The sequence below is a fragment of the Papaver somniferum genome, unplaced genomic scaffold (assembly GCF_003573695.1).
Source record: "Papaver somniferum cultivar HN1 unplaced genomic scaffold, ASM357369v1 unplaced-scaffold_139, whole genome shotgun sequence".
In the NCBI taxonomy this organism is placed as follows: Eukaryota; Viridiplantae; Streptophyta; class Magnoliopsida; order Ranunculales; family Papaveraceae; genus Papaver; species Papaver somniferum.
The window spans coordinates 1325265-1395983 of record NW_020623156.1 but is presented as its reverse complement, the minus strand read 5'-3'; the positions used below and the strand labels follow the sequence as shown (position 1 = coordinate 1395983).

Here is a 70719-nt window from a genome sequence, read left to right as displayed (position 1 = left end):
TTTTTTTTTTTTTGGGTTTTGATCAGAAATACTATGGTTTGTTAATTAGTTAATTTCGTTGAATACTACTTTCAAGTTGATGTTCAGACTTATATTATTACAGTATCATAAATAAATTTGTTTTACATTACTTTAAGTGAGTGTTGCTCGATTTACCGGTATTCAAAGTTTAATCAAGTGTACTTGAGAATCCAATTAGAATTAACTATGTCCGGAAAGAATTAGTGCCGCATGGAACAAAATAAGATATATCAAACAGGAACCAAAATTACACAAAAGAGATCAGATAGGAACCAAAATAAAAACTTTAATGCACGGTCACAACCTTTTGGACTAAGAAAAAAGTCTTTTTCGATTGTACACTCAAAAGTCCCCGACATATTCGGACAATTCTGCTTCATGCACAAAACAGTCCCTATTAAGGTATGTTAAATAGTCCAATTCACCTTCGCAGATGAGATTTTACAAGATCAATAAAGTTCTTTGTAAAGTAATTGCATTGTCAAACTGGCCCTAACTGTTAATGTTAGTAGTACAGGACTGTTAATGCACAGTCACATCTTTTCAAAACCTTTGGACAACATATTCAACCTACAACATTTTATCAAGAATCACCTCTTTTGAAAAGAAAAGAAAACTACTAACTGTAAGTAAAATCAATACCAACAGTCACATCTTTTCAAAAAAAGAGTCTATATTATAAATATCCAGAATAAATCAAACAAAATTTATTCAAAATACTTTTAACTTCAAGGATCAAGGTGGGTGTTCTATATTGCAAGTATCATCTGTGGTGCCGGTATCATGGAGAAGAACGATTATAATCCCATCAGGGATATTACTAAGAAGGGTACAACAGTTCCAGTTGGGAAAATTGTTCAGACAAAGCTACGAGAATTCAGATTATCTAAGGTAGATGAAGTGAGAAATACTTAGACTGTCGCTGCATAAGTGCCTCACAAGCCTCTTGGCGAATATTTAATATCGATTATTAGCAGATATTGAGGTTAATTTTTCTATGTAATATTATCCAAATGTTGGTACCTATCTAACAAATGATAGTAATAATTATTAGCACAAAGATTGTTTTATTGATCGTGGATGCGATGAAATAACTACAAGACCAGCACGGATCAAATAATTTAGGTATACAGTAAGCATGAAACCAATAATTAATTTTAGGGTTTCATTCGAAACCCAATTGAAAATTGGGAACAGTTTCATATTTCTAACCTTTAACACCGCAAATTCGCAACGAATGTTGACGCCTTTCAAATCCATGAAACAAATTAAAGGAGAAAAAATACAGAAGGGGTTTTGAATTCATAATCCCATTTCATAATCCGAACTGGGAATTTCCTGGAGTTTTCATCTTTCTCTATTAGGGAAAATTTCTCCGGTGTCAAGAAATGGTGGTTTAAAGAAGATTTGGTGAGGCAATTGAAGGTCTTATACCATTGAAGGACCTGTAAGAAGTAATAGAAAGAGAAAGAAGAAAATCACAAAAAAGAATCGTACAAAAAATAATCGCAATATTATGACCCTAGCCCGTGCATTTGCACGGGCCTGCCCTGCCCTTTTATATATATATATCCATTTATCGATTTATCTTAATAAAAAATATGCCTGTGATTAATTAGTGTTGACAGTCAATACATAAGATTAGTTGCTAAACTAGTTTTGTTTGATTAAATAAATGAAATTATAGATTATAGTTAGCGTAAAACTAAGGAAAAATTCAAACCAATGTTCTTACAAACTTTATGACAATCGCCTGATTTGGCACATTCATGATAGTCGACTATTCTTGATGTTCTTCATGGACGAAGAACACCACCCCAAAATCGGTCCATATGAACACTTGTATCAGCTGACTGTGGTATTGAGAAAATGTACAATTGTGGGCTTTTTTTAGCCCCATTCAGCAAATATGTACATTCATATCCATCGTTTGTGGAGAGTTCTTGAAGAACATAAAATAACACTACTAAAATCCAGGTTTTAGCAACAATAATTTGTAGCATTTATAAGGAAGGATTGATTGGGTATACCGTAAGTAATTGGGGGATATAGAAACTTTTCATTCCGGTACGGAAAAACCATGTCGATTTTGATTGCCGGCATGAACAGTAAAATATCCCCCAATTATTTTCGATATACCTGAAAATGTGAGGGTACCAAAATACACAACCAACTTTATCTTAGGCAACCTCTATGGACTAAATTCCGAGAGTTACAACTTAATGAATCTCAATCAGGAATTATATGAAGAGCCTATATCTCTTTCTCTCACAATCAGAATGTAAACAGAGACAAGTCCGCGAACTCGATTATTCTGTGAGAGTACTTGGATGATTCCAAAGATCAATATCCAAGATCAATCAAGTCGTATCCAACAATTGCGATGGACTTATCTACTCGAATTGATTTTAAGGTACAACTTGTGATATTTCAATTGTAAAGATAAACAATATTATGTGAAAAAAATAATATAGACACCAGAAATTTTGTTAACGAGGAAACCGCAAATGCAAAAAAGACCCGGGACCTAGTCCATATTAATTTGAACACCGAACTATAATAAGCCGCTACAGACTTTAGTCCATAATCAGAACATCGGACTAGAATGTAGTTGAGACAGAATTAAACCGTCACGACAATTCAGTTACAGTTGCGATCCTTACGCCACTTGAATCCCAGTCGGACTCTGCGTTATTGATTCCCTTAGATGACGTCCTTTACAGCCTAAGAGTTGCTTCAATTCAATTGAAGACTTTAAACCAATCTGCCTCCCACATATAAGCCTATATGTGATTTCCGTTGTGATCAAAGATCAAGGTGAGGTAGGTGTTTGTGGGTGAAAAATGTTTCTGTCGTTTTTGGTAAATTCGGGTGTGTGGATGAGAAAAAAATCTAAACCCTACACAATGCACTGCATGTGAGTACTTTTGATTCGAGAGATCAATCTGTACAATCCTGGCCTAAACCAAGAAATGGTCGTTCCAGGCTTGCTTCGGTCACAAAGTGAAGGAGAAGGGTTGGTCTTAAGGAGGGAAGCGAAGAAAGTGTTGAGTCCAGAATGGTTAACTATGAAGGTGTGACTGTTTTATGACTTGTATCAGAAAGTGGAACTGGCTTGCAAAATGAAAAGCTACCAGTTCTTTGGTGATTTGTGGATATAGTGTTGTTCTCTGACCAAAACTTGTTTTTTTGTGGAAATAGGTGAAACCTATTTATACAAGTCATAATAAAATGTACCCTGGTCTCGTATGAAGTGGGAACGATTGAGTGATGGAAAAGTGTGTAACCGTCAGAAACCGTGCTTCCATGAAGAAGGAAGTGCATCCGTTTACACCCGTTACTTCTTGCCAACATTAACCGTCCCACTCCATGACACTTTCTTGTAACAGGCGTATTGCACACCGCACGCTGTAAACTGCCAGACCAATACCCTTATGAGTATCCCCCAGTTTGTGACATGTTTGATGTCTCGAGCGTTTTCGTGGAAAACATGTAGCAGTTTGCTATGTGTGGAAAGTCAAAGTCAAGATACTTGTCACAGGAAAATAGCATGTGATGCTATTAGGCTCATCTTGGTTAGTCGGCTAAAACCTGCCACAGGCCTGTCAGTCCGGTAGCGAACTTGGAAGGCCGAGATTATATCTCGTGAGGAAGGGTATCCATCGATTATGGGCACACCATGTTGATGCCTGACAATGGCATAGTGGCGTTTTTAGCGTATGCCAGTGGCACTATGGCATGGCTGACATAGTTCGTGCATGCCAGTGACATAGAGGTGCAAGTGGCGCCTGACGTAGCCATGACCACTAGATTTAGGCTCATCTCGGCTGGTCGCCTAAAACTTGCTACAAGTCTGTCAGTTCGGTGGCGAACTTTGATGGCCGAGATTGCATCTCATGAGGAAGGGTAGCCATTGATTATGGCCACATCTTCTTGGCGTCTGATAATGGTACAGTAATGCCTTTAGCGCATGCTAGTGGCACTGCAACATAGCTTGAATAGTTCGTGCATGGCAGTGGGACGGTGGAATGGCTGGCATAGCCTGTGCATGCCAGCGGCGCGATGGTTCAAGTAGCACCTGGCGTAGCCATAGTCACTAGATTTTGGCACATTGGTGTTAGACTCCAATATGGTGTGGCAACATCAGTTTCGGTGGCCACATCAATCCCAAAGCTCTCTGTAACATTATCTGGATTGGTTGGCGTAGCAACTTTAAGTAAATTAGGGTTTGGAGTGCCGAAACCCTAATTAGCGTATATGGCATGCTGCATGCGGTAGGTGGACGTGGCATGACATTTTATACAAACGGTGGCAGAGTCATGCCAGAGGAGCCATAGGCAGGCGACCATGTAGAAACGGTTACAGGAGAAAATATTTCCACGAGTGGCTGTGGTGTGGCGCCTTTTTTAGGCTTTCCTAAGTCTGCACGGCTTGTGGCATATTGTGGGCACGAGGCGGCATAGTTTTGTGCCACGATTAGAAGTTAGGGTTCCGTCCACCGCCACTAGAGCATGGCCGCGCTTACGGTTAGGCTATCCAAAATTGAAGTCTGTTGTGATGCTGGTCACGAACAGAGAGTGGTTTAGTACTTTTTGGCATGCTGCCAACAAGATAACTTTCAGTTTTATTGGTTGATATCTCATCAAAATATGTGCATCTCATCCTCAGTCGACCTCACTCTCCTCTTGCTCTCGAATTGTAGCCTTACCCTTCAAGTCGTTAACCTACAGGGTCTCGAGAAGAAACCTAAGGTTAAAGGAGAATCAACTCTAGTTATGCAACTAGTAGCACACAGGAGGTGTGGGGATTAGGTTTCCTAGTTTCTAGAGTTCTCCTTTATAAAGTTTTCAAATCAGGGTTTGCAATCCACATTACCTTGGTAACGAAGCATTCAATATTCACCGTTAGATGAAAAACCTGATTCAACCAAGCTAATATCTTTCAACCGTTAGATCGAACTTAGCTTGGTATGCACAAATGAAATGTACCCTCATTTAGATTTATGTAACCGTACCCAAATGTGTACACCATGTCGGTTCACAAATAGTTAACCGAGGTTAGCCATATAATTACTCTCATATCTACCTTATTCATCTTAACCATAACTAGGTCAAATGACTCAAATGAAACTAGTTAAAGAGTTGTTCAATTGCTATATTCTCATGGATTTATACAAGAACACAATTGAAGCAAAATCGGTTTAATTCACTCGAATAAATACATGAACATTATATCCACGACTTGCAAAGATTGCATTCCTTATTGATAAATGTTTTAGGTTCATGTACAATCGATTTTAGAAAGTAACCTACTTAAGTATGCTTACGGGTATGCGTACTTAAGTAACTGGATTTGAGTTTGTTTTAGTTTTCAAACTCAGCAGAAATTCACGGACGTGAACTTTCCGCCAGTACGCGTACTTTAGGTAACCAGATGAGTTTGGTTTTGGTTATCAAACTCAGCAGAAATTCACGGACGTGAACTTCCGACAGTGTGCGTACAGGTACACATACTTACCCAGTCTCCTACAACCTTTTTGTATACACACAAGTATGCATACTTTAGGTTCCCGGTTTTGGACTTATACATTAATGTGCGAACACACTATGCTTATATCCAAAGATGGTTACATGATTCTAAACTATTTATTTCAATCATTGAAACATTCTTCTATAATGACAATATCCGTTTTCACACACTATTAGCATCAAAGCAATTCTCAAGATATTGAAATAATCATTATCGAAACATTCCAAGTTTTACACCAAATGATTGTATCACACAAACCATGTAAGATGTTACTCGGCAATTTTCTGATGATATAAGATGAACTTGGTCGAAGCGAAAGCTTACCAACACATATTTCGAGAAATATGTAAGCGAGATATACTCAGCTCGAAATCTCAAATGTGTATAGAGAAAACTATATCGTAACACGACTTATGTCTCAATATAGGAGATAGAGCAGAAATAGACTTTCCAAGTGATAGATGAGTTTAAGTCTCCACATACCTTTTGTCGATGAAGTTCCACAAACTCTCCTTAGTAGTTCTTCATCTTCAAGTGATAAACGCCGTGAAGTCTAAGCTCAACTACACAAACTATGTCCTAGTCTGAGACATTTATAAATAGGCTAGAAATAAAGACTTATAGTTTTGATCACTAACATTGAAAAACATGCTTGAGATAGAAACGCATGCTAGTTCGACCGAGCAGTGCTCTAACTATATGCATATTCTTATGCACATCATATGAAAATATGTTTAACTCGTGAACCAGATAAGTATGCATACGATTATGCCAACCATTCTTGAACAGTGGTTACAAAACTGGGGGTGAGTATCCAAACCGGTATGCGAATTAAAATAGTTTTGTGTTCCTGAACTTGATTACGTTTCCAAACTGGTATGCAAACCGATTTAATTCTGTGAACTCTAGAACCAGCGACGGTCCTAAAGTTTGCAAATTGGTACGCAAACCTTAAAATTTCTGTGAACTCTAGAACTTTGGTTTCGTCGAAAGTTTCCAAACTGGTACGCAAACTTAAAAAGTTCTCTGAACTCAAGAACTTTCGTTTTGGTTAAAATGACACAAATCGGTATACGAATTGTGACTGAACCGTCTCAAGAATGTCAATGGTATTTTTACCTTGTACACCTACTAACCATGTCGATCATATTTTCAAGTGTGTTTAAATTATTTTTAAGAGATAATTAAAATTTATTATTTCTATGAAAACACTAGACTTAATTGATCACATGTTTGTGACTCAGAGTTAATGTATTATGTGTTCATGAAAATGAAGATTAAACTTTTAATTTCAAACCAGCTAGTTTCGGCTAACCATGTTAAACATAGTCTTTGAACACGATTCGGTTACGGTTTCACCTAACCAGAGTGTGTATCTTTCTTACATAAATCATATTTAAAGATTCGTCTAACGGTGGATATTGTTTGATTGGTTCCAAAGTTAACTTATCTTAAACCTAAATCAACCTATGCTTTGAATATCTATAAAATGGGAACTTCAAGCAACTGGGATCTTTGAATCCCAACGCTACTTTTTGGTATGTCCTAGTTGTATCTAGTGTCGTCCTCTTCCTGACCCTTTTAGGTTTAGCGACTACAAATACTTCATAGGGATTCGTGAAGCCAGGTCCAATTATCTTTCCTTGATAACTTCAGTTTCCGATATTTATTGTTTAAAGGGCTTGCTCCAACGATTAAGATAGATAGAATCATCAAAGTTCTCTTCGTCTAAAACTTTGTTAATTCCACAGGTTTTATACTTGTGAGGTGAATAATAATATAGGATGCACTTCGGGTTGCATAAGTCCGGATTTCGAGGATAGCTAGACTTTTGTCAAATTTCTATCGATTTCCATCACCTTAATCATTCGTATGATTTCAATCATATGTTTTGACCGTAATCAGAATATCAATTATACATGCTTAATCTATGGGAGGAAGATTTTGTTTAAAGTATTTAATTAATTTGAAGCAACTCTTAGTTGGTGTGACGTCATCTAAGTGAATCAATTGTGCGAAGTCCTGTTGGGATTCAAGAGGCGTAAGAAGCGCGGATATACTTTAACCGGTGTGATAACTTTTAGGGATCAACTACATTACAGTCCAAAGTTAATTGGTAGTGTAGGCTAGTGTTTCTAGCGTCTTAATACATTTTGGTGTTCAATCTGGAATACGTCTTGGGGTTTTTATGCATTTTCGGTTTCCTTATTAACAAAACTTCTGCTGTCTGTGTTATTTTTTTTCTGCATTATATTGTTTATCTTTATAATTGAAATATCACAGGTTGAACGTTGATCAATCTTAGTAGATACATCCGACCTAGTTTGTTGGATACGACCAGATCGACTCTTCGACAATTGGTCTTTGGTACCGTCCAAGTAATCTCTTTGTGATTAGGTTCACGAACTTATTTCTGTAAACATTCTAATTACAAGAGAAAGAGAGATATAACTCTAGATATTATTCCTCAATTGATTTTATCTCTCGTAGTTGTATTGAGTTTGTCTATACAGATTTCCAAAGAAAAAAGTGGTGATGTATTTTGGTACCCCTAATAAGTTTGTGTTTGAAGCAGTCTTATTATATGGACAGAAATAAAATCTCTAAAAACGTATCACCAATATAGATTATGCCAAATCCCAAGTGTGTTCTAGAAACCATCGATGTTGATTCCGGTAACGATCTAAAGAATATGATCGATAAACTTTTTCATGAGAAGCAACGTTTGAAAAAGAAAATCTATGGACTTCTTTCAGTAATGTACATTCAGGATTCTAATCATCGAGAAGGATCTGAAAGGAAAACAAATTCTCCAAGAAAGATTGGATGAACATATTCAAATTAACAAATAGAAAATCGTAGATGCTGGTCATTCTATAATCACTCTCAATAAAACTCTTATGAGAACGAACTCTGTCAATTTATCTTCCAATCTCTCTAAGGATTCTAGAAATTCTTCTGATTCATGTCTAATGAATTGTCGTCGGTCTGGAGATAAAAGAGATTTAGGCTTCCTTAAAATCGATGCAACTCATATTAATTCAAAAGAATCGATTAATGTCACCTCAACAACTGTTGACTCCTGTATGTTTTGTTTTGTGGTGCCTTACATATTTTTAAACACTTTGGTAAGAACTTAAAGATTGATATTAGTCTTAATAAGAATGCTAGACAACTTTTTTCTAACTTATGGGTTCTAAAAATCTAACAAATTTTTTCCTTGGAAACAGTGATGTTAGTATGGGAGCTTTTTCTTTAAAGTCATCTTAACCTTTCCAATGGTTTCTTGACAGTAGATTTCGCCGGCCTTGGTTGCCACCAGGTATATTTGTGTATTTATTAGTTAGGGCAATTCCAATGGAAGATCTTGAGTCCTGTTATTAGGAGGGAAAGAATAGATACGAGGAGGGAAGGATTAGGAGGAGGAAATTAAATTTTTTGAGGAGAGATTGCCTTCTTAGGAAAATGATGAAATGTCTATAATACCCTTGATGTCTAACTTGATTGTGAACAACATTTATCAATCTCTGACCATCCCAAAATAAATTACATCCTTGAGCCTTGATTACAATTTCTATTCCTAATACCACGACTTGAACAGTAATTTATATCTTGGATAATCAATTAGTATACATAGAAGATCACAAAAACAAAGTGCAATTATTTGTTTGTGTGAAAATGGACGGAATCATTAAACACACAGTGCCGCAAATATCCATTTTACAAAAACCAAAAATCTGCAACAACTATCCGTAGGCTATGATACTGCACACGTTATGGGTTTAATATTAACACTTGTGGTAAGAGGAAGATTATTTTTGACCCGACATTGGTAGTAATCACAGTAATCAATTTTGTTCTAATCGGTTTTTATATAAGGTTAGGGTTTTTCGATTCTTCATAATAGAAGGATCGAGAATAATTACGTTCTTATTAAGGGTAGGGTAGGTATTTTGTAAATATTCACTTTTATTCATTATATTTGACTTTGACGGTATGTCGACCGGAATTTGGATAAAATCCTTCCCTCCTCGTATCCATTCTTTCCCTTTCAATAACAGGTTTCAAGATCATAAAACCTAGATAGTAGTAGTGCAAATATTCACTTTTATTCGTAAATAATGTGCGAAAGCTTGATCGGGCTTGACTAATTTTGACTTTAGCAAATCCCAATAATGCTTGTATGTTTTTCGGAAATCTGAATTGCTAACTAGGGTCTTTGATGAATCTTTACGTGGAATAGTGGAATAAAGGAGTGTATATCCAGGTATATCTAAATTAGAATTAGCTAGGAAAATTTACATGAAAATTTGCAGAATTAGGATAATTCAAGGTAGAAACACAAAAGGTAAACCAGATAGGCTTAGATGGCTAGTACTAACACCATCAGGCAACTTCACAGTGAAATCTATGTATGCCAAAGAACAATTAATAACTATAATCTAGGCATGTGCGACTCTTTCTGGAAACATCTATGGTCATTAGATGCGTCACAAAGAATAAAGATTTTTACTTGGAAATGCCTTCAGAATGTAGTATCCACAAACTTAAAACTATTTACATACATAAAAGACATTTCCCCCAAATGCTCCTTTGGTTGCGAAGAAAAAGAATCCTTAGAACATTTAATTTCCACTGTAACTTTGCAAAATCGGTATGGGATCTAGGCCTGAATACATTAGAACTAAATTTTAGTACCTCAATTACCTTTTCAGACATATGCAGAGACTGGATAGGAAAACCCAACTCAGTTCTACCTATAGAATTAATTATGGAAAATTTTTGGTTCATTTGGAAGGAAAGATGTAACAGAGTCTTTGAAAAGAAGAAATAATTCCCCTTAAAATTAGCTTAAGAGATACAAAGGAATCTGAAATTCTGGCAAATTGGGAAACAAAAAGTCATAGATGGTTTACACAGTCCTAATGTTGAAACAAAAGCCATCTGGACAACAACTAAACTTTTCCAAAATAAAATTGATACAGATGCAGCTTGGGTTTCTAAAGATGAACCAGCAGGTTTTTCTATAATCTTGAGGAATGATGTAGGTATCTTCGAGCAAAGGCAAAGCTGGACCTATCTCAGCAACAAATCCTGAAGAAGCGGAAGCTCTAGGGCTCCTACAAGCAGTAACATGGGCAAGAGAACTTGGATTATCAAATTTCAGTGTAAATGTAGACTGTAAGAACATGTTTGATTACTTGAATGGACTCTCATCATCTATAATCTGGAAAAATCAAGCTATAATGGAGGTAGTGAAACAGGAAATCAACTTTTGTTCCAATTTTTTGGGTTTTTTGTTCGTTCCTAGAACAACAAACAACAGTCGAACCTCGATAAACGAATATTCGATAAATGAATAACCTCGCCAAATGAATAATTTTCTCCGGTCCCGACTTGGGCCAAGGTGATAAATGAATAACCTCGCTTAATGCATTAATGAATAAAAAAAATTGGATTCTTAAAGGCCCTATAGAAATATAAATGAATAATCACTGAATTATATATAAAAATGAACCAAAATACATAATCAGAAAATTTTACATAAAAATATATGTAGGAACGAACTCAAAAAAGATAAAGTAGTATGGATTTTTTTAATTGAACTACGAGTAGTCTATATATATATATATAGTTTGCAATGGTACATGTATTTTCTTAAACTCTACGTATGCAATTCATATAATAGGATTAGTGGTCTTGATACACAATTCCGTACTTATTCTATACGTATATTAACGATTGAACTTTGAATGTACACTAATATAAAATCAAAAGAAAATGAATGTTAATTGAATTATTGATAAGAATTTTGACCAATATTTTCTAGATATACTTATACATTTTCTCCTATAGAATTTAACTTCTTAATTAAGAAAATATCGTCTAAATGAATAAATATCCATTTATCAATAAATGAATAAAATATTTATTTATCGATAAATAAATAATCCCGCTAAAGGAATATTTTTTCGTGGTCCCGAAGACATTCATTTATCAAGGTTGAACTGAATGTGGCAAACTTATTAGCAAAAGAGGCCAAAACTTTTAGTACTTCTGTTCACTGAGTGAAAGCCTTTCCACCTCGTATGACTCGTGCTTTAGAAGTAGATAAATTGAATGTTAGGGAAGTTCATATCCCTCTTGTATTCGATGGCTCTACTATTCCTCTTATACCAACTCCCCAAGACTATTTTAGAAATTATTTCATCCCACCCTGACGCTGGTAATTTCGAATCGAACTGTAATTGCTGGTATAGATGATGAGATTGAATAATTTATAACAATAGTAAAGCCATGCGGGATTGTGGAGTATTGCTGGTATAGATGATGAGATTTCAAATCGAACTGTAATTACCCAACAAATTCATAACAATAGTACAGTGACATTTACAATTATTTTATTGAGTCTACTGAGGTCTTTATCAACCGAATATCCTCTAAAAACATTAATGAAATTTGTAACCGAATGTTCTAGTTACTACAGGTATTCTTGGGGGAATTTCAATGGGTAGGAAACTAAGTTTATAAATTCTAGCAATTAGTAAGCAGTATTGTTAGTTGATTCTACCATCGGTGTTAGTGGGAATGAGTAACGGTTCAATAACTTAGGTTATTTTAATCATGTTTTAGTGATTGCTTATTGTTGTTAGTGGATAGTAGATGGGTGCAGATTCACACCTACATAATAGTGGTCTGTTTTTCTTCATAATCAATTGAATTTAGTGATTCTACAAGTTGTAGTAGAAGCACATGTTTGTCTCCAGTTTCTTTGTGTTTTAAGTGCTTGTTAAATTGTCTGTATGAAAATTATTCAATGTTTGATCCTTAGAAATAGTATTCTGATTTCTAACATGGCAAATACCCAAAAAGAATGGGAAAATAGGTAGAATTGAGAGGGCTTGCCTAGGTCAAACAATAGCCGCCCGGCAATGACCCTGGATGCTTAATTTTGGTGAACAACTGATTTTGTCTGACATATTCCACATTCTTCCACACTGGAAGGAGAAACCACGCCCATAGTATTAGTAGTAATAGCCAAGCATGCAGTCTGGTCTGGTCTATGAATTTATTTATTTTTAAAATGATACAAACCATCATTCAAGGAAAGTTAGCTTCTTCTTTCTCACATCAATGAATTATTTATTTTTACTTGCACAAAGCTTGTCTGAACAACAGCAGACACTTGGGTAGACAAAGAAAGTCGTAATATTCTTGTTCTCCCTTTTTTAAATCCTCACTCCGTTCCATCATTGAAATGATATGTTTTGCTAATTCGCATATAAAGAGCAGCAGAACATCTCAATCAGTTAATCACAACATTGTCATCTAGTTCATCATTAAATACCAACCATGGTCATGAATAGAGAAGTTCGAGTAGCATTTCATCTTCTTAGAGTTACTTTTCTTTTCCTACTGATCACTCGATTCTTAGTAATCTCTAACGGCTGTCAGGATGAAGAAAGAATCGCTCTCTTGACCTTTAAATCCTCTCTCGAAGACCCTTCAAATCGGCTGTCTTCATGGAAAATAGACAAGCGTCATCAGAACTGCTGCACTTGGCATGGAATTCAATGTTCAGGTGATTCAACTCGTGTCATCTCAATCGACCTCCGGAACATAGAAGGTGAATTATTATTTATCCAGAACCAAGATTCACAGAACACTTCACTCTCTGGTAAGTTATCTACTTCTATATTCAACATTACACATCTTGAGTATCTCGATCTTAGCTTCAATGATTTTCAATACTCCACAATCCCGCATGGCTTTTCTGATCTCAAGAAACTCACTCATCTTGATCTCTGCAACTCTAACTTCTTAGATTCCATCACAACACAGTTTGCGAACTTGTCTTCTCTGCAATACCTTGATATCTCTTCCGATTATGCTTCCCTACTAACATCATCCTCCATAAACTGGGTAAGCCAATTCACCAATCTTAAGGTACTAAAGTTAAGAGGTTTTGATTTATATGAAGCTGCATCTACACAAAAGAATTTTGTCAAATCTATATCATTTCTTTCCCATCTCAAGCATCTTGAACTCTCAAGGTGCAATATTTCACGTCCACTTTTCCTCATGCATGAGTTCTTTCATCTTACCCGTCTAACTTCTCTCCAAATGAGTGAGAATAACCTTAATATACAATTTCCAATTCTGCCTGCTAATCTAACTTCATCACTTTCTACACTTAACCTATCTTATTGTGGGCTACAAGGTACGCTTGGTTATCTCCCCTATCTTCCTAAACTTAAAGAACTTGATGTGACTTCTAATCCTGATCTAAATGTCAATCTTACTTTGTTGTTTGAACATCAACTACCTGAACTCCAAACACTTGCAATCAGTGAAACCAAATTAAACGGATCCATTCCAAGCTCAATTATAAATGCACCTGTTCTGACGAGTCTTACCGCTTCTGGTTGCTTAATACTACAGCTTCCTTCTTCAATCTTCAATCTTTCTCGCCTGCGATATCTGGATCTTTCTGCCAACAGCATTACAGGTTACCTCCCAGGTTCATTCTCCAATCTCAAAAATCTGCAATTGCTTTCCTTATCCTATAACAATTTCCAAGGACGCATCCCAGAATCAATATGTGAAATTTCCAGTCTCCAAGTACTTGATTTAGCGTACAACAATTTTACGGGAACTATACCAAGTTGTGTCAACAAGCTCCGAAACCTTAACCGCTTTGATGTTTATGGAAACTCTCTCGAGGGAAATGTTTCGGTGATCTCTTTGATTAATGAATTAAACCTAAATAGCCTACACTTAAGTCCAAATAGGATAACCGCTGTAATAGATGAACAGCAGCATCTATCCAAGGTTAAACTAGACAAGTTGGGGCTACGATCATGCAACTTGAGAGGACTTATCCCTGATTTCATTTGTGATTTAACTCAACTATCTACCTTGGATTTATCTAATAATAAACTATCAGGAGCTATCCCTCCTTGTCTCTTTAAACTAAAAAATCTCAGCTTCTTAGATCTCTCGCAAAACGAGCTCCAAACGACATTACCGCACTTTCAGTTTATGAAATCGGAATGGGAGACAAGCTTAAATCTGTCTTACAACAACTTTGATGGTCCTTTTCCTCTTCCACCTCAAAGAGCTACTTTTGTTGATCTGTCCCATAATAATTTCAGTGGCAACATCTCAATAGAGGTAGGGAAATTGTTATCTACTGTGGCGTACGTTTCTTTATCAAGCAATGCACTTTCTGGCTCAATTCCACACTCTTTCTGTCCGAAAGTAAACATGTTTGATTTTGGTCTCACATCTCTTGATCTCTCCAACAACAATCTGTCCGGGGTTATACCTTCTAGTATTAAGTACTGCGGTGCTCTTAGGTCTTTAAACCTTGGTGGCAACAATCTCACAGGAAATATTCCAAAGGAGCTTGACCAAGCAGTATTTCTAATCTATCTTCAACTGAACGACAACGGTTTTACTGGGTCTTTTCCAAGATTCGTAAAAAAACTTCCACTTTTGAGAGTTCTTAACTTAGGGAGCAACAATTTTGAAGGTAGAATACCCAGTTTCATTGGTACACATAAAGAACTTCAAATCCTTTCTTTGAGGTCAAACAAGTTCAATGGGTCTATCCCTGAAGAGATTAGTTATTTGCATAATTTGCAAATACTAGACTTGTCTATAAACAATCTCTCTGGCCCAGTTTCTAAGAAGATAGGAAAGCTAAAGAATCTAAGACGAAGACCTACTACTGATGCATATTCTCTGGAGGATTTTGGTATTGATCTGCAATTGCAAATGGTGGTAAAAGGAATTATGACACAGTTTGAGCAGTTATACACCTACAATTCAGGAATAGATCTGTCATGCAACATTCTTGATGGAAATATTCCGAAGGAGATTGGTTTATTAAAAGGACTTGCTATGCTTAATCTATCCTACAATCATTTCTCAGGTAATATCACATCAAGTATCGGAAACATGACTGGTTTAGGGTCTTTGGATTTGAGTTTCAACAAATTGTCTGGAGAAATCCCACAGTCGTTGACATCAATAGATCATCTTGGGTATTTGAACCTATCTTATAATAACTTGAGTGGTAGGATCCCAAGAGGAGCTCATTTTGATACATTAAGCGTTGATGGTTCAGCTTACATCAACAACAATTTGTTGTGTGGGTTCCCAACGCAGAACCTATGCAATGGTGACAGTACTAATACAACTGATACCAACGCTCCCAATGCAGTCCAAGAAGATGATAGTACAGATGATCCCAAAGAGCAGTTGTTCTTATATGCTGCTATTATTTGGGTGTTGCTGTAGGTTTTTGGTGTCCGTTCTTTCTTTTGCTGTTAAGGAAAGAGAAATGGTGGGTTGGGTACTGGAGAGTTGTTGAAATTGTTGCTACAAGAATAACAAACCGTTTTAAAAAAAATTGATGGTTGCAAAAGTATTTCTTGTTGTCCTTTCTTTTCTATGGAGCTATGTTCTCCATTTTTCTGTATATAATGTAAATCAGTAAATGTTGTTGGAATCTTGCAACAATGAACAACACGTTAGACGTATCAAAATAATACGTAAAGAACTAATCCGAAACAACTCTACCGAAATAACTTGATGAGGGCAGAATCACAGGTTCAACAAGTTGTCCTTAACACATTAGTTCGCGGGTATACTCGAGTTGAGTAATGCTAAACCCCTCACAACGAAGATGTGTCCAGGATAAGACTTCCCGATATAACTTGAGTTAGTACAACGCAAGTTACCCTCTCTTCGAACTCAGCAACGGGGATGGAAAGTAAAAACGCCGCACAAACAAAGGAAGAATATAATAAAAAGAATTGCTTCTTGTGTGTTTTTAAAACAGAATTTCGAGTTGTATTTATAGGATGAAATACTTGCAAATCAAGTTAGGTTTGGGTTTTCTTCAAAAACAAGTAAAACACGTAAAAAGAATTTTCCCATAAATAAAACTCTTAAGAATTAATTTTGGAATTAATTTTTAAAGAAAACTCGCCAAAAAAGAAATCTGTGTAGAAAAGGGACTTGGTGCATGGCATACGCGCTTATCGCATGGGTGAAAATATGTATTTTCTTCAAAAACAAGTAAAACACGTAAAAATAATTTTCCCATAAATAAAACTCTTAAGAATTAATTTTCTAAAGAAAAATCTCGCCAAAAAAGAAATCTGTGTAGAAAAGGGACTTGGTGCATGGCATACGCGCTTATCGCATGGGTGAAAATATGTATTTTTTCCCACCCGCTCCACCCACATTGTTTTAAAACATATCCATAAGAATATGGTTATATAGTGGAGCTCCTTCTCTATTAGAACCAATGTGGGACTAAAGAGAGATTCATTCACTCATAAAATGAGCAAGTATATGTAGTTGTAGGAAATCCTACACTACACCACTCATATGATTTCATGAATGATCAACTCATTTTTATGTTTTCACTCTTAACTTTATTGATTAATTTTTGAATATTTTTACAAGAAAGATAAAGAAGTCAAGAATGATCTCTGCTCTGAACTTTCTCTCTCCTATTTACTTGTTTCTTACTCAAAAAAGATCTCCCTTTCTCTTTACAACTCGAATGACTATTTATAGGGAAATACATAGTGGATGACAGCTAATCTGTCCTTTATTTTCGGATATGGCTTGCGACATTCTCGTAACCTTACAAATGTTAATTTCGCAAGCTCTCTAATTTTCGCAGGACCATCACATCTTTCTCATGATCCTAGCTGACGTCATTTGTTATATTCTTCCTGAAATTGCTCTGCGACGCTATTGTGCTGTGTTATTGATAATTTCGCTAAGACATTATTGTTGCGAGATTCTGATCCTACATCTTACCTCTTCTCATATATTCTCCGCAAAGTAGAGAATATGTGAGAAATGCCGCAGTTGCTTATCTTTTCATATTCCACATTTATCACACGTATTCTTTCTTCCATTTATTTCTCGACACGTCTTTTGTAACCGTTGCCTTTTAACTGCTTATATCTTTCCGCATTAATCGTGTTTATTTTCTCGAGGAGAAATTCCCTCTATATATATTCCTTCTCACTCTCTTTCTTCCTCTTTTTATTTTCTCTGCAATTTCATCGTTCTTCTGCAAATTCTTCATCATTTTTCTGCAAATTCCATTATTGCAACTTTTCTTCAACCTTCTTAAGTTCTTCTTCATCTTCATACTAGATCTTCACATTTCGTAATTTTCCTCGAGACGATCTCCCTGCTATTATTTTTCATGGATCCATCAAGGTTAGTCTTCTTTTTTCTTCTTTATGAGTTTTGTTGAAATTGATATATCTGAAATTGATCTTGTTTGTTGCCTTGTTTTATGTTGTTTACGTTGTTTATGTGATTCCCAGACTCTTGTTATTTCAGCAAAAGCGGCTCCAACACTAGATTTACTGTTCAGAACCCTAACATTCCCAAATCGCAGCATAAAGTTGTTTCACATAAAAGAAAATCTGCGAATGAGAAGGTAGTAAGAAACATTATCCTTTTCTAATAACAATATTGTTGCCTCTGTTTCTTATCTGGATTCTAATTTGCACGGTGATAAAGATGTTAATAAACCTCTCAAAAAATTTCGCCACCTTAAAACTGTTCCAACCTCTGTTCCCTTTCACTTACTCATATCTTCTAAATCTCCTGCGACATCTTCGCAGGATAAACCTTTATCTCCAATTCGTGAAAAATCTGCCTCAGACTTCATTTCTTCAGCTGACCTTTTAATGACTGAAACTTCCCCTGTTGATCTTGCTGTGAATGAAACTTCTTCTCTTCCCATTGAGAATATTTCTCAACCTTCTATTTCTACCAGTTCTCTACCTCAGTCCCTTCCTCTTTCGAAAGAAACTGTGGAAGGGATAGATACTGCCTTCAAAGTCTTATCTGAGGTTCTGGATGATGTCAAGAAGTCTTCTACTGATCCTATCAAGTCTAATGTTTGCAAAATTATGAGCAAACATTTGGGTTCTGATAGAGCTGCTTCGCAGACAGCTTTGGAAAAAGCGGCTCCAACACTAAATTTTTGCAGTTTAGAACCCTAACATTCCCAAATCACAGCATAAGGTTGTCGCACATAAAAGAAAGTCTGCGAATGAGAAGGTAGTAAGAAACACTATCTTTTTCTAATAATAATATTGTTTCCTTTGTTTCTTATCTGGATTGTAATTCGCAGGGTGATAAAGATCTTCATAAACCTCACAAGAAATCTCGCCACCTTAAAACTGTCCCAACTTATGTTCCCTTCCACCTACTCATTTCTTCCAAATCTCCTTCGACATCTTCGCAAGATAAACCTTTATCTCCAATTCGCGAAAATGCTGCTTCTGACTTCATTTCTTCCAAATATCCTGCGACATCTTCGCAAGATAAATCTTTATCTCCAATTCGTGAAAATGCTGCCTCTGATTTCATTTCTTCAATTGACCTTTCTATGATTGAAATTCCCCCTGTGGATCCTTCTGCGAATGAAACCTCTTCTCTACCCATTGAGAATGTTTCTCAACCTTCTGTCCCTACCAGTTCTCTACCCAAGTCTCTCCCTCTGTCGAAATAAAATGTGGAAGGGATAGATATTGCTTTCAAAGTTTTATCTGAAATTCTGGATGATGGCAAGAAGTCTTCTACTGATCCCACCAAGTCTAATGTTTGCGAATTCTGAGCAAGCATTTTGGTTCTGGCAGACCTGCTTCGCAAACAGCTTTAGAAAAAGAATGTAATGCTCTTCGTCTTGAAAACCAGAAGCTTCAGAATGTTTTGCTGGATCGTGACAATCTTCGCAAGAAGAATGATGAATTAAAAGGTGTGATTTCCTTGTCTATGTCTTTAATTTTCCTTTTCGATAGTTTTATCCTTCCCATGTTTAATTATTCTTTAAATCCCTCTTTCGCATGTTAAGCATTAAATCAGAAACGAATAATAGAGAGATATCAATTTGAATATGCTGTTGAAGAAGCCCGTGTTGATAAAGAAATCTTGATGGATCAATATAACCAATTAGATAACCTCTATTCATATTCTCTTGATCAAATAAATAATCTTACCAATGAAAATACCCAATTAGTTCAAAGACAAGATCTATTAAGTAATGAAGTATCTCATCTTTCTTATTCTTTAACTAAAGCTAATTTAGGGATGAAAACTTTATCAGATGAGAATAAAACCTTATCTCAAGAGAAGCGAACTTATTTAAACAAGATGGTGATATCTTCGCAACAACCTAATATTCTCCAAAAAGTATGTGCTGACCAAGAGCAATCTCTTCGCTCTTTGAGAAATGAACTTAAAGAAGTAACAGAATCATCTATCGCTGAAAGAGATACACTTATTCAAGGTAGAATAGCTTTAAGTGTGAAGGCAAATCAGCTTAAAGAACAATATTCCAAACTAGAAGAATCTTATTCTTCTCTTGCGAAGAAAAATGCCTTTCTTGTTTCTAAAGAGAAAAATCTGCAGTCTCGACTTAAAGGTTTAGTTGGAGATAAATTTGATGACGCAATGGACCATTGGGAGAATAGTTGTCTATCCTTGATTCAACACCTTATTTCGCAAAAGGAAGGTAGTCATAAAAGTTTGACTGCCTTAATTATCTTTTCTTTGTCATTTCTCTCTGAATTCCTTATCTTAATAAAATTTTGTACTCTATTTTTCGCAGAGTTTGAGAAGAATCTTCATTCTTCTATTTCTGATTTGGAGGCTAAATATGCTAAAATTCGCAAGGAAAATGCATTGCTCGTCTCTACCTTTACTGGTTCTCCCGACCTAGCAGAAAAAAGACTTGATTATCTTGCTTATTTTAAGGATACTCAAGATAGGAATCATCAAAGAGCACTTCTTCGCCAAGTTCATCTCCGGGATGAAGTCCTTGTAAATGACATCTTACTGTCCAACTCTCTTCCTCCTACATCAATTGATCCTCTAGAAGTAGATGATGATGAAGTTCCTCGTCCTGCTGATAGTGATTATGATTACGAAAACGGTGCAGAGGATAATTTCCTGGAAGACGAAGAAGAAGTTCCTTCTAAAGAAGTATCTGTTGGTGTTAATCATAATGAGAAAGAAATTTCTCCTGAAGAAGTAATTGCTGGCGATAATCAAGATGCTAGTCATGGCGAAGATCAAAGCCGAAATGAAGGAGAAGCTTGCGAGAATATTGGCGAAGAATTTCTGTCATCTCCTGCTACTGACATTAATATTGAATCTTGAGCTTCTTATCTAGCTTTGTCTTCTTGAACTTCCTTATTTTTATCACCTTTGGAGAGTTACATTTTTCAATCGACTTTGGAGTCAACTTTTCCTTTTAATATTTTGTTGATAAGAAAGATAATGCTTCTTGTGTATCGATTCCCCTACTTGCCTCTCATTATCTTTCTTGCAAAAAATACTCTGTTATAAATGCTTATAATTAATTTGTTTTATCATATGGTCTTATTTTTCCTTCCTAATTAAAGGTCTTATTATGCCATCTCTTGTCATTGCGACAAAATCGCAGGACGTCCTTGCACTTTCATACAAGAACCCATTGATCTTGTCTTAACTTTTTCTTTTGTATTATAGCCTTTTCAGGAATGTTGCGACAATATGACAGGCCTAAATATTCTTGCGAAAATAAAGCCGACATTGCCGTCTTGCGACGAAATCGCAGGACGTCTTCGCACTTTCATGCGAAAACCCATTGATCTCGTCTTATCCTTTTCTTTTGTATTATTGCCTCTTCAGGATTGTTGTAAAAATATGACAAGACTTAATATCCTTGCGAATAAAAATCCTCATGACATTTGCGTCTTAAGACACTTATCAGCTCCCTAACGGAGGGTGTCGCCCTTATCTCCCCCCTGGTTTCCCCTTCAAGGAGGCGTACTTCTACCATACAAGGTTAGCTCCTCTCATCCAGTCTTAACAACAACCAGTTGTTTTCGCAGCCTCTTATCCCTTTTACATATAGGGCTTATGGTTACGAGACTGCACCCTAAGTGGGATTTTCTTCAGGCCTAGTGCAGTATGATCCAAGACTTGTCAAGAATGTCAAGGTACGCTTCAAACTCCCCCAACACTCTTGACTCAACCGTGTACCTCGGCGCCTTGATCATATCTGCACTCCTTGGGAGAGTCCTAATTACCTTAGTCGCCCAACCCAAGTCATATGCTCAAGTTGAGAATCCAAGGTGCCTCTCCTGGATGGGCTTTATTGACCCCAAATCTCCATGACTCAGGTTCCGGTTACGGTGTAGCCTTTATCTGAGCCATGTAACAGGTACCCCCTAATATGACGTACTTTAGGTCTTACATTTTCCTCTTGCGAAATTTTATTCGCGAACTAGGGTGTACGCCATAAATGTTCGCCCCTTTCTTTGATGTCATTGTTCTTTGCGAAAATTTCGCACATCATAATCTTGTTTTGATATGAATAATCTTGCAATTATTCGTTCAGAATTCACAACTTCTCAAAGCTTCTTACAGATAATATCTTTTTAAGTACAATCTGTTCCATGGTCTATCTAATCTATGACCAACATCTCTTCCTTCTGGATCCATTAATCTATAAGCTCCTGTTCCAACTATTTCCTTAATGATGTAAGGTCCATCCTATTTTTTCGCTAATTTTCCACCATTTTCTCGATGATATATTGGTGTTTCTCGCAGAACTAAATCTCCTGGTTGAAATTCGTGTATTTTGACACGTTTATTATATTCTCGAGCTAATCTTCGCTGATAATTCTCCATATGTTGTAAAGCTTTTTCTCTTCTTTCCTCTAATTCATCAAGTTTGTTTAAAATTAAGCCCGCACTAAGATTTTTCTCCCAAGCTTCTCTTTTTGTTGTCGGAATAACAACTTCTGTTGGTAACACCGCTTCAACTCCGTATGTTAAACAAAAAGGTGACATTCCAGTAGCTTCTCTTCTAGTTGTATTATAAGCCCATACTGCATTATGTACTTGTTCGCACCATGATCTGTGATGTCCTTCCAATTTCTTCTTTAATATATCTGCAATTGTTTTATTTGTTGCTTCTACTTGCCCATTAACTTGTGGATATAAAGGAGTGGACTTTCCACATTTTATCTTGAATGCATTAAGTAACATTTTTATATTCTTCCCCTCAAACTTTTTCCCATTATCAAATACCAACTGTGCAGGAATTCCAAATCTGCAAATGATATTTTCGAATATGAATGTAAAGATATCTTTGTCGCGAATATGTTGTACTGCCTTCACTTCTGTCCACTTTGTGAAATAATCTATTGCGACTATTAAGTATCTTCTTTGTCCAGTTCCTGGTAAAAATGGCCCCACAATGTCTAAGCCCCATTTTACAACGGGCCACACACTTGTTGAAGATGACAATGGTGCTCCTGGTGCATGTATTCTCTTTCCATACCGCTGAAAATCTTCGCAACGTCTTGATATTTGTTTTGCATCTTCATGCATGTATGGCCAGTAATAACCTTGCATTTTTGCTCTATGTGCCAAAGATCTTCCTCCACTATGATTGCCAGCATCTCCACTATGTAACATTTTCAGCACCTTTTCTCCTTCCTCTCGTGTCAAACATCTGAGTGATGGTCCACTAAAGGATTTTCGGTATAGCAACCCATCTCTTAATTCATAATTTGTTGCTCCGCTTTTTAACTTGTGTGTTTCCAATCTATTTCTTGGTGTTTCTCCTTTCGCCAAATATGCATGAAGTTCCACTCTCCAGTCTGCGACATTGTTTATTTGTTATTCTTTTTCATTATCTATTATCATCACATCCACATCTTCCTCTTCTTTATTTATTGATGGTGACGGAAGTGTTTGTATTTTTATGCATCTCGCAGTTGGATCTGTCATCATGTTTGAGATGAAAGCAAAAGCGTCTGCGAGTCTATTATCCTTTCTTGAAATGTGCCTCCATTTTATCTTTGGGATTTTCGCTGATAATTGTTCAACCAGCTTCTTGTATTTCTTCAAGGATGGTTCATTTGTAGTATACTCTCCTTTTATTTGGCGAATAACTAGCTGCGAATCACTAGTGATCCTGGCATTTTCTAGTTTCATTTCTATTGCGAATTTTAAGGCATGTATCACAACTTCATATTTTGTTTCATTATTAGTGGATGCAAATTCCAATCTGAATGAAAAATCCATCTTTATTCCTTCTGGCGAAATTAAAACAATTCCAACTCCATTTCCTTCTCCATTTGATGATCCATCTACCAATATTTCCCATCTATTTGGTTCTGTTAATAAATATTTTGGATCTCCATGCTCTTCTTCTATATCCATCATTTCTTCTACTGCTTCATCTTCTTCTAAAGGAAATTCTGCCAAGAAATCCGCAACAAATTGTGATTTTGGTGAAGACAAAACTTCATATTTAATACCAAAGTTGCCTACTTGTGCATTCCATCTCTCCACCCTTCCTGATCTTTTAGAATTCTTCATCACTGATTCAATTGGTACTTTTGTTAATACCTTTATCTTGTGTGCTTGAAAGTATATGCGGAGTTTAAATGATGCATAAACTAATGCTAAAATTAACTTTCAATCTTTGAGTAATTCTTCTTTGCGGTATTAAAAGTTTTGCTAATGTAATAAATGGGTTTCTCCACTAGTGCGTCTACTAGCAATAACACATCACTTAATGCATGCGACGTAGTCGCAAGGTAAATCAATAATTCTTCTCCTGGTTCTGCCATTTGTAAAATAGTTGTATTCATAAGATGTTCTTTGATTCCTTGATAAGCCTTTTCACATTCATCACTCCATTTAAATTTTGCACCCTTCTTGAGTATATCAGAAAAATATTTGCATTTGTCTGATGATCGCGAAATGAATCTCCCCAGCGAAGCTAGAAGCCCATTCAACTTCTGTACATCTTTTATTGTTGCTGGTGTTGGCATGTCACGAACATGTCAGGAACTGCTTGCACTTTTTCTGGATCAACCTGTATTCCTTCCTTTGACACAATGTAGCCTAAAAATTTTCTCGATGCAACTCCAATAGTACACTTCTCGGGATTCAATTTAATGTTATACTGCCGCATTTGTTCAAAAATCTTCCTCAAGTATTGTACATGGTCTTTAGCTTCTTTACTCTTTACTAACAAATCGTCCACGTATACTTCTAATGTTTTATGTATCCATTTTGCGAACACCTTCTCTACCATTCTTTGATATGTCGCTCCCGCATTTCGCAAACAAAATGGCATTTTCGTGTAACAATATAAACCTATAGAGGCAAAGAAAGCAGTATGTTCTTGATCTTCTTCAGCGAGAGGGATTTGGTTATACCCTTTGTATCCATCTAAAGATGATACCCTATCGTTTCCCGCTGCGGATTCTACCATTTGAGGAATATCTGGTAGCGGAAAACTGTCTTTGGAGCAAGCTTTGTTTAAATCAGTGAAATCTATGCAAATCCTGATTCCTTTGTTTTTCTTTGGGACAATGACCATATTCGCTATCCATTCTGGGTATTTAGCTTCTCTTATGATTCCCGCATCAAGCATTTTCTGTAATTCTTCTTCTATTTGGGAATCGTAAGTTTTTGCAATTTTTCTTATTCTCTGTTTAAATGGTCTCACATTTTTGTTAATCTCCAACTTGTGGCATGCAGTTGATGGATCTATTCCCGGTATCTCATCCATGCTTCCTTCGAAAACATCTTTATATTCTCGCAACAAGTTAATAGTTCTTTCTTCTTCTTCCTTATCCATTTTGGTTCCAATTCTCAATATTAGAGGTTCATCTATAGTCCCAACGTTGCAGGAAATCCTACACTACACCACTCATATGATTTCATGGATGATCAGCTCATTTTTAGGTTTTCACTCTTAATTTTATTGATTAATTTTTGAATATTCTTACAAGAAAGATAAAGAAGTCAAGAATGATCTTTGCTCTGAAATTTCTCTCTCCTATTTACTCGTTTCTTACTCAAAAAAGATCTCCCTTTCTCTTTACAACTCGAATGACTATTTATAGGGAAATACATAGTGGATGACAGCTAATCTGTCCTTTATTTTCGGATATGGCTTGCGACATTCTCGCAACCTTACAAATGTTAATTTCGTAAGCTCTCTAATTTTCGCAGGACCATCACATCTTTCTCATGATCCTAACTGACATCATTTGTTATATTCTTCCTAAAATTGCTCTGCGACGCTATTGTGATGTGCTATTGATAATTTCGCTAAGACATTATTGTTGCGAGATTCTGATCCTATAGTATCCTTGGACCCATAAGTCACTACATCAAACCACACCAAGACCAAAACATTTTTATTTAACTTATTTTTCTCCAACAAATGTAATTTCAAAAAATGGTTCTACTTTTTTACATGATAAAATTGGCAGGATCAAATTAAGTGTAGCTCAGAGAATATACCTGAATAACCCCAATCACACTCCAAGCAACATAATTAGTTATATGCAAATATGCATACAAACCAAAAAGATCAGACTTGTGATATCTAGAAACTCACAGGGTGAGATGGGGAAATAGATTGGTTGTGAGTGCGTATAATCTGGAGGAAGTCATACACGTCTCCGAAGACTTCAACTGTCAACATAACGAAGGAAGAGATGAATTGGATGACATGCACAAGGAGTTCATATTGCGACAAGATGGATAATTAACAGTTATTCCTTAACCAATGTTGCGACAAAATGGGAGAGCACAATATATGGTGCAGACTTGTTAAATGATTTTAAGGTTTTCATTTCGGTGTTTTCCTTCACGCACAAACTAACTGGTAGTAAGAATTGTTATTGACGCAAGAATGAAGCCGTCTCAAATGGGTGAAGAATGGGCATTGGTCCACAACACAAGAATGAATGAGAAAAATTCTGAAAATCTAGAAAATGCATATTAATTTATTAGCACCTTAACTAAAGATTAAATATTAAAGTTGACAACCCGACCCTAAACCCAAAATAACAAGCTATAATGATAGTTGCTCAATTCATTCGACATTAGTGAAACGAAGATAATCTTTCTTTGAAGGGAGATCCTTAGTTTCAAAACCCTGAGGGAACATCTTCTTAGCTTCTTCATTAGTAACACTTGGAGATATCACGACGGGGTCACCCACTTTCCAGTTGGCTGGAGTTGCCACCTTGTTGCTTACTGCCTTCTGAAGTGAATCCAAAACCCTAACAATCTCATCCATGTTTCTACCAGTTGTAGCTGGATACAAGAAGCTTAACTTAACCTTCTTGTCTGTTCCAACAATATGTAGTGCCCTTGATGGCACTGGAAATCCATTAGAATCTTTTTCATCTGGATCAACCATGTTCAGTTGCTTCATGATATCTCTGTTCGGATCGGCTATGATTGGGTAGTTCACCTTGCAGCCAGGCTGCATGATCAGCCAGAAGATAGTTAGAAAAAACATATTCATCTTTTGATTCCCAAACAACAACAAGTTTAGATAGATATGATGATTTGATTACATACCGTGTAAGCCTCGATGTCTTTGACCCATTCATTGTGGGATTGAATATCATCACAAGAAAGTCCTAAAAGTTTGACACCTCTTTTCTCAAATTCACCAGAGTAGGCAGCCATTTGACCTAACTCTGTTGTGCAGACAGGTGTGAAGTCCCCTGCATTTTACGCTCAAATTAACAACATCAATACACAACAAAATGCTTCAAACTAATTAATTATCCGAACAAACAACAAAATACTTGATATATATCAGTGAAATGCTTTACCAGGGTGAGAAAATAAGATGGTCCACTGGTTCCCAACGAAGTCATGAAGCTTGAACTTTCCATGAGTGGTTTCAACTTCCAAGTTAGGAATTTCATCTCCGATTGTCAGTCCAGGCATCTTGATCAATCTGTTCTTCTTGATCTCTGAATACAAAAACTGTTTTGAGAATATCCAAGTGATCAGACGATTCCTTAAATATATAGGGTGAGGAAAGAAAGTTTAGTGGGTATCAAGAAAGTGGTAGAACGTGGCACACCTGAGCATAGTGGGTCCGAACGGTTGCAAATTTGATGTGGTGCATGAGATGGCCTTATGTTGGCATGAAGAAAGGGAGCGTCTAGCACGCGCTCGCAACTAATATTGGTTGTTTAGCCTAGTTTGGTACGTTTTGAGTTATTTTTAGCTACAAAATAAGGAATACGTCCCAGCTTTTCGCAGGAACTTATATTCCCTTTATTTGGTTAGATTTTCTAGTGATATATCTTTATCTATTTAGATTTTAGGGATCTTCTGCTTTATTTTCTAGGCTTCGACAAGGAATTTTTTTATTTTTTTCCTACACTGGTCATTGACCACAACAACTAGCAAACGACTCTCACACCTCTGATTTCAGCTCTACCAGCTAAATCATCACTAACCAGATGTCTGACAAGGAAATTTGTAAGCCTTTATGAAGGCTGCTTTGTTTAATTATTACGGGGAATTAGAGATTATGAAAAAATCACCTCCAGTTGAGAAGTTTTATAAAATGTGTCGTTGTTTTCGTTTATTTATAAGATTGCAAGACTTGCATGTCAATAGCGTGCATAACTAAAGCTTATATGTGTTTGCACGTAGACAAATCTTTGATTGTCTGAAAAAGCGTCTGGCCAGAGGCTCTCAAGTTTGAACCCGGCAAGAGAGCACAATTTGGTACGTGGAGGGCGCGACTGACGTACTAGGTGTTAACTATGCTGGAAGGAACTTATTATTCATTCATACCCCCAAAGTATAGAAAATTTCTAGTCAGATTTAAGGCTATTACATTTTTTGATAATTTTTTCCCTACTATCCAGACATTCATAATTAGACACGGACAACCATTGCTAGGATTTTCCAAGCTATCCAGCTAGTCAGGTGGACAAAGCCATATTGAGATCAAGATGTCTCCATCAAAGCCGCCAAGGTGTTAATATTAGAAGCCATAATGGATTAAGATCTCCCCAGCAAGGAACCCATAAATCATAAGCATTCACCTTTTAGACTTAAAAATCGAAATGCAGATATATTGTTGGGGTTATGATGATTAATTAACGCACAAACTAAAATTTTTCCATTGAAACCAGAAACTAAAAAAAAAACAAACATGAAATCTTACTGATTCTCCAGGTCTTAGTAACTGTAGAATATCGTACCACTTACTAGTTATTCTACACAAGGGTTATCAATGTCTTGTTATCAGGTGTTTTATTCTTTGCCTTTTTCTCTTCTTCTTCTTCCATGGTGTCACAAATGATCTCACCTCTTGTCTCTGGCAAACAAAAAATAAACAACCCGCAAACAATAATCACCAATCCAAATACTCCATATGATAAGAATCCATTGTCATCAACTCCTCTTTCAGCTGCAATCAATATTGGACTAAAAATACCACCAAAAACAAGAGCTTGTCTCGCCATTGACAATGCTGAATTCCTCACGCAGGTTGGAAATAGTTCTAATGTGTATATCAATAGCACGTTAAACGCCGTACATGCGCTAAAGAATGATACGAGTTCAACTCCGATTCTCAATGCTTGTTGTCCTTGGTGGATAACCACACACATGATGCTACAAAAACCACTCAACATTGTGAAAAACAACATAGAACTTCTCCTTCTCAGCCTTCCTATTAGAAAATAGGTGATTAACGACGATGGCAACTCTGATAGTGCATTTAACGTAACACTTAAATAAAGACTTGAAGCCAAATTCCCAACGCCTAAGGGGATCCCGTAGTACATCATTCCGACTCCGAATGAAACTACCATAACGGCCGATAGTCTTCTAAATCCCACAACATTTTGATTGAGGCGTATAAATCTGTGTTGGATTGTTCTGGCTCTACAGATAGGTCTATACCAGATAAACTTATGCTCAACATATTATTATTACTTCCATAGAAATCAGGAGAAGCAATACTTTTCAAAGTATCAATGGCTTCTTCTTTTCTTCCTTGCACCATTAACCACCTTGGTGATTCATAAGTCATGAAGTGAACTATAATAGAGTAAACCATTGCTGGAACTGAAGTTAAGATATAGAGAATTCTCCAAGAAGATCCTCTTGTGAAATAAGCCATGACTGGTAATGATAAGAAACCAAGAGTGAAACAAATGAATCCAATAATATCCACCTTATCACGGCGACTTTTTCCAACGATTTCTGTTGATAGAACAAGTGAGCAAGTACCTATTGTGGCCCGGCCGAACCCGGTTACGAATCTCAGAATTGAGTAGATCCAAATATTAGGTGAAAACGCAGTTAACAAAGTTGATGGAGACATTATAAGACATGATAAGACTAATAAGTTTTTCCTACCGAGTGACGAGTCGGCTAGTGTAGCAAGAACGAGTCCACCCAGTAGACAACCGAAGAAGAAAGATGAAGTTGGCAAACCTGCAATTACAGGACCCAAACAGGATAGGCCCCATTCCGAGACTGTTGATGTTTGAACCGGTTCATTCCATGCCCATGCATCTCGAGGCAGCTTACACAAGTTGGAGATCATAGTCGAGTTGCACGTACGAGGATCTATACAGTGCCATGCTGGTTCTGCATCTGCGAACACACTTATTAAAGTTTGTTGTGCATCGAAAACCCACGCAAAAGATACAGCTACGGCTTGTAGTAATTGAGCCCAGCCGAAACTTCCTATAAATCGTTCAATTGTCTCGTCTAAAGTTTTGCCATGTTTTTCTAGGAGAGGATGAGTTTGAGAATCATCCGAGTTGAGAAGAATGTTTGATGTATCTGCCATGGTAATTGTATAGAAATCGGTGCCTAAGCTTGGAATTTTAGGTATAAAAATTAATGGAGTATTGATCGAGACGAAAGCAATCTGCTAAGAGAAATTCACCCATATAAAAAACAAAACTAGTCATAAAAACCCAAGGTGACTAAACTTGTGGTATAAAAACCTCACTCAAATGTTGAGATTCATTAAAACTCCATCATAAACAAACTGATACAAAAACCACAAATTTTTAAAAATTGATACAAAAACCCCAAATTTAAATGTTGGTTTTATCAAATTTTATTTTGGTTTTACCAACATTTAAATTTGGAGTTTTTGTGTTAATTTTGTTTTGATAGAATTTTTGTGTTACTTTTGTTTTGATGGATTTTTTGTGGAAGGATGGTGACACCTGGAGTTATAACTCGCGGACCGTGAAAAAAAAAAAAAGAGAGATTGAGAATTTAATAAACCGTTAAGTGAATGCAATATAGCCTGCCTGTATATATATATAGGCTTGCAGCTGGACATCCACTGCTACTGGGATTCCTAGAATACCTAGAGTTCTGAATAACTAGAATTTTAAATAACTAGGACATCTAGATAACAAGTCTGCCATGCCAGATATTCTACGCGGACTTGATGTTTGAAGTACACCAAGTTATGATCAATGAACGAGGTTTTTCAAAAAAAAAAAAAAAAAAGATACAGAGCGTTTAACAATTCACTCAACTTCAACAAAACATAAAAAACCATTCATTCAAATGATTTAGAAATTGAGTCCCAGTTTTAATTATAGAAAAGAAAAAGATACCCTACCTAAGTACTTCTAATTATAGAAAAGAAATAAAATCTGATACTCAAAGAATACGGTTTATCGCGCAGACTAAGATGTCAGTAATATCACCCAAGTTTTGGTTCTTTTCTGCCAATGGTGACTGCATTTTTGGCTCATCTGTGAAGACGTTTTCGCAATGATCAACTCGTACCCCAATATCATTTGCATGTCCTTTTGCTGTTCCATATTTTCCGTCATCAAGCTCTTCTCCAGCAAACCTAAGATCGTCAAGAATAACTTGATAAAGAAGATCACACATTTGGTAACGACGCTTTAGTTCAGGAGGAGCACTGTCAAACAAATTCCTGTTATAGGTTTGGGCATCAGTAGCACTAACGAATGCATGGTTAAGCGCGATGCTAGCAAGACCAAAAAGATCAAAATATTCAGTACGAGGATCGTTTTCAAGCATGTCTAAGCAGAAGTTAGGATTTCGGGTTTGTATGCAGACTTCAGCAACAAGGCCTCTGGTGAGTTTCTTGCCGATGTTGAGTTTTCCTTCAGTAATTGTAGCACTACTGATGCAAAACAATAACACCGCCAAAACAAAGGAAGAAGAGGCGGAGAACTTAGGGAATGTAAAGAGAACTGCCATGTCTGTTTCTTTTTCGTTTTTGGGCGGCAATTGTGACTCCATATTTGATATGCGTGGTGTTATTATATAGTACTAAGCTATGGATTTTTAGAAGGTCTTAATTATTTAGGGAACTATATTGACAAATTTGAGTAACTCGAATTAGTTATCTTTCTTTCTTCTAATATAGGGATTTTATTTCTGTTTACAATTACCTTCAAGAAAACAAAAATCTGTTTACCACCTCATTTTACTTTAAATGTGCTTTTTCTTACCAAAGTAACTCAAATTAGATATTATTTTGATTAATATATAGGATTTTTCTTTTCACTTAAGGATATTTTCTTGCCAAGCTCATTATTACTTTTTCGTTGTGAGGATTTTATTTGTATGTAATTTGATATTATGTTGACATTTTCTTGCCATTTTTTTCTTCTTTTTTTTTATATTAGTTCGATACATGGTTCAATGGAGTAAAAGAAAGAAAAGAAAAGCGCAGGTTCGAACCCTGCTGTTGACGTTCGTTGTTAACCAACTAACCGATGGTTCAATGGAGTGGAGGCTAGTGGATGGGCTACATTATAGGGGTTCGAATATCTATAGCAATAGTTTTGTTTCCTTTTTCGAATATCTATACATGGCATAGTCCCAGACCTCCCCGGACAAATGTGAAGCCATTGAGCCTGTCTCCTGAGCAGATCGAGTCCAATCCCCATCATATTTATAAAACATGTCCACTGAGCCCCGCCCCATCCTATGCATAGGAAGAGAGGGTTAACAGCACAATCAAGATATTACGTGCAACTACATTGAATAGTTCAAGTACCAATCCTTTGCATAACCCCAGCGCCTAACCCTGTTAGTGAAGTACATGTTACCTTCATCACCCTACCTCTTTTCACTCAGTAATAATCCCAAGTCTGAAAGGACACTATGTAAATGAGCAATTTGGAGGCGTTCAAGTCATTAATGCAAAAACAGCCTGCATGTCTTTTTGTTTTAGTATCCCGGGACGGCTGGATCATCCGTTGACATTAGTGCTACTGGAATTTTCCGCTTAGGGGCACTATCTAGAGTTTCTCCCATAAAGCTACAGTAGCTTCATAAACACAGGGGCTCAACACTCATGTTTGTAAGGTAAATATTTTCACCTCCAAACACGAATCTGATGATGATGATATCGATCGAACTGCTGCCTTTATTTCTGCGTGAACGCTGTTGGGATACCTGCAAAAAACTCTCCGATGCTTAAGTTAGTTAGAGTTTTTCACAAGAATTTGTGTGGAGGAGATTGCTTACCAGTTAGGGTTGTGAACCCCTCTATTTATCTGTTGCGAATTAGGGTCTTACTCTAATTTTGAGGTAAACATGAATCGTCGTTACTTGCCTTGTATGCCTCATGGCATTAATCTTTCCTGCATGCCTCCTGGCATTAATCTGCCTTGCATGCCTCCTTGTATTAATCTTCCCTGCATGCCTCCCTGTATTAACTTGCCCTGCATGCATCTTGGAAATGAATTGGTCAACAAACCTTCTAAAACATTTCCGGAATCTTCCTCTAGAGTTATGGAATTAGCTAAGCAAAAGGATATAAAAGACCAAGCCCAAGAGTTGGTACAATTGGCTAAATCCATGCAGAGGGGCGGAAATATCTACAGGCCAAATGAACTGGGGCTGATAAACCCATCGAATCACTAGCTCGGCTCGTGAGTTGGATTGACTGAGTTGACTCGGATGGGGCGTAAATATCCAACAGTTCAAAGTGGTGGGGTGAAAACATCTAGAGACCACCGAAGTAAGTTACATCGAAAAGCACAGGAAAAAGTCAGCTTTTGCGGGACGGAGTCAGGAATGGCCGCCGGAATCTATCGCCGGCCATTGGTGCTATTGTATCCGGAGAAGACCACCGGTGACGGAGAAGGTGACCGACAGTAGGTGACGTCAGGATGACACCCTATATGTTAACGTCACCCGCTGACTCTGCAATTCTGCTGACGTGGCATCTTAGTTGCTGACGTGGTACACTACATGGCACTTTACTACTGGTATGTCACGCTGACATGACACACACCACTCACGTGGCATGCTGAAGTGGCACTTACTACTGACGTGGCACTTACTCTTGACTTGTTATGCTGACGTGGCATATTACTTCTGCAGTGTCATGTTGACGTGCCTTCTTACTGTTGATGTGGCATGCTGACGTGGCTGCAGTGATGGGGTCCTTACTTGGTTGATTTGCGTCTATGCACACAGGCTTCTATGTACAATGCTTTGTGAGGCCTAGTTAGCCATGCTTTGCTAATAAAAGGGGCATATTAGGCCCAAGTAAGCCCATTTTGATGTAAAATATAAGGGTACAAACATCTCCCTCTCGTAATCCATAATTTGTTATGAGTTAAGAAGTTCGGGTTACCCAATTCTATCCGCAAATGAACTTCGCATTTTTCTGGGTGTTGCATAGCTCGCCCCCAAGAGCGTTATGGGTGTTATGCAACTCGCCTCCTAGGTATTGTTTTCTTTGTGAGGTGAGGTGTTATATATCTCGCCCCCAAGTGATTGAGGTGATATAAAACTCGCTCCCAGTATGTTGTTTGTGTCATGCTGCTTAATGCTCACCCAAGGGTGCACTTCCTTGCTGCATTTTTCTCACGCTTGGAATGAAAGTGAGTTTTTCTACTATCTTGAATTCGCGCAGGGGGCCAAGCCCACTATTCAATATGCGGCAGAGTCGAGATCAGATGTGTACATTTTCCAATGTCTGGAAAGGAGAAAATGTTCGCCACATTTGTTGATGGGAATACGCTTGGAATAGGGTAAAAATGTTCTAACTGTGCATTTACCATATCTGCGAGGTGTTGGAGATGCTGCTGACAACGGACTCGAACTATACTGCTTCGCCATTTAAGACTAGATGCGGATCGAACCATCCGCATCAGCTTACAATTAAACATGGGCAATTTTAAAAGAATGTGGAAAACCAAAATAATATTGAATTAATTATCTGAATATGAATAACAATATAAGTACGTATTTCCCAACAACAGTTTCCTCGGTCAGGGAGCTCGGGGGAGTGGTACGAAGACGTCTAGTCCACACTTATCGAACGGTCAGGGACTAAAAACTGGATGCAATTCGTTGGCGGGCCTTTTAGGAATTGGAGCGTGCTCTTTGGAACGACACACATTTCTGCGCGTATTCTTTAGCATCTTTCTGCATGTATCGTCAAAAGTACCCCTAGCTAAGTATCCTGTGCGCGAGACTGCGCCATCCAGAATGGTTGCCAGATATTCCTTCATGAGCCTCTACCAATATTTGTTGTCCTTCCTCGGCTGATATGCATCGCAAAAATGGATCCAACGTTACAGGTTTGCGGTACAACTATCCCTCGATCATTGAATATCTCTATGCATTCTTTTTCAATTTTGAAGCGAGTTTCTCATCTTCTGGGAGTTCACTGGTTGTAAAATACCGAATATAAGGTTGAGGTCAGTCTGAATCGTTTTCAGCAGGATTGCCTGAATCGTCTATCAATGGATTGTCAACATCCATATTGTTGTCAAAGTTTTAGACATGTTCCTGTGATGATGTTGTTACCCTCTCGCCCCCACTAGCGTGTTCGAGAGCCAGAACAAAGTGGATGTCGGAGATGCTAGGTAACTCTTGGAAATCCACTGCAACGAAACGGGTGGTATCAGTTTCGACTGCGGAAGACGGATATGCTAAAGCGTCTGCGTGCCTGTTTTCCAACCATGGTCGCTGCCCAATAGAGAATTGGTTGAGTTCATTTACCATCTCTCCCATACGATCTAAATAAAGGGTCATCCTCTCTTCCTTGGCTCTGTAGGTCCCCAGAAACTGGTTACTACCAACATAAAATCAGTTACCAGCTTCACGTTCTTCGCATATAACTGTTTGACAGCTTTTAAACCAATAATTGTTGCTTGATATTCAGCTTCATTATTTGATGCTCGAAAGCCCAATCTAGTCGCTTTCTCGATCCTCGAACCTTCGGGAGTAAGGATGGCACATCCAACTCCAGCTCCACCAACATTTGATGACCCATTAGTAAACACAGTCCATAGTGGATCAGTGTATCAACCTCCATTGCGGACTCTCCCCCAGTCTGATTAGTGGTTGACTCTATGGGTTTGTTCAACAACTCTTCTTCTTCGGTAACTATTTCTATGTCGTCCACAGGGAAATCTTCTAACAGTGCAGCCAGATCGTGTCCTTTCTCTGCAGTTCTAGTTTCGTACTTGATTTCATACGCCCCCAGAAAATTCGACCATATGGCTAGTCGGATGGAATCATCAGCAAGTTCCGGGATTCTCTTCAACGAATATTCAGAGTAGACTATGATCTGTCTCCCTTGGAAATATGGTTTGAGGCGACGAGATGCATGAAATAGTGCAAGTGTTATCTTTTCAATTTTTTTGAACCCCATTTCCGCCACCGTCAAATATTTACTGACGAAGTAAACATGCTTTTCATGTGGATCAGTGACAAACAACACTGCGCTTATAGTGTTCTCCGTTGCATCTAGGTAAACTTCGACAGCTTGCCCAGTATTTAGACTCGCCAATACCAGGGGAGTTGACAAATTTTGTTTGATTTCATTGAATTTTTTTTCGCATTCATCCATCCAACCGAAATTCACTACTTTGTTCAAAACGTCAAAGAATGGTTTGAATCGATCCGACAAGCGTGAAATGAAACGATTTAAAGCTGTTAATTGTCCCGCTAGTTTCTGGACCTCCTTCTTCGTTCTTGGGGATGTCATCTCTCTAATGGCTCTGATTTTCTCTGGATTCGCCTTGATACCTCTGTGCGTCATCAAGTACCCAAGGAACTTTCCCGAGGATAGCCCGTATGAACATTTTGCTGGATTTAGCTTCATACGGTATCGCCTCAAGACATCGAACATCATATGTACATCGAGAAAATGAGACTCCTTTTGCTCAGATTTCACTACTATATCGTGGATATATAATTCAATCGTCTTCCAAATGAAATCTTTGAACATATGGTCTACCAAATGTTGGTAGGTCTCCCCTGCGTTCTTTAGCCCGAACAACATTACAATATAGCAGTAAACTCCCCTGTCAGTCACAAAGGCAGTATGTTCTTGATCTCCATCGAACAAAGGTATTTGGTTATACCACGAAAAACCGTCCATGAATGACAGTCTCCCGTACCCTGAGGTTGCATCCAAAAAATCTCTGATCCGCGGAAGCGGGTACGGATCACTCAGACATGCTTTATTTAAATCTTTAAAATCTATACAGACACGAATTTTACCATTCTTCTTTGGAAAGGAAATGACATTGGAAAGCCAGCGAGGATACTGTACCGGTCGAATAAAGCCTGCTTCCAACAACTTCTCGACTTCTATAACAACTCCATTTTTTTTGCTCTGCGTCATATTCCTAATTTTCTGACGAACTGGATGGAACTTCTCATCAATCATTAGCCTGCGACAGGCTACGTTCTGATTTATTCCAGGCATTTCAGCAAAACTCCAGGCGAAAACGTCAACGTTTGATCTTAACAATTTAATAAAACCATCGCGTCCGTGCTCGGGTAGATATGCCCCTACAAACGTGGTTTTGTGCTTCTCATCCCCAATCTGGACCTCGATCAGTTTCTCTACTGTTGGGGGTTCAGCCGCGTCCTCTCCCACATATGATTCTGTAGGTAGGGAGAGGATTCTGTAATTTTTATTTTTGTTCGACTTGCAGGATACGGTGGCCGCTAACTTCTGATTTCCTATGTTCATCCATAGCATTATCGTGACACTTGTGGGCAGCCATCTGGTCACTTCTAACCTTCATGATCCCTTCAGGGGTAATAAACTTCAGGCGTTGATGATACGAGGATATGACTGCACCGATCGCTTGCATCCAATCTCGTCCTACGATCGCATTATAAGGAGCTCGACAATCCAGCAACAAGAAACTGCCTAGAATGGACTTGTCAGCCACTGTTATAGGCATCTTTACTTTCTCAATCTCCTTTGTAACTTCTCCACTGAATCCGATAATTGGATTTTATTCCTTCTCGATCAAGTCGTGCGAGAGATTCATACATGAATAGGCTCATGAAAACAACACACTTACTGAGCTTCTCGTACCCACTAGAATACAGTGTACACGAAACATGCCAATCCAAGTTGTTATAACAATAACATCATTGTGGGGAGCATATACACCTATCATGTCTGCTTCAGAAAACTCGATCTTTGTGTATCCAAGCTCCATAATTTCTGCTCCATTTCCACTGAAAAAATCGATGTGATTTGTCACGTACTATTCCTTTAATTGCCTGAGCTTTCTCCTGGTCTCATCTTTTGATGCCCGTCTAGTCATTGAATGGATCCTAGCATGAATGACGTTAATCATGTGTGCATTAATCACATGTGTTGAGCCAAATTGTCTCGAACCTTTCCGAAAATCCCTTTTTCATGTACACTTGTAGCTTTCCAGCGTCTATCATTCGCTGGACTTCGATCTTTAAGGAGAGACAATTCTCAGTATTATGACCAATGTCTTTATGATAATTGTAGTATTTACTTTTATCACGTTTATCGCGTATCTCCGCTGGAAAATGCCGTGGGGGGCTCAAATCCTTGCTTATTTTCTCATACAAATCTGTAAGACGTATGTTCAACGGTGTCAGCTTCATATCATGATGTTTCCGATATCCAGTTTCCGTTCGTTCCCCATGGTTTTTTTCTCGAACTTCTCCTCGATCATCATGCTGCCCACCCGAACGGTTCTTCGACTTGTCTTTCTTCCCATCATTTGGATGGTTGAATGATCTATTAACTTCTCTTGTTTCTCGATCTTTTGAATCATCTGTCAAGAAACCGAGATTACGTTAATCTCTAACCGGAATGTTTCCGTAGAAGTCAGTTCCATGAAACATCCTACTTTAGATAACTTAGCATCCGTCTCTTACATCTTTAGATTAGCATGATCGAATACTAGCACGAATATATGATCAATATTATAATAGACAATCACACACGACACAAAGATTACGTGGTTCACCTTTGTAGGCGACATCCACGACCAAAACCACCCCGAGAATCTTCATTATCATAACAAGTTATTACATTGATACACATCACGTAATCAACTAGTTATGTAACCCACTAGCAGTAAATATTAGAAACAACAAGACATATTACGAAGAGTTACCTCTCCCTTTGTTCTTCTTCTTCCTCTTCCATAAACTTCCACCGCCATGATTTCTTTGACTTTAGACAAGAACATGAAGAACATCATGAATTCTATCTTCTCCCATATGAACCCTAGAAACCCTAGATTTATCCCATACCCGTTCTCACTACAAGTCACTCATCTCACATTGATTTTTTCCAATCACCAACCATTGTAGGACACAACGGTTATGACCCAATCACTCTCATAAAAAGAGAGGATTCTACTAGAGAATTAACCAAGAGAATTAATTTCTACTCATAATATAAGACCTCTTATATAGTATACAAATCCTTGCTCCCCAAGTATTAGAACTCCTAAAAATAGACTCACACCTTAATTAGGAAATCCTAAACTAGGAAACCACATAACTTGGGAAGCACCCTAGTTACGTTCCGGTGAGTTCTGGAATCTTCACGGAACAAAACCCCAACATCATCCTCAACTCGAGCGTATTCTTCTGCTCGATCATACAGTTCTTTCAGAGTCTTCGGTGGTCTATTGACCAAGGAATCCTGCACACCTCTTTGATCATACTGGTATGCATGTTTGTAAGACGCAATGACGACTTGATCGTTTGCACCATCCACATCGGCCAAGTATTGCTTGAAGCGTCGAGTAAACTGTCTGATGCTTTTCTCCTTCCGAATTCCAAGAAGGAACATTGTGTGGCATCCCTTCCGATCACGTTTCTTGTATTTGTAGTGAGATCAGGATTCGTCAACCAACTTATGGTAAGTCCCGATCGACTGTGCCGGGAGCTGACTGAACCACGTTATTGCTCCACCGGTCAGTGACTGTGGAAACATCTTGCACATCAACTCATCGATGTACTGCTACAGAGTCATGGAAGTTTCATAGTGTAAAACATGTTGATTTGGATCATCTGTTTTCTCATCGAATTCTGGCGGCTTAGGAACCTGAAAATTCACTGGCGGCCGGAATTCTCTTATTTTCAGTTTGAAAGGAGCTCCTGCGGCTCGATGCGACCTGTCTATCCTTTCCTCTATGGAGCGGTTTTTCGACATTACTTTGTCGATCATCCTGCAAAGGCGAGCATCCGTTTTTGCGCTTACGTCTCCATCAGAGGAACTGTCTTCCTGCTCATAGTCCTGATCTTCCGGAATATCAACTTTTAATCTTATTCTTTTCCTCTAGGGTTCAGTGGATTCTCTACCTTTCTCCGAACGAGCATAGTAATCACGTGAAAATTCTCTCTTATCGTGCCGATATTAAAATTCATCTTCTTCATTCCTGAGACGTTTTGAGCGGGCGGTGGTTCTGGCCGTACTATGATGAGTTGTAGTTAGCCGTGCTCGGGTTCCTGCTCGCCGGTCTCGTACATGCCTTCGTCTAGGTAGATATCCTGTGACCAACAGATTTTTCTCTGGTCTATCAAGATCGATCACTTCTCTATTTTGGTCTGCATGTCGCGGGATAACTCGACTTCCAAGGCTCTCCAATACAGACCGACCCTTCTGGTTGTTCAGATTACCAGTCCTTGCTCGAGATTGGTTCTCACGTTCTAATATCAAGAGAGCGTTCTCTTTCTCCACCTCGTTCAGCTGATAGCGCAACAATTCTTCCTCTGTACTAGGAGTCGTCGTTCGTCCATCTCGCAGGTCATGTCTATCGTCATTCCTCCTTGACGGGCTGTCGAATACATGCTTTATGTTTACTCGAACTCGTGGGTTTTCTCCATCAAGGTATGGAGTCAACATTCATTCCTTCGTCTTCAACCATCGGTTGTTTTTTACTTCTCCGATTATTCAGATCTGGGGTTCTGTCACGAACACGATCTCGATCTCGACCACGATCTAGGGTTCGGTCACGAACACGATCACGACCATGTCTGTTTCCGGTAAGTAACGCAGGTGCTGATTGAACTGAGTGTCGAGGTATGCTAGCAGAAGTGATCTTATGTGCAGTTTGTCTTACTTTTGCCATAATCTCGATCCTGGAAAAACACAATCTATTTTTTCATTCCCCTTAGTCGGCGCCAATGTTTGTAAGGTAAAATATTTTCACTTCCAAACACGAATCTGATGATGATGATATTGATCGAACTGTTGACTTTCTCTCTATGTGAGAAGTGTTGGTGGGTACCTGCAAAAAACCCTCAGATGCATAAGTTAGCTAGAGTTTTTCACAGGAATTTGTGTGGAGGAGATTGCCTACCATTTAGGGTTGTAAACCCCTCTACTTATCTGTTGCGAATTAGGGTCTTACTCTAATTTTGAGGTAAACATGAATCATCTTTACTTTCCCTGCATGCCTCCTGACATTAATCTTCCCTGCATGCCTCCTGTGATTAATTTTCCCTACATGCCTCCCTGTATTAATCTGTCCTGCATGCCTCCCTGTATTAACTTGCCCTGAATTCCTCCTGGAAATGAATTGGTCAACAAACCTTCTAGACATTTCCAGAATCTTCCTCTAGGGTTATGGAATTAGCTAACCAAAAGGATATAAAAGACCAAGCCCAGGAGTGGTACAATTGGCTAAACCTACTCGGTGGGGCGGAAATATCCACAGGCCAAATGAACTGGGGATGATATATCCACCGAACCACTAGCTGGGCTCGGCTGGTGAGTTGGCTCGACTGAGTTGACTCAGATGGGGCGTAAATATCCAACTGTTTAAAGTGGTGGGGTGAAAAATCCAGGGACCACCGAAGTAAGTTACGCCGAGAAGCACAGGAAAAGTCAGTCGCTGCCGAGACGGAATCAGTAATTGCTGTTGTTGTAGCTGGAGAAGACCATCGGTGACGGAGAAGGTGACCGGCAGCGGGTGACGTCATAGATGTTAACGTCACCCGCTGACTCGACGATTCTGCTGAATGGCAGCTTACGTGTCATCTTAGTTGCTGACGTGGCACACCCACGTGACACTTTACTGCTTGTATGTCACGCTGACGTGTCGTGCTGACTTGGCAATTTCTGCTAACGTGTCAGGCTGTTGTGGCACTTAATGCTGACGTGGCATTTTATTTATGTCGTGTCATGATGATGTGGATTTTTACTGCTAACGTGGCAGCGGTGATGGGGCTCCTCACTTGCTTGATTTGCACTTATGCACATGGGCTCCTATGTATAGTGCTTTGTGAGGCCCAGTTAGCCATGCTTGATTAATAAAGAACGATTTTTTGGGGATCATGGTTTTTTTGGGAGGATCATGGTTTTATTTTGGGTAAAGGCATTAGAAGTAATTTTAGGTCACCCCATATCTAGTTATTTATTTAATATCTAATCTACTCTCTTAATTAATTTTAGGTTATGATTAGTGAATGATTTAGTTAAAAACAATTAGTGAGATTAAATTAAGAGATGGGTTTATTATTAGTTGAGTAGAATTATTGAGAGAGTAGAGTTAGAGAAGATGAAGGAGAAAAACATGGAAAATAATATTTTTTTCCAATTCACTAAGTTTGAGTATTCAAATGATGAAAACTCATCTGATTCTTCATCTCCATCCTCTCCTAGAATATTTGTTAATCTTCAAAATGATCCGGATTTGAACTGGATTTTGAACAGTTCGGTTACTTTATATGAAGAATAAGTAACCGAACTCATCTGAAGCTATAGTTCTGTTTCCCCATAAGATGAACAAGTAACCGAACTCGTCTGAAAGTGTAGTTCGGTTACTTGTTCCAAACACGCAGGTTACCGAACTCTCTAATAATTTCTAGGAGTTACAGCGTTATGTTCGGGTGGTTCTCAACTAACCGAACTTTGGTGTACAAAGTTATGTTGGTTCGCCAACTGCATGCACTTTTGATCTAACCGAACTTTACATAATATAAGAGTATATAAGTTTACAAAGTATATAAGTTTGCAAAGTTCGGTTCTTTCGCAAACTTGAACCTAACAGCTAACCAACTGAACTATGAGTTCGGTTTCTGCGATAAAATTGTGAAGTTACCAAACTTAACAAACAAAAAAAATGTGAAGTTCCAGCGTCTATTGGCTAAGTTCGGTTACTTTGTAGTTTTAAAATTTTTTGCGAACAAACCAAACTCTATTGGCTAAGTTCGGTTATTTTGGAACTCAACATAGTGGCCACAACAACACAGTTCGGTTAGACTGGATTTGTTTTTTTTTTCGGTTCTAGGGTGGAGTTCGGTTACTTTGTAATTTTAATTTTTTTTTTGCGGAAACAACCGAACAGAGAGTTCGGTGACTTAGTTTTAAATCCAATAGAACCAAACTGTTCATCGTGTTCTTCATTTTCAAGAAGTTCGGTTAGTAAACTAGGGTTTTTTGGAAAATCGACCTAACCGAACATGGCTATGTAACTCCTATTAAAACCCTATTTTGATGATTTCTATTCGATTGAAGCAATCAAAATAAAATTAAAGCGAAGGATTTGTTGGAAAATACCCCCGGAGTGGTCCCATGGCAGAATCAGGTTGCGGCTGGCGTCTTTTATAATCGATAAAATTATTATATAACCGAACTTAATTGTGATTGCATTGATGTTGTTACATTTCTTAAATCGGCGGTGGTGGCCGGTGGTGGTGGGAGGAGGTGGTGGTTATATATATATATATATATATATATATATATATAGGTGGTTATTAGGTTGGTTTTAAATTAAATTAGGTTAAGGGTAGGTTAATAATTTCAGCGTTTTAGGACACCCTTTATCACTATAGGGAAGGTGGCCTAATAAAACCATGGTCCCCTCAAAAAAACCATGGTCCCTAAAAAATCATTCCTAATAAAAGGGGCATATTAGGCCCGAATAAGCCCATTTTCTATGTAAAATATTGATTTTTGTTAGAGGGAGGACAAAAATGGATTTAAGGAGTGCAAAGAGGTTAATCAACTCGCTAACTAGGTTCAATCCTACGTTTTTTCTTAACTCCGTCAAAATTATCCTTCCTAGCCGCCCATGTTTCTCGCACATGTCCAAAAAAAACTAAAACTCCCTTTATTGTCTTCTTCTTCCATAATGAGTTATGAACCCTAGAAAACTTAAATTAAGTTTTGGAAACATCTGCTTTCTTACTGACCAAACAAACACCGAAAAGGGAAAATACAATTATGTTATTTTATGTTCAACTAATTCAGAAAATTTTGATTACAGATTGACTTTGCACCACCAGCTTGTTGCAGATTGAGCTTCATATCCAATTCTAAATGATAAAGGATTCTTTTATAATATATTTGTCTAAAATCAAAGCTCCCAATTCAGAGACATCATAGATGTCGTCATTTGACAATTGGGCATTTCCAATAACGATCATCTGTCAGTTCCCACATTTCCAATTAACATATGTCCATTAGTATAATCAGCGAAGAATTAAAACTTCCTTTTACTCAGATAATGTCCGTATTATAGTTGCTCCAAATTTAGCCTACCATTTTGTAAAAAACTCTCGAAAAGTTCTTCCAGCGATCAACGCACACAACTATTTATTGAGTTAGGGATTTTTTCACGCAAGAAGCCGATAAGAAAAAAAATGTTTTCTTTAACATGTGCCAATAATTTGTGTGATTAATAGGATATTTTAGACCATACTAGAAAAGTTTATTGAGTTGATCCTACTTATTGAGTCGATTATGATTTTTGCGCTCCTCAGATCACATCTTGCTCTCCCTTTAACAAAAATCAAAATATTACTCCCTTAGTCTTTAAAAGATAGGCAGGTTTGTGTGTAAACTTTCCGATTTTTCGGAGACGGAAGGAGTAGGGTACAAACAACTCCGCAGGTTAATTGCAATAAACCTTCAACAGTCAACATATATAATATTTTCTTTACACTGTAAGCAGAAAAGGGATATCAAAATGTTTGAGACGGCCTTTATTAAACATGAACATAAGTACTATATCAACGAAAAAAATAAAGAATAAGTTGTTATTAATCTCATCTTAGATCAGTATGAAATGAACAATATTATCGAAGGATAGATAGGAATATTCTATAAGCATAGGGGATGTTAATTATTTTAATTAGTACCATCAAAGTTGACCTTGCACATTAAGAGATACAGAGTGAGTTATTAATACAGAAAATCTTCCAAGGTTCTCTTGTAGAAATCGTATCCTAATCACAGCAATACATTCATTCTTTAACACCGGGTTTATGGGAATTAGGATGGGTTTCTGCGCAAGAAGTGAATTATTTCTAACAGCAATATATGTATTCGATGCATGTTTCTGCTCTTACCTTAAAAAAAAAGAACAATATAGGAAAACAAATTATACATTCTTAATGTTTCTGACTGATTCACATATCAACTCTAAATACAATGAATAACAATATAAAAAAGTCAATACATGCAAATAATTAAAGGTACACTAATTCTGCTTACCAGATAGAAAGATATATGCTCTCTCAAGAGAATATTATCATAAATTATATTCGTATGCTATTAGTTATTAATTAGCCAAGAACCAAAATGCTTCAATTTAGACCAGCAAACATAGCTGTAACTTAACCTTGAGAAGCTGCATGGGAATGAAAAAAGAACGAAATTGATGTTAGTTAAGAAGATAAACCAAAAAAATGATTAGAAACAATTAATATTATAAGTGATATGGTTGGTGGAAGTATCTCTGAGGTAATCAACCTTGACATTCATAAGCAGCTTACGTTGTCTTGGAACATATATAAATACTCAGATAGTCACCCCAAAACATATATACAAAAAGAGTGTTTGAGTTCTTCAAAAAATATAATCATGGAAGCAAAATGTGCTATAGTTTTCTCAGCTTTAATCTTTTCTCTCTTCAACCTAGGCGAAACAGCTACTAAAGGTAACTGGAAACTACTGAAGAAAAGTGTTGGAATTTCAGCAATGCATACTCAATTGTTGCCAAATGATCGAGTTATTATGTTCGACAGAACCGATTTTGGTCAGTCAAAAATTACACTGCCTAAAGAAAGATGTAGGAAACTTGCTGATGGTCGAATTGATTGTTCTGCTCACTCGGTCGAATTAAACCTTGTGAACCGCAATGTCCGTCCACTTACTGTCCTTACCGATACTTGGTGATCATCGGGTGCATTAGCACCAGATGGCATGCTAATTCAAAGCGGTGGATCCAACGATGGTGAACGTGCTGTACGAACTTTTCGGCCCTGCGCTAGCTGCGACTGGAAGGAAGATCGGAAAGGACTAGTTGTTCCTCGATGGTACGCGTCTAATCAAATTTTGCCAAATGGGAAATTCATTGTCGTTGGTGGTAGAGGTCAGTTGAGGTACGAGTTCATCCCTAAGAGCTCATCGAAATTGGATTTTAAAGTCTTTGCACTTCCATTTCTGAAAGAAACCAGAGATGCCGTAGAGAACAACCTATACCCATTTACTCATCTCTCACCTGATGGAAACCTCTTCATTTTCGCTAATACCAAATCGATTTTGTTTGATTATAAAAACAATCGAGTCGTCAGGAATGATTATCCAGTCATGCCAGGTGGAGTCTCACGCAATTATCCAAGTACTGGCTCATCTGTATTGCTACCTCTAAAACTTGGTTCAAGCAAAAGCACTATTGGTGCACCAGAAGCTGAAGTCTTGATCTGTGGAGGGGCACCACCAAATTCATATATTTCTGCGATCAAGGGAACATTTTTACCAGCTGCCAAATCATGCGGACGTTTAATGATCACGGCAAAACAACCAAAATGGGAAATAGAACAAATGCCGATCGAAAGAGTCATGGGTGATATGATCTTGTTACCATCAGGAGATGTCTTAATTATAAATGGCGCGAAAAAAGGCACGGCCGGTTGGTATTTAGCTAGGGAACCGGTTCTAAACCCGGTACTTTACCACCCAAAATTGCGTAAATTTGAGATAATGGAGCCATCGAAGATTCCTCGAATGTATCATTCAACTGCTGTCTTGATTACTGATGGTAGAGTATTAGTTGCGGGGAGCAACCCGAATAAGAATTACAACTTCACCGAGCAGTTCCCTACTGAATTGAGTGTTGAGATTTTCTCGCCACCATATTTAAGCAGCGGTCCTCGGCCACAAATTAGTTGGGCGAAACCTGAAACTCAAATATCTTACAAACAACCAGTTTCGATTGGTTTTACTTCGAAAAAGAACGTAGACTTGGGGAACGTTTATGTGACCATGGTTGCACCATCATTCAACACACATTCTTTCTCCATGAACCAAAGGATGATGGTCTTGGGAATCAATCAAGTACGTCAAGTCTCCAGAAAAAGCTACGTCATTGACTGTTTTGCTCCGGCCACTCCTAATATTGCACCACCCGGCTATTATCTTCTTTTTGTGGTACATAATGGGATTCCTAGTTTGGGAAGATGGATTCATATCAGTTAATATTGATAAGTGAGTGACAGTAGGCTTTTTATGTTCCATATATTCTTGGTTAGTTCATCTATCCTCGTCAAGTTGTCAACTGGTACGTTTACTTTCTGTTGTAAGAAATTTTATTGTTTAAATGCTGTAATTATTCAGAAAAACAGACGATTGCAACAATCATGGTGTTTCGTTAAATGCGTCTTCTTCTTTTTTTCTCTTTCTTTCGTTTGTTTTCATTGAGTGGAGTTTTCATTGTTTTTGTATGTAATGCTGTTTTTATTTTTGAAAAAGAGATACTTTCACTTTTTTATTTTAACCTTAAAAATAGGTAAAATTAAAATAGTGAAAATATTTTTTTCCAGAAACCAAGGGAGTATAATTTTACTGAATGGTAATTGACAATATGAAAGTGTTGCTCAACGAATAACACCTGAATAACTACATCCACCATGCACACTCCCAAATAGAGTATTTACACGACAACTTTAACCATCCTGGATATGTTTCTGGTAGTTGGTTATAGAGTTACACGATCATCATGAACTTGTGATATCTGGAATATTGGCCAAGAAATTAATGTATCAACATGATCGAGATTATATTTTATATATATATATAAATTCAGAGTATAATCGTCTGTCAATTACTTCTAATGGAACTCAACAGACAATCATTTTATAATTATAACAGAGAAGAATAGAAGGCAACATAGTTAGTTGTAACTAAAAAGGGAATAAATTTCCTTGTCAGTTTTCTTTCAAATCAAAATCTTGGAATACGTTATTTTAAACGAATATAAAGAATTTTAGAGCATCGTTATCTTGTATAAAACATCTTGATCAGATATTAAAAGAGGATTTTGATAAAATACACCCTGTAATTATTAAAGTACACCCGTTATTTTCATAATTGCTAAAATACACTCAGTTTCACTTTTCCATCCTGTTTGTTCAATAAAACGCTTAACTGTCGTTAGTGCAATCCGCTCGAGTTGACTGAGTTAACTAGGCGTTAAAATGTCCAAATACCCCAGACTGTTTCAAATCACCAAGGCTTTTTACAGCCACTATTGTGGTCCTTGTTCATGTATCATGTTCAGAAACTGCCTACAGCTTCCGACCATGGCCATAACCGATACACTGTTTCAAATCACGAAGCCTTATCTTCCCTTTCTTTAACAACTTCAATATGTTAAGTATGAGAGACCTCAATACGTACCAAGTTTGAGGTTGATCAAGTATAGTGCAAATTTGGATTTTGTACCCGTTGCAAGATCTTTTACAAGTTACCTCTAAAAATTGTTCCAGTTGATGAAATTCAAAAATTCAAAAGTTTGAAGATATAGACACCAGTTAATAAATCAAATAAAAAAATTTGACCGGGCTCTGTGAATTCACCTAATCAAAACCAAATTAAAACCATGTTTCGACAGGAAAATAAATGGATGATTACTGTCTCAAATTTCAACAACAAAATACTGATTACCTGAAACAAATCCATTAAGAAAAGATTTGGGGAAACCCATTCATTCATTAATTTGAACTCTTGATGTGTGTACATATTTCATCATCGAACACGTGTATATAGGAAGATACGTGGAGAGCATGCAGGCAAAGTCATCAAAACACGATGGCACACGCCCATAGCCAAGAAGCCTATCCCGGCGACGTAGGATCTTTGCCCAAACAAATCTAAGGGCAGAAGTTAAAAGATGCACCGAAAACACGATGTACTGCGGAGCACCAAATAACTCCCGAAGAGTTACTTTATCTCCTCCTCAAAAGAAGCTAAGATCAACGGTGAAGAGAAAGTTAACTGACATGGACGTGACAGGGGCAAAAGACACTTGTCTGACACGAGCAGGCGCCTCAACTACCCGCATTAAACACTCTGAGTAGTATACGTGTCGATCAACTCATGGAACGAACGAGGATGGCTCTGCGTGATCAAGTAATGAACGAAGACCTCCGCGTGATGGACACAAAACACAAGAAGATAAGGTTCCAACGGCCCTCAGAGATGGGTCCCACACTCTAACCCTATAGATACCCCCTCTCCACCAAGAGTGAGGGGATCGGAAAAATCAGGGAGAGAAGGAGAGAGAAAGATTGTGAGTGTAAGTTAGTCGTTTACAATATACAGACCTATGTAAACTCCAAAGTCGCTCGACTATCCCTGTAACCATCAAGTATATAGTGAAACAACAACCCCGTGGATGTAGGCCTTAGTGCTGAACCACGTAAATCCCTGTCTTATTTACATTTCAGCACTTTATATTCGCCTAACGCTCCTTGAGTTTTACTTTTATACTTCGTTTTCTTTATCTTCCCCTGCGTAAACGCCCCTCGCAATGTTATTAGATGAGGCTATGATAAACCCGAGGGTTTTGAGCCAAGGAATCAATGCAATCGTATTATCAGTGTGAGACGGTACCTAGAGTGCGAACATTGTTTGTGAACATATAGATGCCTTCGTGATTTACGTGTTCACAATTTGGCGCTAGAAACAGGGACTTCGTCCCGGTAAAAGATTTATCTTATCCTGTGATTTCATATTAAATTATCATATGATTGCTCTACTTCGTTAGCTCTGGCAGTATCTGTCGAAGCCATTCAAACTAGTTAAAAGATTTATTGCTTAGATCCATGGATTTACATTTTTTAGATCTCGTCTAGACTTGTCTTTCCGATGGGTTTTTGAAAATTTCCAAAAAGATCTACGTGCATTTTCAAAGGGATCCTTTCACGTATCCACATACCTTCAATGAACCCGTATTTTTAAAAGTTCTCGGTGGCCCTCGGGCAGTTTTTTTTCTTGGAGTAATGAATTTCGTAAACTAACCCGATCCACACAAACATTTCTGTTTCTCGCTGTTTGAAATTCCCTTGTGCAGAAAGAAAACGACAGCACGATTGAAAAGATGCAGGAAGCAGGAAAATCCAAAGCCTCGTCAAAGGAAGCACCAAGGACAACCCCGATCATCACCCGGAGCAAGCAGAAAGGAGACAAAGCCAAAATAACTAGTCATAGACAGGACATTGCGGAAATCACTTCGCCTATGAACGCTAACTCCGTTGCAGCCGCGGCCCTCAGAGCAGCGGCAACGAAGTACAGTACGGCAGCGGCAGCCCCAAAGGCTGCGGAAGCCAGCAAAACTCTTGTTACGAATCAATCTCACCAACCAAAAGAAAGGGTGGATGAATCCTGAACACATCAACCCGCGCACCCGCCAACCTTCGGAATGCCACCAACAAACGAACATAATCAAACTGTGGCGGTGGTCACTCCTCCCGATTTGGAATTGCCAACAATCGAAGCTGAACCTCCACCACCTTTAGTACAAACCATAGAAGAAGGAGGCACCATGACCGTAGTAGCACGAGCGGGGACTCCCAATCAGGGGTCAAACCAATCACATCGACTGATGGCCGAGCTTGAAGAATTGAAGAAAAGCCAGCAGGTTTACGCAGATGTTGTAGTTCTGCTGGCCAGAGAAAACCAAGATTTAAAAGACCGGATTTCCCTAAGAACGAAGACCAGCCAGCAACTTGATGAGGCAAATTCAAAGGCACCAGAACCAAATCGAGACCAAAGAGTCATCGTATCATCTAATGGAGACACAGCTAGGGGAAGTAGCGCATCTGACCCAGATTACAATGACGGAGAGTCAGACTATCACGAGCAGAAGAGCGTAGGGCATCACCGCGCGATGGAAGAGCTACGTGATGAAATGATGGCCGAGATCAGGCAATTAAAAAGTAGACAAGGCGGGGGAAGGTTAGAAGAGGTCATGAGAGAGGCTAACTCCACGCCCCTAACTCATCGCCTGGCCAACGCCCCTATTCCGCTGAAATGCCCTGTCCCGACGTTCGAATGCTATGACGGATCCAGTGATCCCTTTGCACATATTCGGTATTATAACCGTGTCTTAGCTAGATGGAGTCAGAACGACGCCGTACTCTGTAGATACTTCCCCTCAAGCCTGAAGGGATCGGCATTGTCTTGGTTTGATAATTTGCCGCCAGACTCCATCCACTCCTACGACCAACTCGCAAAAAAGTTCTTAAGAACTTACATGTACAACAAGACTGTTAACACCGGAATGGATAAGCTCTTTTCACTGGAAATTGGCTACAAGGAAACCACGAGGGAATACACTAACAGATGGCACAAGATCTGCCAGGCCATAGGAAGTGTGGACTCAGTGGTAAGTATCAACTGCTACAAGTGGGGATTAGACCGAATGAGTCCACTATTTGTTGAGATCCATGGAAGCGTGCCTAAGACAGAGGGAGATCTTCGAATAATTATTGAAAAGCACGCTCGTCTTGAAGAAATCCAGCATGAAAACCCGAGGGCGTACACGCAGAGGTCTCACCGTACCAATTCAGCAGAACAAACCAATGGGGCCAAAAGGAATTGTTCAGTGGAGCGGCCTCACGAAGACAGGAAGGAACGAAGGGATGAACGACGAACAGGCGATCGAAAATTCGAAGATCAAGTTTACACGAAGCTCAACGCTAGCTATACTCGGATCCTGCGAGAGATCAAAGGAAGGGAAAACCTGGAGTGGCCATGGTCTAAGGGAAAACAGCCCCCGAGAACCGAGAAGTCTAAAGATTACTGTGAATATCACTGCTTCAACGGACACCAGACCGAAAAATGTAAAAACCTCAAAATAATGATCCAAAAATTAATCGATGCTGGCGAGCTCAAACATTACGTACGAAAGGATGTCGCCGAGGATAGATCCAAACGAACCAAGCCAGTCCAACTTCCAGAAGGGAACCGCACAATCAACACCATCTCGTGTTCTGAAGCCGCAGGGCCCTCACTTACAACACAGATAGGAAAGAGGTTACGGAAGCAGTTCGAAGACCGCTGCGAATTGTATAAGATCGATGGGATAGAGGTGGACGAGCACGAAGAGTGGATGGACTCACCTATTATTTTCGATGCTGAAGATATCGAAGAAGATATGGAAGACCATAACAACCCCCTGGTCCTCACACTACCAGTGGCTGGATGTAACCTTAAAAAAATCCTCATAGACGGGGGAAGCTCAGTGAACGTTCTATTCTACGACGCATTCAAACGAATGAAGCTCCATGAAGAACATCTAATGACCTCTTATCACACCATCTACGGATTCAATGGAGCACCCACAAAGCCATTGGAAGACATCGTGTTGCAAGTTGACGCTGGACCCATGAAGTTAGAAACACGATTCAGCGTGGTGGACGCCCCATCCCCCTACAACGCCATTATTGGACGAAAATGGTTACATAAACTCAAGGTAGTGGCGGAAACGTACTACCAATATCTCAGATTCCCAACACCTGAGGGAGTAATGGAAATCAAGGGAGATCGGGTCTCTGCAAGAGAGTGCCAAGCCACTCAGGATCGTATCAACAACGAACAAGAAGAGCAGCGAAAAACCCGAAGAATTAAAAATAAAGAAGCCGCGAAAGAGAAGGCCATAGACCTGTTCCTCAACGAAACTACATGAAAGTTCTTGACAAAAGATGATAATGTACTAAGCACAGAGACAAGTACTTCAACATCCAACGAAGGACAGAAACATACCAAATAGCAATAAAAGGACGCCCCAGTCCTCGGGGACCCGAAGCCGGTGTTCACGCCAGTAGAGCCCGTAAAAGAAATCAACATAGGAACGGAAGAAAACCCGAAGATGATCAAAGTAGGGACCATAGTGGACGAAAGAAGAGAAGATTCTCTAACCAAATTACTTAAAGAATATGCGGATGTATTTGCCTGGAAGCTAGGAGATATGCCGGGGATTGACCCGAAAGTAATCCAACACGAGCTACGTATCATACCAGGCACACCCCCGTTCAGGCAGAAAATTAGAAAAGTTGCACCGGAGTATCATAAGGCAGTGGAAAAAGAACTTCGGAAACTACTAGACGCGGGATTTATCAAGGAAGTCAAGTACCCTACATGGATCTCTAACATGGTCGTCGTTCCTAAGAAAAATGGAGGGGTTAGAATATGCATCGATTTTACTAACCTCAACAAGGCATGTCCAAAGGACAGCTATACCCTGCCAAGCATAGATCAACTGGTCGAAGCAGTAGAAGGATATGAAGAACTGTCATTCATGGATGGACATTCTGGCTACAACCAAGTAGCCCTGACAGAAGAAGATCAGCCACACACAACGTTCTACACCCTACATGGCCTTTATTGCTACACTAGAATGCCCTTCGGACTTCGAAACGCACGGGAAACATACCAAAGAATGGTCGATGCTATCTTCAGGCCATGGATTGGTAGTACCTTAGAAGTCTACGTTGACGATATGCTCGTCAAAAGTAAGCTGCACAAAGATCACCACCAGGATCTGAGAGATATCTTCGAAGCAATGAGAAAACATCACATGAAAGTGAATCCAGAGAAATGTACTTTCGGCGTCACCTCGGGGAAATTCCTCGGGTATCTGGTAACAAAAAGGGGCATTGAGGTAGACCCAGTAAAGATTCAGGCCATAGTAGAAATGCCATCCCCGAAGAATTTAAAAGAAGTGCAGAAACTCAATGGGTCCATCGCAGCCTTGGGCATATTTATTGCCCGATCCTCGGACAAATGCAAATATTTCTTCAATATTCTCAAAAAAGGGAACAAGTTTGAATGGACCGCAGAATGCGAAGAAGCCTTCCAAAAAATCAAAGAACACCTAGCTTCAATTCCGATCCTGCAAAAGTCGGATCCTGATGAGGTTTTGGCATTGTACATAGCAGCAACAGAAGACGCAGCCAGCGCAGTGTTGGTCAAAACCAATACGAAGATAGAACAGCCTATCTATTACGTCAGTAAGACCCTCAATTCTGCGGAAAGGAACTACACAAAGATCGAACAGCTTATCCTAGCATTGGTATGGGCTACTCAAAAGCTGAGAACCTACTTCCTAACTCACTTCGTCCGGGTCCCATGCAAAGCACCACTGGAAGCAGTTCTCAAAAGCGCGGGAAAAGTGGGCAGAATAGCCAAGTGGAACACCCACCTGGACCAATTCAATATCATTCATGAAATTCAACATTCTCGAAAATCCCAAGTTTTGGAGGATTTCTTAGCAGACCTCCCCCTGGACAACGACGAAGAGATTAAGGGAATACTAGAAGCCGAGGAAGAAAGCAAGGATCCAATGGATATCCTCGAACCCGCGAGTCAAAGACAATGGGAAGTCTTCGTCGACGATTCCAAAAATAAGTAAGGAGAAGGAATAGGCATTGTCATCACCACCCCAACCGGAGAAAGGATTGTACAGGCACTCAGGTTAGAATTCAAAGAGCATACCAACAACATCGTCGAATACGAGGCAGTCGTACATGCCCTCCGTGTAATAATAGAAATGGGGGTAACCGATGTAAGACTGACAAGTGATTCGTAGCTTGTCATACGGCAAATAGGGCTCGAGTACAATGTGTACGATGACACCCTCTCAGCTTACATGGCCTTGGTCCAAACATTGGCATCACAAATTCCGAACATCAAGTTCCAGCACTTATGCAGAATGGATCTCAGGCACGCGGATGCCCTAACATATATATCATCCATGCTAAAGGATAAAAGCGTCGAAGCTATTAAAATAACAAGGGTATACGAGCCTTCGATTGCATCTCAATTCTCCTTCGCTACCAATCAAGATACAGTGGAAGAAAATATCGAAGACCAGGTAGGAGAAGACATCCATAACGATTTTGTAGATAGCCCGTGGCCATTTGCAAAATGGGGCATAGATATCTTCGGGCCTTTCGTCGAAGGGTCAGGGAAAAGACGATTTTTGGTAGTAGCCACGGACTACTTCAGTAAATGGGTAGAAGCTAAAGCCTTAGCCAGGATCAGAGACGTGGATGTGTTTACTTTCATATTCCAGAACATCATTTGCAGGTTCGGCATACCAGCAGAAATCGTGTCCGATAATGGTAAGCAATTACAGGGGGAAAACATAGACATGCTCTTCGATACTTTCAAGATATGGAAGAACAAATCCACCCCCATATACCCTTAAAGCAATGGACAGGCGGAAGCCACTAACAAGACCCTCTCCCTTATCCTCAAAAAACAATTAGACGAACATAAGGGGCGATGGTTTGAACAGTTGCATAATGTGTTATGGGCATACAGAACAACAAGAAGATCTGCCACTGGGGAATCCCCGTTTCTCCTCACTTATGGAGCTGAAGTAGTCATCCCAACAGAGATCCTCATGCCAACCACAAATACCGAAGCATGGGAGAAAAATCTCACAACAGACATGATGTTAGAGAGATTGGACAATCTAGAAGGAAGAAGGGAAGCAGCATTGCAGAATATGGAAAATTATCAACGAAGACTAGCAAGGGAGTACAACAAAAAGGTAAAGCTTAGAAATTTTGTAGAGGGGAAGTATGTGTTGAGAACAATCCCACAGTATCAACGAGAAAATATATGGGGAAAATTAGCACCTACGTGGGGAGGACCTTTTATAATACACGACATTGCGGGAAACGGTTCCTACTACCTTCGCAATATGAAAGGCGAGGTTCTCCGGCATCCTTGTAATGCTAAGTGGCTTAAACTATATTACCTATAGGAGCAACGCATCTTTGCATCTGCGTGAAGAAGACCAGAAGAAGAAGGCAGCGTGACCGCTCTACATGTTTCTATCTCTGGACGAGGAATTGCAGGCCTAAACCTATCAATCAAACAAGCTTTCTAAAATTCAAGTAAAGAAAACCTATCAACGATATTGGGGAAAGTAGTTAATCTACAATCTCTTAGGGATCCCCCATCAGTGTCCATAAGTGTAAGACCAGGGGGAAGGCACCCAGCAGAAAGAGATACCCAACCAATCTTAAGGAAACGGGTCGACGGAATGGGTGTATGTAAATATTTTAACCCCATATCCTAGAACGTTGCCTCGGCCCCCACCGTCTGGGAATCCTCTGGCCAAGTCTTCGCCAGCGGGGTGACAGGTCTCAAGACGATCACGAAGGTACCTCCCTTCGGTATCGCACCCAAACACTTAAAAAACTCTTCTTTTGTTTTTAGCATCCTTCATCACAATGCTTAAAATAAACAACAAACTGATATTGCAGATATATCAAAAAAATGATCCATTTCATAAAGGTTGGTTACAAAAAGCGGCAAGGCCAATACAAGGAATACACATCAAAAATATTCTTTTTACAAAAGACTAGCAAAATACTAGCGGAAGGATAATGATGTCGCGGTCTCTACTTAGATGATGCCGCCCCATCAGCAGGGTTGTTCCGAAGAGTTGAAGGGACGCTCCCACCAGATGAGGGTCCCGAGGAGCCAGGCAAGGAAGCAGGTATTGGACGACGCGGATAGCTCTAAGACCATGCTCGGCCTTAAGGCCAAGCTCAATATTCTCCAGCATCTTGTTTGTCTCCTCAGCCAATTGACACCGAGCCTTATGCATAATAACTGTCGTCCGCTGTTGGGCATGGGATAACAACGAAGATAAACGATTCACTTCTTTAGAAGCAGCACCAACGGCCTCCTCGCGGGATGTTGCCAAACTCTTAAAATGATTAGTCTGTTCTTCCTGCTGCGCTAAGGAAGATTGAGCCTTTTCAAATTTTTCATTTGCAACGCGGAGTTGTCCCTCGAGCTCTGAAAAAGAAAACACCAGGGAGTTAGCACAGAAAAGACACAATCACACTCGATGAAATAGTGTTATACCTTCGACACAAGCCGAAGCCTCTTCATACTCATTAACAACCGCATCTCGCGCTTCATCAAGATGGTCATATTCCGCGGATAATTTCTTATAAATCTAGTTGAAGGTTGGTGAGAGTAAATTGACTGGCATCTAATTCTACCTGCTTCATCGAATCCATGTGACGAAGGTGGTTGACTTCGTTGTTTATCTCTGATACCCCTTTGCTAAGTCTGTACATACATACTTCAAGATTTCTCTCAGACTCAGCCTGGCGAGATATTTCAGCGCGAGACGCAGCAAGGGCCTTGCTTAGAGCCCCAACTTCGGCTCGGGCATCGTCCCTTTGTCTGGTAAGACACAGCATGCTCTCCTTAACTCCCGGAAAAGTAAGGGAGCGAGCCTTTCGTAATTCCTCTTCCAGAAGATGTATCCTAGACTCCAACAATGAAGTATGCTCACGGGATTCCCGCAGATTCTCACGTGTCCACAACAGTGTACCATTGAACAAAGTACGGTCATGGTTATACAGATTCTGCATATCAACCATTTGAACATGCCTTGTGCGCCATCCCTCAGCCCGAGCGTCCCACTTTTTGGCTTCGCTCTTAATTTTCTCGACCAGCTCTTTGATACGAGATTTTTGCCGTGCCCTTTCGTTTTGAAGCCATATCAGCTCGGGGACGCCACCCACTGGAGATAGGGTGCGGAGACTCAGACAGAACAACTAAGTAATATAGAGGAATTACGACGCACTGCGAGGGTAAAAGAGGAAGAAGAACCAAACCTGTGAAAGCTGAAACTTGGCCGCGAGTTTGCTCTAACTCAGCGCGAACGGCAGCAAGCTCTGAACGAAGACCAGCCTCCGCTTCACCCAGCCTTTCTTTCTCTTTAAGGCTTTTCTCCAGTTCTTCTATTTCCACCTCAGCCGCAGATAATTCCTTTTCTCTGTGACGAAGCTTAGCCTCCAGCTTCAAAGATTTCGCTTTAAAGAACTGATACAGCACATGGTTACAATGCTCACTCCTCATCATCTACACATAAAAACGACAAACATTATTACACCGAAGGATTCAATCGTCACGAAGAGATATGTACGAAGACTTACCTCCAAGACACGCTGCTGAGGAAAATCATATTGGTACCCATCGGCTATGGCCATCACATCCGCGACAGAAGTAGGAGGCTCCGATACGAGGGTAGCTTCGGGAACACTCAAGCTTTTCCCCCACATCTCAGATACCCGCGCCTTGGAAGATAGTTCCATCATCCGACGGGCATACGCATCAGAATCCTTTTCACCAGCAACCACCGGGGCAGGATGAGGGACAAAAAGCATACCCTTTTTCTTGAGCCAATCCATTATGGCGTCCTCACCCTCAAACGTCAGCGAATGAGGGAAATCCTGGGAAGGCGAGTCAACCACGGACTTCCGCTTTGCTGATATTGCCCCATCAACACAAGTTTCGGCATCAACATGCGCATCATGATCATCCGCGCCCCCATCCTGAACAACAGCGTCTTCCTTACCAGAACCCCCGAGCACATCCCAATCATCATTGGGGGAAAGCAGAGAGAAGTCTTCAGGAAAATCGAGAGCATCGTCAAAGAGTTCCCCTGCGGAATAAATCCTGTCAAAAGAGAACTCTTGAGAAATGGTGGGGAGAGTTTCCGCAGCATCACCAGCAGGAACAGACATATCAGCGATAACACTGCCGTCAGCTACCGCGGCATTATTTCTCCCCTCATCACCATCACAACCCGCACAAATCTCCTCCTCGACATTGAGAGGGGAAGTATCAGTGCGTTCTTACCCATCATAAATCTCCTCATCCTTGGCAAACTCTTCGTTTACCGGACTGGTAACTTCTTCATGAACCTCAGCCTCACCCGTCACAATGGTAGAAGACTGCTTCGGCCCAATCTTTTTCTTCTTCGACACCTGCAAACCAACACGTTCCACAAAAAGAGTTATTTTATTTCCTCGAACAGTTTTATTTTTAAAAGGAGGAGAGGCGCGGCCAGAATCTGCATACCTTGGCAGTAGTGGCACTCTTCGGTGGAAGTATAGCACCAGAACCTTCCTCCTCGTCTCCTTCAACGACGTCGAGGGCATAAGGAAAGTTCATGCCTTCGAAATTTAAACACCAGGGACAGAAATCTCCATAACGAGCAGTAGGAGATTCACGTGGACTGCTACTCTCAGAAGGACGCCAACCGCGCGGACCGGGAATCCAACCGTACGCCCAAGGACCAACAATTTCAATAACAGTAGCGTGCCACTCATAATCATGGTCACGCTTGATCCTCTCACGTGCCGGAAAAAGTTTCCGCTGACTAGACCCCTCGGTGCCTGGAACATACTTCAGTTTGGCATCGCTCACCTCACTTAACAGACGAATTTCGCCCCGAGGAGCAGCGAGATTCCGAAGGCTAACACTCCACGGTTTACGGTTCCTACTATTGACGTAATCACCGAAGGAGTTGTTGAAGTTTTCAGGAGTATACCATTCCCTCTCCGCGGGATTTGGAACGTAACACGTCATCGTCGTCTCCCCCTTACTCCGCAGATAACACTCCCTCAGTGCACGGAGATAATTCCCCGATAATTGCGACACAGAACGACTGTGAGTATTGGTGGAAGAGCCTTCACGACCAGCAAGCACATCGTAATAAAAGGAGTCACCAGACTTGTACAACGGCAGCATAAGACCCGCCTCGAAGGCTCCAACCGTAGTCAACAAGTGAAACTCATCAAACTGATACTTCGAGATGAGCTCATAAGTAATATCATCCTCAGGGGCATAGAAACGAACCTCGAAGGCTTGAAGCTCATGCTTTTCCTTGAAGACTTCAAGGTCAATATGCTTGAACGTAACTTTCTTCTTGCTGACCGAAACGCTGCGTATCACCGGGGCAGCCTCATCCTCTTCCGCGGGATCGGATGAACCAATAAAAGCCTCGGAAGCTCTTCTTTTCAAAGAAGGATTCTTAGAAGATTCAGCTCTCGGGACACCACCTTTGGTGTTCTTCCCTTTGAAAGAAAGTATTGGAGGTGGAGGCAGAGGGTGCTTCACGGGCACCACAGAACGCAGAGGAGGAACATCAAAGGCGACGGCACGAGGAGGTGTCTGCGTACACCTAACATCATCACGAGGACGAGAAACCGCACGATCGGTAGCGTTTCGAGACCCGGAAGGATTTTTTGAGGGACCCTCTTTCCTAGGAGGAGAGGCCTTCGCCCCAGAAGGAGAAACTCTAATACCACGGAGATCCATTTGAGACTCTCTGCGCGGAGGTGATCTCGGTAGACTAGAACTCGGAGTTTGATAAGGAAGCCGCGGACGGTCAGACATGGCTGCGAAGAGGTACAACATAAAAAAGTTAGAAACAAACACAAGGACATCACCAAAGATCAAAAAACCACATAAATAGCAGTTCATCTCAACATAGCACAGAAACCCTAAAACTTGCATACATGCTTGAAATTCCCCAAAACCCTAAAACCCTAAACTCAAAAGTCCAATCAATACAAGTAAAACAATGGCCTCCTCGATTTGAGACGAAGAACAGGGGAAAACTATCATACAAGCATTAAAACAGGTTTTTCATCACAAACAAGGGACGACAGCAGCAGAAATAGGAGGCTACGATACGATCAACAACAGAAAATTTACAATCAACACAGCTTAAAACAACAGGAACAAAGAAAAGAAACCTTACCACCACAAACAGCAGCAGGAAGAGGACAACAAATCAGAAACAAAGAAGAAGCGAGCGTGATTAATGCTAAGGCAGATAGAATTTAATGGTTGAAGAACAAAGAATGAAGACTGACAGGGAGAATGAAATTAATTTTTAGGGAGAATGAAATTAATTTTCAAGGAGAATGAAATTAATTCTTCTTCTCTCCTTAATATACTCGAAAGAAAGAGAAGGAAATTAATGGAGGAATGGGAAATGTGCCCATTAAATGAGCAGTTAATGCACGAATAAAAAACATGCCCAAGTATTTAGGAGAAGTTATTAGGAGAGAGAAAGAATATGTAACGTCTTTTTTCTTCAATGCTCCCACTAAACATTCAATCCCGAATAAAAGGGGCAAATTGTGTGTACATATTTCATCATCGAACACGTGTATATAGGAAGATAGTGGAGAGCATGCAGGCAAAGTCATCAAAACACGATGACACACGCCCATAGCCAAGAAGCCTATCCCGGCGACGTAGGATCTTTGCCCGAACAAATCTAAGGGCAGAAGTTAAAACATGCACCGAGAACACGATGTACTGCGGAGCACCAAATAACTCCCGAAGAGTTACTTTATCCCCAAAAGAAGCTAAGATCAACGGTGAAGAGAAAGTTAACTGACATGGACGTGACAAGGGCAAAAGACACTTGTCTGACACGAGCAGGCGCCTCAACTACCCGCATTAAACACTCTGAGCAGTATACGTGTCGATCAACCCGTGGAACGAACGAGGATGGCTCTGCGTGATCAAGTAATGAACGAAGACCTCCGCGTGATGGACACAAAACACAAGAAGATAAGGTTCCAACGGCCCTCAGAGATGGGTCCCACACTCTAACCCTATAAATACCCCCTCTCCACCAAGAGTGAGGGGATCGGAAAAATCAGGGAGAGAAGGAGAGAGAAAGATTGTGAGTGTAAGTTAGTCCTTTACAATATACAGACCTATGTAAACTCCAAAGTCGCTCGACTATCCCTGTAACCATCAAGTATATAGTGAAACAACAACCCCGTGGATGTAGGCCTTAGTGCTGAACCACGTAAATCCCTGTCTTATTTACATTTCAGCACTTTATATTCGCCTAACGCTCCTTGAGTTTTACTTTTATACTTCGTTTTCTTTATCTTCTCCTGCGTAAACGCCCCTCGCAATGTTATTAGATGAGGCTATGATAAACCCGAGGGTTTTGAGACAAGGAATCAATGCAATCATATTATCAGTCTGAGACGGTACTTAGAGTGCGAACATTGTTTGTGAACATATAGATGCCTTCGTGATTTACGTGTTCACACTTGACATTAAAAACAGATTTGGGGGAAAAAACTCATAGCATGTTAGAACCCTAATTTTACAGTTACAAACTAGAACAAGTCAATTAGCTGCATTCAAGCTGATAATCCCAAATTGACATAAATTATAGCAAACATCCAAATATAGGAAAACCCCTGATTTGGTAAAAAAAGAAGAAAAGAAAACTAAATTTCTCTTTGAACATCAAATTCAATTCAAAAAGTTATTCTAGCAAGAAATATTAATCAAACATATGTTACCATCGATTAATATGGTTCGCTTTAATCAGATGAATGAAAACGATGATTACCTCCAAACGGCTCCGAAACGATATTTAGAGAGACAGTCAGAAAACAGAAGAGTAAGATACAGAAACTCGAATTTTTCAAAATCCATTAGTTCTAATATGAAGAGGACACCAGTAATTTTACAGTTTATTTTAATATAAAGGACACATTGTGTTTAGGAGAGTCATAGCAATATTAAACATATTTAAATAAATAAGTCAGGGAGCTAGTCGTTCAACGATTCTTGAACTCAGACGTCTACGGTTCGCCATAGTGACCTTGTAATATTTATACAATCATTATGATTAAAAAGAAATAATTTATACAATCATAAATAAGTTGTGAGTTCTCTGATTTCAATACTTCCTTTGCTTCTCTTTCTAAAAGCAACCCTTTTCCTTGTTTTGTGAATGACGCAAGACTGGAATGACCATTGTTTTGTTCAGGACAATTTATTTACGAGTGAAAATTACAACTCGCGAAAAGAGTTAAAATATGATAGGTTGATCAGAAATAAATATGCATGTTATGCATGCTAAACAAACATACTATATGGAATACCCACCAAGATTAGGGGTGTGCAACGGACGGACGGATGCGGATTAGGGGTTACCCGTGTCCAATCCGTTAAAGTTGCGTATTTGAAAAATCAAACCGTGTCCGGCCCAATCACCCGTGGATTTATCATCCGCGGATCAACGGATGATACGTACCGGATGCGGATTAATTGCGGATTTAATCAAAAGAAAAAAAAATGTAAAACAATGGCGAGTAATGGCTACTTATTATGGTGAGCGGGTAACATGGAGAGTAAAACCCATAAAATCTCATTCCTCCATTCCACATATTTAAAAAGCAATGGCGCTACCAGTTATGGTGAACAAAGAATCCAGTTGAAATCAGGAGGACGATAAGTTTTCTACTCAGAACTGTATTGCTTATAAGTTAACAAAAAGAACACTCACACATTTGTCAACCCAAGACGAGTAGCCAAAGTATTGACCGGTGCAGTGTTTTTGGCCAAGATTGTGAAAGGATTTCTGCGGTGCTGGGACGAGGTTGGGCCTACCCAGTGGAGTGGGACCCAACGTAAGACGTCGGCATGGCAAGACGTGACGTGATTAGACCCAACACTAACCGCTTCACTTTGTCAAAGCGCGCCTTTTGTTAAAACCCTCTTTCTTATTCTTCTTCGCACTTTAAGCCCTTCCTCATCAGTACTGATGGAGCAAATTCCAGCAGCAAGTCCGTGCCAAACCCTAGTTTTGTTTTAGTCTCTTCTCTTCATTCCTATCACCTCTTCTTTTTTGTTGAGTATTTAATCCGTTTGCTTCTTCTTGTTTACAGTTACCGTCTTTCTCAATGCTGCTCATGTTGGGAAACTCAAACGACTCAAAAGTAAAGTTACTACTCATTTTCTTCATTTTTTTTTTTTTTGGATTTTTTTAAAGGGTTTCATGGGTTTTTGATGATCTTGTATTTGGTATCAGAATTTGCAGCAGCACTAGATCATGTACTTGGAGATGGAATACCAGCAATCGTTGAGAATACTAAAAACGAAGATGGTAGACGTGCTATTCATTTTGATGCTGCTGGAGGGAAAGTTAATATTCTCAAATAGCTTCTTGAAGCATCATTACATCTATTATTAGTTGTACCATTTCATTTGTTACTTTTAGCATTCCTGCTTAGCAAGTTTATCATTAGATTTCTGTACATGTCCGGATTGGAGAGTGAAACTGAACTGGTAGATGTTGAATAAATAAGCACCAGCTATCAATACAGTGGAGTTAGAAATCCGGGGTGACTGGACTAGGGTTCCTTTCCGTACATGGTGGTTAAGATGTCTTTGTCTGACCTTCTGATATAGTTGTTACGTTTCACCTTCTTTACTGTCTAAAGTTAGAAGCATAACCATGAGTCTTGAGATTTTTGTGATACATTGTTTTGAATTCAGTCGTTCTTATGATCTTTTTCTCTCATATTTTGGACCCTTTCTTATTCTGTTGGGCTTTCTTCTTTCTTGCAGGGAGGTTTCTTTAGACAGGTTGAAGGCCATCAACGTCCCGCTTTAGAAAGAAAGGTAGGTAGTTAGTTGACACATGTGTTGTCGTGCTGACATTCAGAAACTTTTTTCTGGTGGGACCGTGGGAGTTTTTATCCAGCTTGTTCCTGAAAGTACATAAGAAATTAAGTGTTATGAAACATCGGGCTAATCTTGATATGCATGTCAATAGCCAACTTATTATTTTGTGAGATTCATTGTGATCAATTTTTTTTTTCTTATTTTCCGTTAACTTATTTTTTATGACACAGACAAAACGATTAAAAATTAAAATTTTAACAGATTAGTGACAGAGACACAAAGTAAGAAACCAAAACCAAGTAGGGGCATCGAACTTGAGAATCAAATTGTGAGGAAGGTAAAATAGGAGTCGTTCTCAATAAGGAAAGTGTTTATTTATTGAAGGTTTAGGCCTATAAATATGTTTATTATCAAGGTATTAGTCTACGCTCTATATTTTCCGCTTTGTCATTCAATGGAGAGTCTTCCCTTAGATATCACATACAAAATCCTACGCCACATTCCTCCAGAGTCCGTCTTGAATTCTAAATTGGTTTGCAAAACATGGCGGAGCCTCTTTTCTCACTACAAGGTCAAGGCAGGTCTTCTTTTTGCAATTGCGGACGAGTGGAGGAGTGACCAAGAAAGATCTGTCCAACTCTATTATGGACATTACGATGATATTGCAGAAAGTGATCAAGGTGATCCATTCTCATTCACGACGCTTCCTAAGATCAATCTTCCTCCTATTCAAATGTGGGAAGACCATGCGCCTGTCATGGTTGGTTCGTGCAATGGTTTGGTCTGTCTCTCTTTACCACAACCTCATGACGATGATTTTAATGATTTATTTCTTATTAATGATCCTGTTTACATATGCAGTCCTTTCACCGGGGAATACGTTAATCTTCCAAAATTATCTGCTGAAGCTGGTTATATAATGAGTGGATTTGGTTACCTTCCCAAAAAAAACGAGTATAAGGTTGTTCGAATCCACTACCCTGGCAAGTTCCCCGGGGACTATGGAACCTATCTAACCCGTGGTTGGGTCCAGGTTTATACACTTGGATCTGGTGGTGGTGGTTGGAGCAACGTCTGAAAAACCACCCACGCACTGTGCTCACCTGGAGTCGCAGGAGATGGAGTCATTCACTTCATGGAAGGGGACGCCTTGGAATCGAAACTTGTAACATTCGATTTAGCAGACGAAGAGTTCCGAGGGCCCCACAACCACCTTTTTTAGATTCCGCAAGTTTCGACGGTTCCTATGAAGTCAAGGTATTTTGAGGACATCTTATGTTGTTCATGCAGACAGTCAATGTTGATTGGTGAAAAGTGGGAAGGAGAAGCAAGTCCAAGCCACGGCAAATCCACCCCTTTAGAGGTGAAGAGAGAGAATGGATGAGTTATGAATGAATTCCTAAATATCCTTTCTCCCCTTTTATAATAATCCTTCCTCCTCCTCTTATGGATAAACACCTATAAGTTCAATATATTACGAAACTACCATTTCCTTTCCTTTAAGTTATTAGTAATTCCTAAAAGGTTTTGTTTCTTCCTAAGACCAAAGCCCAACTAGACTAACATGCTCTTTTATGGGCTAGAGCTATCCCAACCTAGTGGGCTAGGTCTAGTCCCCAAGTCTCTCTATCCTAGAAGGAATCCCTAATAGGTTAAGGGGACTCCTTTTCTAAGGATAATTATTTTCATGTATCAATGTTAGTCCCCTGACTGTTGACTGGTCGTAAGCCAAGTCAACAGTCACATGTTGATTCGTCAATTAGCGGATGCAACTGATGGAATTTTCTGACGAACACATCCGCGCATGTTGAACCCTCACATGTTAACTCCATCCTCATTTGATGGTTGGTTTATCTATCCTCAGGCGGATATGTCTCTGATAACCGCCTTAGAGGAGGTACCTCGCCTGGTAGCTCACAGGGAAACTATGTTTTTCTGACAATCACACTTTGCTCTTCCGCTGAATCTCCATCCGCTTGGGAATCTTGGGTGGATTACATATACTCCAACCCCGGTCATGGGGAAAATAATCCGCTATTGGGGAATACATGACGTCATAGCATCCTCTCGGTATAGAACTGTCCGCTGAGATCATGACAGTTTGGTGTGTTTATTTTCTCGTTGGATGATGCATCCTTACGTGTTTTATTTTCTTGGGGGGAGGCTACTTCAGTGCTGGAAGGCGTGGTCGCGCTTAATGGTTTGCCTATTCATGGAAACATCTGTTATCCTTAGTCTTGTATCTTCAAAGCTAAGGACAAGAGCGATAGGGATCTTCGATATCATTCGATTCTAGCTAAGGAAAATTCGAAAAACTTCCAAATTTTGGACGAAGTTAAGGTCGAAGGCTCCGGAGAAAGGGGAGGATAAAGAGGAGTTGGGAGCTTCCTCCTGATGACGAATCTCCTCAGAAGGTTATTAGAAGATGCGGTTTGTTGCCTCCCTTGCCCGGCTCAAAGAAGATGAGGCGTCCTTTCACAGTGAAACTTATTAATATGATCTATGCAAGTTGGTAAAAACACGATAATCGGTTGTTGATGGTGGTTTTTAGACAAGGGGTAAACCCGTAAAACCTCACGTATAGCATAACGTCACCGGTGACACTACCACATTTATTAGAGCATTTAACGTGCTTATGTAAAAATTACCAGGGTAACCTTTTTCAAATACTATATTAGGGTTTCGACACACAAAATCATAAGTCTACACATACCGCACAACCATTGTGCAAAAGCATGGCAAACATGCCAAATGCATGTACCGTGGAATCATCAAGCAATACATAGCAATTGCACGCACCGTGCCATCATAACGCTATATATGGCAACCATGCCAAAACCGAGCCGCACAATCATTGCGCTTCACGGCAACCATGCCAAAACCGAGACGCACAATCATTGCGCTATATATAGCAACCATGCCAAGATCCCAAACGCACAATCATCGCCACACGCGTCATTAGCACATGCCAAGCAACTCTTGCAACTTAGGGCATGACAAGCCATGCAAACCTAAGGCCAAAGCCGCCACATGCGCCATTGGCACATGCCAAGCAACTCTTGTAACTTCGGGCATGCCAAGCCGTGCAAACCTAAGGCCAAGGCCTCCACACGCGCCATTGGCACATGCCAAGTAACTCTTGCAACTTAGGGCATTCCAAGCCGTGCAAACCTAAGGCCAAGTCCGCCACACTCGTAATTGGCACATGCCAAGCAACTCTTGCAACTTAGGGCATGCCAAGCCGTGCAAACCAAGGCCAAAACCTCCACATCACCATTGGCACATGCAAAGAAACTCTTGCAATTTAGGGCATGCCAAGCCGTGAAAACCTAAGGCCAAAGCCGCCACACGCGCCATTGGCACATGCCAAGCAACTCTTGCAACCTGGCATGCCAAGCCGTGCAAACGAAGGCCAAAGCCGCCACACGCGCCATTGGAACATGCCAAGCAACTCTTGCAACCTGGCATGCCAAGCCGTGCAAACCAAGGCCAAAGCCGCCACACGCGCCATTGCCACCTGCCAAGCAACTCTTGGAACCTGGCATGCCAAGCCGTGAAAACCAAGGCGAAAGCCGCCACATGCGCCATTGGCACATGCCAAGCAACTCTTGCAACCTGGCATGCCAAGCCGTGCAAACCAAGGCCAAGGCTTGCCACGCCTACATCAAAGGCCGCGATTCCTCTTAAGATGCAAAATCTCGACCGTCGAAGGTCGCCACTGAGCCGGCACGTCTCTCAGGGTCCGCCTATCAAATACGAGAGACATGCTACATGTTTTCCACGAAAACACTCGAGACATCAATACATGTCACAAACTGGGGGATGCTCTTTAGGGTTTTTCTTTGGCGGTTTACAGCGTGCGGCATACACAGATGCCCGTTTCAAGATGATGTATTAAGAATAAAATGGTTAGTAAATGCAGGAAGTAATGATGAAACGCTCTTTCATTATGCAATATCAATTCCATCAAATTCCATCAATACCAGGCGTTACCACCTCTTCCCATTTAACTCATCCGTTTCTTTTCTTACGAGTCCAGAGTACGTTTCACTTAGACTTGTATAAATAGGTCTTACCTATTTCCACCAAAACACAAATTTTTGGTCAGGGAGAAATACAATACTCAGAAAGGCAACTTTGATAGCTTTCTCAAAGATTTCACTTTCTGATACAAGTCAAGTACTACTCTTCCAAAACTGCTATGGTCTCAACACTCTCTTCTCTTCCCTCCCTAAACCAGCCCTTCTCCTCCTCTTTGTTACCGAAGCAAATCCGGAACGACCATTTCTTGGTTTAGGCCAGATTTTCATAGATTGATCTATCGAATCTAAGGTACTCCCGTGCAGTACATTTGTTTAGGGTTTAGATCTATTTCTCACTCACCTACCGAAATTACCAAAATTAGCAGAAACGATTTTCACCCATAAACAATTGGCGACCACAGTGGGGGATCAATATCTCAGTTGCAAAGTTGATTTGCGATCTCCAGCATCGCCTTTCTAGTTCTATTCTTTCTGCATGGTAGAGCTAAGGTGAGGATCCGCAACAAACCCCGAAAACACCAGTACGGAAATCGCTCCTGGCACTGATGGTTCTTCCAACGACACTGCTACATCTTTTTCCGACCTTGGAAACACGGAAAACACCCCTTTAAGCATTACACCACCTGTCACCAGAGCCAGGGCCGCTTCCATTCTGAATTCTCTTGCGCAATCCGCTAACCCGAGTGGTACAGAAGGTACTCCTTCAAGTGTTACACCACCAGTCACCATAGCTCGAGCCGCCGCTACTACCCCTAACGCTTCAGCAAGCGAGGCACCTCCAACTACCACCCGAACAACGTCTACTCCACCACCAGGGCGAGAAACCAGAGGAGGCGGACCTTATATCACCATCGCTGATATGATGGAAAGACAAGAAGTTCTTGCTAGATCCTAGACAGACATGGTTTCAACCCAGAAAGAGTTTCTTGTTTTTCTCAAAGCCTTAACGGAATGACTGCCACGGGAGTTACGACAGACGGAACCGAGGACAAACACTCCGAACAACCCTGAGGCCAGCACCTCAACCCTGCGGGTACTACGCCAACCAGAGTCAAGGACAGACACTCCCAATGACACTAGGGCTGGCACCTCAACAGAGCACACTGACACAGGCGAAGAAATTTGTGTTGGATCCTCAATAGCAAGAAACCATCCGTCCAACTTTGTCACACGAGAAGATTTAGAGCGACTTCTCCAAAGACGAATCAAAAATGACGAGACGGATACACATCAGCACCAACCTCTTTACCCAATCGAAATCCAGAGAATCCTCCTCCCAAGAGGATACTTGTCTCCTAAATTCGCTTTATATGATGGAACCGGTAATGCCCGAGAACATATCTCGCGATTTTTGGAGGCCTTGGGCGAACATGAGTACAACCACGTTCTACGCTTAAAGGAATTTTCGAAATCGCTTACTAGAAAAGCATATACGTGGTACAACAGTATCACACCAGGCAGCATCCGCAATTGGGGTGAAATGGTTACGTCATTCTACAGGAAGTACTTATTTGTGTCTGAATAAGTCACTCTCTTAGATCTAGGGAGGATGTTCCAACAAAGTAACGAACATCCAAATGATTTCGTCAAGAGATTCAGGATCCAAGCACTGGACTGCCACGATCCGAATGTGACCGAACAACAATTGTTGAATTCATGCATCAATGGCATGACTCCCATCTACCGCGCCTTACTGGAGAACCTACGATTCCAGATACTCCGAACTTCATGAAGCCGCCAAACGATCAACTACGACAGCACCGACTTTATTAGAAAGAACCAGACCATCCATAGGCGAAGATGTGCGTGAATTCCGGAGAAGCACGCGCCTCCTTAACAAGCAATGCAACACCAGCCCCTCCTCTGTAAGCATGGTAGACGAAAAAGGGAAGAGGAAGGCCTCGATGACGGATCAGCACCCTAAACACGCGGCCCCGGCACGACGGGCAGCGCGGCAGCGGAAAGCTACGACCAAGGCTCCCGGATCTCATCATGAAACAAGAGAGGATGACCTGGATTTTCCGTTTCCAATCGAGGAAGTAATCGAACTCTTAGAAGCGTGGGTTCAAGATGATGTCATCAAACTGCCTCCTCTCAGACGTCCACCAACTGAGGCCGTAATGACAAATCCCAAATACTGCCACTACCACAGGTTCGTCCATCACCCAACCAGCGACTGCAACAAGCTGAAGCACATTTTCAAGGAAAAGGTAGAAACATGAGAGCTTCGGCTAGGGAACGAGGGAGTACATAGGGACCCGCTCCTCGTAAGGAATTGCGGAATCTCTGGGGACTCCGTGCATGAAACTGTGCAGTCCATGATGCAGCACGTATGCGAAATATTCTATTTCTCCAGGGCACAATTCCAAGACATTTTCGCGGCCCTCAACCACATAGTATCTGGAAAGCGGCTTATTCCTG

The 70719-nt window shown here is 39.7% G+C and overlaps 3 protein-coding genes and 2 pseudogenes across 3 annotated transcripts; 1 reads left to right on the top strand and 4 right to left on the bottom strand.

Annotated features, from left to right (window-relative positions):
* Positions 1-26463: 26463 nt before the first annotated feature.
* On the bottom strand, positions 26464-27384 carry LOC113335174 (1-Cys peroxiredoxin-like). Its single transcript, XM_026581304.1, has 3 exons — positions 27258-27384; positions 26998-27146; positions 26464-26899 (listed from the first exon to the last, which is right to left on the bottom strand). Exons 1-3 carry the CDS (start codon positions 27373-27375, stop codon positions 26504-26506), a joined length of 663 nt encoding a protein of 220 aa, XP_026437089.1. The 5' UTR covers positions 27376-27384; the 3' UTR covers positions 26464-26503.
* A 1283-nt stretch (positions 27385-28667) lies between these two features.
* LOC113335234 lies at positions 28668-30256 on the bottom strand (annotated as a pseudogene).
* Positions 30257-31092: 836 nt separating this feature from the next.
* Positions 31093-31707, bottom strand: LOC113335233 (pectinesterase inhibitor-like). The gene has a single exon (XM_026581347.1). The coding sequence runs from the start codon at positions 31705-31707 to the stop codon at positions 31093-31095; it is 615 nt and encodes a 204-aa protein (XP_026437132.1).
* A 6035-nt stretch (positions 31708-37742) lies between these two features.
* Positions 37743-40814, bottom strand: LOC113335231 (serine/threonine-protein kinase fray2-like). Its single transcript, XM_026581346.1, has 3 exons — positions 40625-40814; positions 38087-38501; positions 37743-37923 (listed from the first exon to the last, which is right to left on the bottom strand). Exons 1-3 carry the CDS (start codon positions 40812-40814, stop codon positions 37743-37745), a joined length of 786 nt encoding a protein of 261 aa, XP_026437131.1.
* Positions 40815-45553: 4739 nt separating this feature from the next.
* LOC113335230 lies at positions 45554-47170 on the top strand (annotated as a pseudogene).
* Positions 47171-70719: the final 23549 nt, after the last annotated feature.

Bases quoted from the DNA above. Each gene is read 5' to 3' on its own strand.
- LOC113335174 (XM_026581304.1), bottom strand. From the start codon at position 27,375: ATGCCTGGACTGACAATCGGAGATGAAATTCCTAACTTGGAAGTTGAA. The intron at 27,147-27,257 runs GTAAAGCATTTC...CGTAAAATGCAG, and splicing joins CATCTTATTTTCTCACCCTG to GGGACTTCACACCTGTCTGC. The intron at 26,900-26,997 runs GTATGTAATCAA...CTGATCATGCAG, and splicing joins AAGACATCGAGGCTTACACG to CCTGGCTGCAAGGTGAACTA.
- LOC113335233 (XM_026581347.1), bottom strand. From the start codon at position 31,707: ATGGAGTCACAATTGCCGCCCAAAAACGAAAAAGAAACAGACATGGCA.
- LOC113335231 (XM_026581346.1), bottom strand. From the start codon at position 40,814: ATGGCAAAAGTAAGACAAACTGCACATAAGATCACTTCTGCTAGCATA. The intron at 38,502-40,624 runs GTAAAAAACAAC...GTTTCTTGACAG, and splicing joins AGATCTGAATAATCGGAGAA to ATGATTCAAAAGATCGAGAA. The intron at 37,924-38,086 runs GTTCGAGACAAT...CGATTTTTTCAG, and splicing joins AAAAAGGGATTTTCGGAAAG to TGGAAATGGAGCAGAAATTA.